The following is a 63,547-nucleotide window of genomic DNA, read 5'->3' on the forward strand; positions in this document are numbered from 1 at the left end:
GTACCTTTTGTAGAGGAGATAAGTTTGTCAACCACCGCCCCTTTTGAAAATTGTGGCTTTAAATTTGGTAGCCTGGATTCTTGTTTTGTATTAATGATCGCTTTATGAAATTATTGTTTCGTGCTATCCTTTTGTCATCTTGTTAGTTGTGCAGGTTGTTTTATTTTGCTTCCGCTTGCGTAGTTCGTTTGGGTCGGCGACGCGTCCTGGGACGTCGCGTTCAATACGACCGTGGAAGGGGTGTCGCGAGCCCGTTGGGGTTCGGGGCGTGACATCCCCGTTGAGTTGGTATCAGAGCAAGGTTAGCTCGATCCAAGTGGTCGAAACCTGGAGTGATAAGGAGCGATGACTTTGGGGTAGCCAATTAGGGAGATTTGTGTGCCATGCGTACCCCAGACTGTGTGATTGTGATTTGCTAAGTGATTTTTGATACAATATTATGTGAGGTGCAGGTGCGTCGGGACTTGAGGTAAGTGCACGAACTCGGTTGACTGAGATTGAGTGCTGTATGTGATTGGCTGCCTGCTTAGTGAATTGTGTTGTGATTCACTGCCTAGGGCTTAGACTGGTATAGTTGGCCTAGGTTTTTAATTCCTGCGTGGAACTTAGCAGGTGAGCGTTTGTGAGAATCGGTAAGATGAGCAGTCGAGGTCGAGGTCGAGGTAGAGGTCGAGGTAGAGGTCGAGGTCGCGTAGCCCCGTTAGCTGGAGTTATGGAGGATCCTAGGGTGGATGAAATCTGGAGGGCGCTCGAAGAAGCAGGAATATTATCTGGTAGACAGACGGGGGAAAGAAGTGCTAATGTCGCCGCTGCAGCTGCCAGCGAGATTGTTGGGAATAATGGAGATCAAGGGAATAATGTAATTGGTGGAAATCCTGGTCCAGTGCGAGTAAATGCGATCAGGCCAATGTCCAAGCTGGTCGAACAGTTTCTGAGGTTGAAACCCCCAAAGTTTGATGGGAGAGGTGACCCCGAGGCTGCACCGAGATGGGTAGAAGAGCTAGAGAAAGCTTTTGAGGTGCTGGGGTGTACTGAGGAAGAGAAAGTAACCTTAGCAGTCTACCAGCTTCAGGAAAATGCCAGCGATTGGTGGAGAGCCACCAGAGGTCAAGTGTTCCCCGCTGGTACTGCCCCAAATTGGACCGTTTTTACCGAGACCTTCAACGGCAAGTATTTCTCGGAAAGTGCCCGAGAACAGAAATTGGCCGAATTCATGAGACTCCGCCAAGGTCAAAGGTCAGTAGATCAGTATGAAGCCGAGTTTGCAAGGCTGTCCAAATTTGCCCCCAGAATGGTGGAGGACCCAATGGACAAAGCTAGGAGATTCCGGGATGGGCTGAAACCGGACCTTCGCAGTCAGATGATCTCATTGAACTTGAGGGGCTATAACGAGATATATGAAAGGGCCCAGGCAATTGAGCGAGATCAAACGGATCGGGCCGCCGCTTCTGGATCGCGGTATGCCCCGACTAGGGATGACCGTCAACTTGGGAAAAGGCCCATGGCAGGAAATAGTCGCTTTGTCCCTCCCGTTCGGAGGAATATTGGGAAGCCAAACCGTTATCAGAACGCCCCATGTAGGCTATGTGGAGGAAGGCACTGGAATGGACCGTGCCCAAATAGGAGCGGAGTCTGTTTTGTATGTGGCGGAAGGGGCCATCAGATGAAGGACTGCCCCAACAATAGGCAGGCTGGGTCGCCTGCACTCCCGCCGCCGCCGCCCCGGAATGGAAATCAAACTAGAGCTATCCAGCCGGCCAATCAGAATAGGCCGCCGGCCCAAGGCCGGGTGTATGCAATGGCAAGGAGGGAGGCTCGGGACGCGCCCGGCGTGGTCACAGTCTTGTCTCTCTCTCGTGATCATGCTTGCATATGCCTTGTTTGATCCGGGCGTCGCATTCATTTATATCTCGAGCGGTTCGTTGAATTATCGGGATTGAGCCGAAATCGCTTGATGTTATCTTTGTGTGTTACTACTCCACCTTTGAATGATAAAGTGCTGATTGCGTTTGGATGTCCCGATTGTAAGATAGTGATCGGTGATAGGGAAGAAAGGATAGATTTGGCGGTTTTATCTATGCATGACTTTGATGTGATTGTCGGTATGGACTGGCTAGTCAAACAGAGAGCTGTTATGGATTGTAGTAGCAGGATGATCCAATTTAATCCGGTTGGACATCCTAGATTTGAGTTTGTGGGAAACCGAGGAGGAACCTCGATCCCTTGGATTTCGTCGCTCGAGGTAGCCAAGCTTCGAATGAAGGGTGCCAAGGATTTCGGCAAATGTAGTTGATTCGACATTTGGAGAGCCGAGGCTAGAAGACATAGCCGTGGTGTGCAATTTCCCTGATGTTTTTCCTCAGGAATTGCCGGGACTGCCACCTGATAGAGAAGTGGAGTTCGTGATTGAGTTAGCCCCAGGAACGGAACCAATCTCGAAAGCGCCCTATAGGATGTCACTGTCTGAATTGAAGGAATTGAAGGTCCAAATGCAGGAGTTGCTAGATAGAGGCTTTATCCGCCCGAGTGCGTCTCCATGGGGAGCACCGGTGTTATTCGTGAGAAAGAAAGATGGATCTTTGAGGTTGTGCATAGACTACAGACAGTTAAATCAAGTGACCATTAAGAATAAGTACCCACTACCAAGGATAGATGACCTATTTGATCAGTTGCAAGGAGCATCGATGTTTTCAAAGATCGACTTGAGGACGGGGTACCATCAACTGAGGATTAAAAAGGAGGATATCCCAAAGACGGCATTCAGGACGAGGTATGGGCACTATGAATTCACGGTAATGCCGTTTGGACTGACTAATGCCCCTGCTGCTTTTATGGACTTAATGAATCGGGTATTCAAGGAGTTTTTGGATCAGTTCGTCATCGTCTTCATAGATGATATTTTGGTGTATTCAAAGAGCCCCGAGGAACATGAGGTACACTTGGAAAAGGTTCTACGAACGTTAAGAGAGCATGCACTGTATGCTAAGTTTAGCAAGTGCGAGTTTTGGCTGAACCGAGTAGCATTTCTTGGGCATGTAATTTCCGGAGAAGGAATCTCCGTGGATCCGGCAAAGATTGAAGCAGTGATGGATTGGCCGAGACCGACGACGGTTACTGAGGTTCGAAGCTTCTTAGGACTGGCAGGTTACTATAGACGATTTGTGGAAAGATTCTCAGCAATAGCCACTCCATTGACAAGGTTGCTTAAGAAGGAGACTAAGTTTGAATGGACGGAGAAGTGCGAAGTGAGCTTTCAGGAGTTGAAGCAGAGATTGACGACTGCGCCAGTGCTAACGATCCCTTCAGGACCGGGAGGATATGAGATTTATAGCGATGCTTCGCTCAAGGGATTGGGATGCGTGCTAATGCAACATGGAAGGGTGGTTGCTTATGCATCGCGTCAGTTAAGGCCTCATGAGATGAACTACCCAACTCACGACTTGGAATTGGCAGCAATTGTTTTCGCACTTAAGATTTGGAGGCACTATTTATATGGAGAAAGGTTCCAAATTTATACGGACCATCAGAGCCTCAAGTATTTATTTTCGCAGAAAGAATTGAATATGAGGCAAAGGCGTTGGATGGAGCTTTTGAAGGACTATGACTGTGATATTTTGTATAATCCCGGAAAAGCCAACCGGGTAGCGGATGCTTTAAGCCGGAAATCGAGCATCGCGCAATTAATAGTCAAAGAGTGGATTTTATTGGAAAAAGCGCGAGACTCAGAGTTTAAGTTCGAGGTAGGACGCCTCTCCAGTTTGGTGGCAACGTTAAGGATTGAACCGGAAGTGCAAACCAAGATTAAGACGTTACAGTCTACGGACCCTGAGATTCAGAAAATTCTGGAGATGGATGGCACTAAGAGGAAATCGGACTTCCAAGCGTCCGAGGACGGAATTCTTAAGTTTCGAGGACGGTTGTGCGTGCCAGATGATTTGGAGCTTAAGGAAGAGATTTTATCGGAAGCTCATAGGAGCAATTATAGCATTCATCCAGGCAGCACGAAAATGTACCAGAACCTTCGACAGCATTATTGGTGGAATGGAATGAAGGTGGATGTAACCAAGTATGTGGCCAAGTGTTTGACGTGCCAACAAGTGAAGGCACAGCATTGTAAACCTGGTGGGATGTTGCAACCGTTGGAAATCCCAGAATGGAAATGGGAGCATATTACGATGGATTTTGTAACGGGATTGCCAAGAAGCCAGAGGGGACACGACTCTATTTGGGTGATAGTGGACAGATTAACCAAGTCAGCGCACTTCCTGGCAGTGCGAAAGGATTTTGAGCTAGAAAGATATGCAGATTTATATGTACGGCAGGTAGTCCGATTGCATGGAGTACCGGTATCGATCACTTCGGACCGTGATTCCCGGTTTACTGCGAATTTTTGGAAAAGTCTGCAATTGGCCATGGGGACTAAGTTGCAATTCAGTACGGCCTATCATCCTCAGACGGACGGCCAGTCTGAAAGGACGATTCAGACATTGGAAGACATGCTGCGAGCATGTGTTTTGGATTTTAAAGGTGGTTGGGAGGAACAGCTGCATTTAGTCGAATTCGCCTATAATAACAGCTTTCAGCAGAGTATTGGGATGGCGCCGTTTGAAGCACTTTATGGCAGAGCGTGTAGAACACCGTTGTGTTGGGATGAAGTGGGGGAAAGAAGTATAACGGGTCCAGAGTTGGTTCAACAGTCGGTAGAAACAGTAAAGATTATCCGGGAAAGGCTAAGAACAGCTCAGAGCCGTCAGAAAAGTTACGCAGACCGAAGACGTAGACCGTTGGAGTTTCGAGTTGGCGACCATGTGTTTCTTAAGGTCTCGCCGATGAGAGGACTATCTCGATTTGGCAAGAAAGGGAAACTAAGTCCAAGGTATATAGGCCCATTCGAGATTTTGGAAAGGATTGGGATGTTAGCATATCGTCTCGCCTTGCCGCCGAATTTGTCGCAAGTTCATAACGTCTTCCACGTGTCAATGTTAAGAAAGTATGAACCGGACCCGACCCACGTGCTGAACTACGAGGAAATAGACGTGGACGACAGAGTGTCGTACGTGGAAAAGCCAGTTCGGATCGAGGACAGAATGGAGCGAGTGTTGAGGAACAAGACAATTCCGATGGTTAAAGTGATTTGGGAACACCATGGAACCGAAGGTGCGACGTGGGAAAGTGAAGAGTTGATGCGACACCAGTACCCCCATTTGTTTGAATAGTTGGGTTGGATTGTAAATTTCGAGGACGAAATTTTTGTAAGGGGGGAAGAGTTGTGACATTCCGAATTTCGGCCCATAGTTGGGATTTATAAAACGTGTAATTCGTCAGTGTGCTTATAGTAAAATCTCGCCCGGGAACTGATCACTCTCGGTTATTGTTTTAAAATTGAGATTTCGCTAGAATCGCGCTCGATCGAATTTGGCCGTTATTTAGACCCCGAACTTGACAGTCGATTTTCGGGAATTTCAGGACGAAATAAATTGGACGGTGTCAATATTATCGTAGCCAGCGTTGAGATTGTCAGGAATAATGGAAAAAGGGGAGTTTTTGACCGGGTGCGAATTTGGACTAGTAGACCTCCCTCGATATAGTTTGATTTAATTAATTCCGCCTTTGTCCCTTTTTATATGCGAGGCTTATTTTGGACCGGTAGATCGCTTTCGATTTTGAATTTGGGTCATCGGATCGCATTTAATATTTGATTGAAGTTAAATTTTTTATTGTTTTCTCTCTCTCTCTCTCTCTCTCTCTCTCTCCCCGGTCACCTCCCCCTGCGCACGTCTATCCCTTCTCCCCGTGTCGACCCATCCCTTCTCTCTCTCTCTCTCTTCCTTTTTCTTTTTCTTCTTCCTTCTTTCTTCTTCTTCTTCCTCCTCCTTCGTCACTCGATCGTTTCGCTCTCGCTCGCACCCGCCCGACGCCGACCGAGCTCGCCTCCAGCCCGCCGCCGCCGCCTGCCGCCGCGCCGCGCTGCCGTCGCCAGCCGTGCCGCCGCTCGTCGCCCGCGACCGGCTCGTCGGCCTTGTCCGCCCGTCGCTGCCCTGTCCACGCGCACGCGAGCAAAGCTTGCCGCTGCGTCCGCCGTGGTCCGGCGTTGCCCAGCCGTCCGCCGGCCTGTCCTCCGTCGCCCGGCCACCCGAGACGCCGCCGTGCCACCTCCGGCCGCCGCGCGACTTCCTCTCCCCCTGTTTCTCTCTTCCCCGACGCCTTCCCCTGTTTCGGCTCCCAGCTTCGTCGCTGCCGCGAACCGCCGTTCCGGCCGCTGCCGCTCCGCCTCCGCCACCCAGTCTCTCCCCTCAGCCACCTCCGCCGACCTGCCGCTTCCCCCCTTGGCCGCCACCACCTTTCTTCCTCTGTTTTTCTTCCTCCCCGACGCCTCCCCTGTTTTGGGCTCTCCCCGGCACCGCCTCGACCAGCCGCCGCGCGCCGCCGTACCGGCCGCCGTCGCTGCCCCGTCTACCACCACCTAGCCCCGGCGACCCTGCCCAGCCAGCCCGAGAGTGCCCCGAGCCGTGGCCGAGCCCGCGCCCTTGCTCGTTCGGTTCAGCCGAGGGAGGGGCGTCACTGTTCATTCCGGGGTACTGTTCATCCGGGGCCCGTCACTGTTCATTCCGGGGTACTGTTCATCCGGGGGCCCGTTACTGTTCATTCCGAGTACTGTTCATCCGAGGCCCATTACTGTTCATTCCGAACACTGTTCATCCGGCCCGTTTTTGAGCCCGTGCGGGTTTTTCCCGAGCCAAATTGAAGTAAGTGACTTCCTAAACCCTATCTAGTACTTTGGGTATTTTATGACTTGTCTCGGGTTTAGAACGGTTAGAGCGTGATTTAATTTAATTATATTATGATATGATTGTGCTAATTGGATTGGATAAAATGATGTGCATGATTTGGGTGATCGTACGTGGCCGACTTGAACGTCGGGTTTGTGGATTGACGTGGTGAGTTGTGAATATGGATGGTTTAATGCAATTGGCGTGAAATTGATTGAATTGAATGGCGTGTGCATGCCTGTCGATTATAAGCCCGGATTGATCGGAGGGCTACGGACTTGGGACGTGTTGACGGCGGTCCGTGTGAAGGCATGAATGGCCGGTGTGCCAAATGGATGCGGGCTTGAGACGTGTTGACGGTGGCCCGTTAGAGGTGTGTTGGACCGGGACGTATTTACGTCGGTCATTGGAAATTGAGCCCGGATTGATCGGAGGGCTACGGACTTGGGACGTGTTGACGGCGGTCCGTGTGAAAGCATGAATGGCCGGTGTGCCAAGTGGGCTTGAGGCGCAGTGGCGCGGGCAGTGAGAATGGACCTGAGGCGCAGTGGCGCGGGTCGTGAGAAAGATGTTCGGCCACGCATGCGAATTGAGTGATTGAATTGGCTGGTTGAATTAGTTGGATTGATTGAGTGCAAGTGTGGTTGGTGTTTGAGCGGTTGTGATGTGCTATTTAATTACTATTATTGTATTATCACGTTGTGACTAACGTGTAGAGTTGGCATGGGCTTGATGACGAGGTAAGTACAATGATGCGAATTTTATATATTATGGGGTAGATTGCATGTACGACTTGTCTGGGTACGCATTGGCCTACGTGGGGTATAGGGGGTTGCTTATTGAGACTCGTTCTCACGGTTATTATATAACCACTTTCAGATCCGCGACCGTGATCGACTTGAAGAGGCCGCCAGAGTACTACAGGGATTGAAGGATAGATCAATTTACCCTGTCTTTTGAGTACCTTTTGTAGAGGAGATAAGTTTGTCAACCACCGCCCCCTTTTGAAAATTGTGGCTTTAAATTTGGTAGCCTGGATTACTGTTTTGTATTAATGACTGCTTTATGAAATTATTGTTTCGTGCTATCCTTTTGTCATCTTGTTAGTTGTCTGGGTTGTTTTATTTTGCTTCCGCTTGCGTAGTTCGTTTGGGTCGGCGACGCGTCCTGGGACGTCGCGTTCAATACGACCGTGGAAGGGGTGTCGCGAGCCCGTTGGGGTTCGGGGCGTGACAAAGGAGAGAAGGGATGGGTCTGCATGGCTTAATGGGGGAGGGGACGTGCGTGGCCAGGGGGGGAGGTGACAGGCGCAGAGGAGAGAGAGAGCCCAAAGTCAAACGTCATCATCGCGATTCAACGGCCCACGATTGAACTTGAAAACGATCTAACGGTCCACAAAAATCCTAATTGATATTTTAAGAAAAAAGGCCAAAAGAAAATAACCCAAAACACACTACGAGGGAGGTCTACTAGTCCAAATCCGTACCCGATCAAAAATTCACTTTTCATATATCCCGGGTAATCTCGAGACTGGCCACAATAATATCGACACCGTCCAATTAAATTCGTCCCGAAACTCCAAGAAATTTGACACCAAAGTTTGGGCTCTAAATAACGGCCAAATTCGATCGAGTGCGATTCTAGCGAAATCTCAATTTTAAAATAATAACCGGGAGTGATCAGTTCCCGGGCGAGATTTTTACTATAAGCACACTGACAAATTACACGTTTTATAAATCCCAACTATGGGCCGAAATTCGGGATGTTACATCTCCTCCCTCTCTGGCCGTGAGTTCCTCAGCCCCCTCTCCTTCATGTGAGTTGGCCAACTGGCCAGCCAATCGCCGTCCGTTCGTCACTGTTTCGTCGAACGTCGCTTGCCCTTTCGTCGTGTCGCACTACTACCGCAACCACCGTCTCTCTCTCTCTCTCTCTCTCTCTCTCTCTCTCTCTCTCTCTCTCTCTCTCTCTCTCTCTCTCTCTCTCTCTCGTTTCCCACCATGAAACACCATCACCAGCCACCCTTTTTCAGCCGAGAACAGCCGAGAAACCAGCAGCCCATCGCCGCCGCTCGTGGACGCCGGTGAGTCGCCGGTACCCCTTTTCGTGGGACGCCGCCGCCGCCGCTGTTTGCTCTCTGTCCAGCCACCTTTGAGGGCTTGATTTTGCGTGGAATCACAAGTAAGTAATACCCTAACCCTCGCCTAGGATAACGGGTAATTTCGGGTTAGTTCGGGCCCGTTTTAGCAAGTTTTAGGGGTTATTCGTAGAGAAATGGTTGGATTGCTTTGGCTGAGCTGTTTGGATGAAATTGTGATGATTTTTTAGGTGGATTGGAGGTTAGAATTGATTGATTTTGTGATTTGAATAATTACGAGTGATTATTGTGACTTATTGCGTGAAAAATGGGCCTAAATGTGCCGTTATAGTAATTTTTCTGTGGTGAATGAATCACTGTTCATTATGTAGCTGAATTGATGCATATTGGTGTTTGAGACATAGTGCGTGTTGGTTTGGGGTTGTCGGTAGGAGTACGACGCTTGTGAGTGGTGAAATTTGGCTCAAATGCAAAAATTCGCGTTAAATTGTGCACGTGCGAATTGAATTGGTAAAATTGTGAGTTGGCATGGCTTACTGATAGTCTGTATATGTTGGATGATGTGTACGAATTGGTCGTATGAAATTGGCATGTGATTGGGTGCCCCGACGTGTTGCACGATCATTAAATACCATGAGGCATTTTTACGCGGGGTCCAGATAATAAATGGAAAATGTGTGCACGTGTGATAACATAATGCCTGATGCATTTTACGCGGGGAATTGAACCCGTCCTGAGGCGTGTTACGCCGGACGATGCCCGGTTTTGCCGGAAGACCGCCAACCTGATGCGTTTTACGCGGGTTGTGCCGTAAAAGGGAGATCGGTGTTGTGCCTGAGGCGTGTTACACGGGCTAGAGATACTGAGCCTGAGGCGTTTTTACGCGGGCTATACAAGTGTTGTTCAACCTGATGCGTGTTACGCGGGTTGTGTTATAAAAAGGGAGATCGGTGTTGCGCTTGAGGTGTGTTCGTTTCTGCGGGCTAGAGACACTGAGCCTGAGGTGTGTTCATTTACGCGGGCTATAGAATCTAAGGCGTGATTACATGGTTCGAGATCGATGGCTAGTTTTTGGACCTGAGGGGTGTTTACGCGGGTCAGAAATGAATTGGATGCGTGTGCCTGAGTGAAATGATGAAAGTATGATGTTGTGTCTATTATGCGAATATTGGTGTGGTTTTGGTTTGAATGGCATCTTTGAGTGTGGCATGTTATCGGTTTTTAATGGTAACGCTTGATTTAGCATGTGAAGTTTCGTGTGTATCAAGTTGAGATATTGGTGCCTGCAATTGTTCTGGTTTACTGATTGTGTGATTGGCGTGCTTGAATGTGACTAGAGATACGTGTTAGCCTAGGTTGGATTTAGGGTGTTACTTGCTGAAATGTGATCTCATGGTTTTACTTAAAACCATTTCAGACCCCAGACCTGGATAATGGATAATCAGCCACCTCACCGTTTTGGAATACCAATGCTTTTTGACCGCTCAACAGTAGAGTTCCCTGTAGATGAACAGTATACTTGGATTAAGCACACCAGTGAGATTCAGGTAGACGTAGGTGTCCCAGAGTGGCAGACTCACACTTATACAGCCTGGACTTTCCGGGATGGGGCAGAGGAATTCGGGCCTGTTAGAGGTTTTGATGCTCCCTACGATGCATTTGGAGACTGGGATCCTTTTACCGTTCCTCCCCTTGATGGTGAGTTGACTAGTACCGGCCCTGGCCCTGCGCAGTCGGCCCCTTCGATTACCCCCGCTAAGTCCGCACCTATGGTGGCTGAACCACAACCCGAGCTCGAGGTACCTTACCAAGGACCGATTCCAATGGATCTAGGCTCAGACGAAGAACCTGTAGAGATGGAGCCAGTGGAGAATCCAGAGGTGGAGCCCGAGGAAGAGTCCGAGGAGAAACCCGAAGAAGAAGAGCTCGAAGTGAAACAGGAGGAAGAGCTTGAGGAAGTGGAGCTTGAGGATGAGGAACCGGTTGAGGTCCCGTGGGAATCGGGAGATATAGATGACCCCATTGTGATCGAAGCTGATTCTGAGCCTGCTGAGTCTTCGGAGTCTTCGGGGAATCAGACTGACTTCGATGAATCTGACTCTGAGTGGACCCCCCCTCTAGAGCGACTAGGGGTTAGTTAGGAGTTTTAGGGGTTGTACCTGTTTTTGGTGAGGAGTCTTTTTGACAAAGGGTTAGTCTACCGGGCCACTAGTCCCTTTTTGTTATTGGCGGTCATTAGTTTCGGAAGTTTGCTGGTGTGCTAGCTTGTAATGGATATTGTATATATTGCGGGTGTAATATAGTGTTTGATGGTTTGGTGATTTGTCTCTCCCTATTACCCAATGATTATATCGTCAGGGATTTGTGTAATCGTTTCCGCTGCATTTGATTATGATGTTTTTGGGTTGGGTCGGCGATGTTTCCTGGGACGTCGCACTTTTTGACCAAGCGTGGGGTGTCGTGCGCTCGTCGGGGTTCGGGGCGTGACATATTGGGTGTAATTGGGGGCTGGAAAATACTGAGAGAGTTTGAGTGACTCGTTGTAATTTCCGTTGTATCGCTTGATCTATAGTGGAATTCGTTGCTCCTTTCTCTGTGGACGTAGATCACTAAGACCGAATCACGTAAATCTGATGTCTAATTTATTTTCTTATTCTATCAAATTTATTGTTCGATCGCTTGCTTCCGCAACAGAGAGAATTAACTGTCATTCCCACTTACGTCAGTACCAGAGAACAGTAGAGGTTTCACATTTCTAAAACAGGTTTAGTGAAAAAAAACGTGAGTCGCAGACATCGCTCAATATGCAATGAAGACCATTTCAGTCGCCCAATCCGGCTTAAAAGAAAACCATACAAAGCACGAGAAGCAAATATAGAGTACGCACTGGACTTGCAAATTCTGGGAATGGAGGAACTTGCAATCTTCAGTGATATCAGCAGCGAGACGCGAAAGGTGAAGAGCCTGCAAATCAAGTTGGAGCAGAGGAAATATGAGACATTTGCAATTAGAGACGCGAAGCCGCAGCAGAGAAATGGAGGACCTATAGTTGTATTCACACAAAGTCGCTGAGCTTTCAAAGGAAGACTCCGAGCTAACGTCACTGCTCCGCCGTGAGAGAAGCTTGAGGAGAGAGAGAGAGAGAGAGAAGAATTGAAGATGACTCGGGTTTCACCTGAGAGTGGCCTCAAAGAAATTGCTTTGATAGAAATTTGAATGCATGACGGTGACCATAATTTTGGCATAGCAGAGTCCGAGGAGTAAAATTTGGTTTGTCAATCTATATCAGTCTTCAACCATAGCCAATGCCCAACGTCAAAGAAAATCCGGTTTGGGGTATGAAAATGTATGGCTGTGTCTCTTCTGCTTTATAGATTCATGTGTAAATCAAGTTTGAGATTATAGGATGAAGGTGATTGCAAAATGCCAGGATATGAATTTTCCATAGGCAACCAGACTAGGGTGATGATTGTACACTAATGAACACTTAGATTTTGTGATCAAAATTCTTCCAAATGAGAAGCTACCATCTTCTTGGAAAACTTTTCAATCAAACTCGTGGCTGCAATTGACAGATTTTTTGGTGATTCCACAACATTCGCCTTTTCCAGGAAAAAAAGTTTTTCTTCCAGTCAAAAAATTGTGGCTTGAAGTGGACATCTAGACAGTTATCTTGTAAACAAATTTGATTTTATGCTTAACTACCACCTGCACATGCGGTCTTCCTGCAAGCATTTTGAGATTCGGCCTTTGCTAAAGAATGGCACGATGTCAAAGCTTGCAAAGGGCTACTGCACCACATCAGAAGAGGCCGCTTTATATCAAGAATCCTATGAAGAGTATTAACAACACAGAGCACATGACAAACGCCAATAGTGAAGAACTTTGAAACGCCTTTCCATAATGTCTCGTGACGTTGCTCATTCCTGCCCGCGTCTCCATCCTGTAGTGTTAGAGGACTTTCTCTGAATTTTCTCTGAATTTCATGAAATGCAGCTTGAATCTACACAAGAAGGATAGGATTAACTAGTTATCAATAAATGAAGATGGTTGAGATCATAGCATCACAATTATTTCATGAATGATAAGGTACAGATGCATAAACATCATCTGCACCAACACCAAAATCTAGGGGCATATCTTGCCACACATTCTAGGTATCTTTGATTAGTTCGCAGTTGGACCGCAATGGAAAGAGACTTCATCAATTGGCTGATGAAAAAGAAACAACAGACTTGGGAGATGTAAGCAATTAGCAACGCTTTCCATGTTTGTGTTAAGGAGCAGAACTGATGTTGATATGATTATGCTGAAAAGGTGATGTGCCTAAACTACAGAACAGAAAATTGTTACTCGGTTATTTTGCAATATCGAATTAGCAAAATCTGCAATACAGAATGGTTGGGTAGGAGGTGAATTTTAACTTTACTCGTCTCATACATGAGAACTAAGGTCATCGAGTCAGGAACCTATATGACAACATTCAAAGAATATTATCACGATTATAAACCAATAGAAATGGAGGAGAATGTCATCACGCATCCTAGTATATAAATTTTCAGGTGAAATTCCATAGCTCATATAGTATAAGCACAAAAGTTACTCTTTCATAGTTATGGTACGACTCTCGGTGTATACCTCTCTCTGCAGAGCCTCACTGAGTTCAAGAGTGATATCATTAGAACGCAACCCCGTGAAACAGCTCTGCAACAGGGTAGCATGCAGAAAAATCAACAGGTATGTATTTGATACACAGAGAGGTAGAACCTAATAAGCATACAGAAAGCAGATCCAATTGAGAACAAATACATTCACAATTATTCAGGTATGTGGTGTTGAGACCAGATCAAGTGTTTCGATCTTCACAAGCATAAAAAACTTCCTCAGGACACTCTAGTTGGACCATGAGCCTCTTCAAGGTTGGCACGCAAGATGGCCCTCGGTTGTTGTTGATGCTTCCTCGGCAACATCCTCCTCTTCATTTTGATCGGTCTCCGGGATAGAATTTGAACTTCCTCAGCCAACCTAGCCAGAACCAGATCAATCATGTGATAAAATGATGCAATGACAATAATAAGATCAAATGGGATGCAAACAAATTAGCTAATTTTTGAGCTCCTTGCAAAAAATTGTCCCAATTATGCAAAAGGTCATTGGTACAGCTCATTGAATCAAAGTCCAAAAGTAAGCCTTCATCATTACATAATAGACCAACCAGACCTGTCACAAAAGAAGCATCGGTTTACCTCGCTTGATAATCTTTCAAAACGACAGTCTGACAACTGGGTGTAGAAAGCCTGTCTACAATCATATATGAAACAAACTAGCCAAAATTTCTATTCATTTTTTTTAATCGCTCATATGAAAAACTTGAATCTTGATCGTTATTTTAGCTCAGTTTCTCATACTTACTGGGAATTCATGCTCGAGGGAACAATAAGATACCTGATTCAAAAGGCGTTTGTTCTAAACAAGATATCTGCCATTAGTCAACTTTGACACATAAAAGAGTTCATAAAAGGAATTTAAAATGGCCAAGGATTTTTTCAAGGAAAATACTAGTTTGAGTAGCAAAAGATCATCAGCCTCTAGATGAAGAGTTCAAATCCTGGGTTTACCGAGAGGGAAATTGTAAATCACTAGGTAATTCTTGTTTACCTATGTCGATATTTGATTCGTTACCCCATAAAGCCGCTAATGCCTCAGCGAAAGCTGCTAAAGGAAGAATAACTGAAAAAACATTGCTATAATGCAATCAACAGCAGGTACATTTTGGCAAATCTAGATCAAACAGATACCCAATGTCGAGCAAATAATTCTAAAAAAAATATAGCTTCGAGAAAAGTATTACTTTATTTGCTCATGCCAGTCATTAAAGGATGAAGAATCTTACTAGATGATCGATGTGTTCTAATGTACGTAGACCCATATTTGGATCTACATTTTGATCTTGGCTTAAGCATCATGTCAGCTTCTACCACCAACTTCCCCACTCCAATTATTTAAGACTAAGAATTTATGAAAGTAGAGAAACCTGTCAAGGAAAACATACTTGTCAAAAGAAGATAGTGATGAAAAGTAGATTATGAATCTCAGAAGAAAAATGATAATTTACTTGCTTGCCTCTGTTAAAGACATGATTCGAGCAGCTTCCACTATGGCTTTGACAAGATCTATAAACCTAATGCCATGGAGGGCAATGGTTGAGATAATTTTGGTATCGTTTCCCATGAGTCGCACCCAATAATATCCAAATAAATTAAATCCAACTATTCAAGTCCCCGAAGCTAACTAAGTTTCTTATAGTCTCATACCCCTAGAGATTTTAACTTCTCACATCCGACAATTCTGGTAAAGTCTCCATTGATTTGCATCTTGTGATATCCATGTGTGTACAAGACCTTGATTCCTCAACACTAGGAACCTCCGTAACACCAAGCGAATACCTCATCTTGAAATTCTCTAAAATTTCAAATTGCTATCTTTATGCTTCATTAAGACAAGAATCTCTCTAAGGTTCTCTTCACCACGTAGATTGGGACAGCTATGGAAGTAAAACTCTTTAAGGGTCGTGAAGTATGATGGGTCAGGTAATCTTTCAATGGACCCACAATGAGCGACATTCAATTTCTCTAAGAACTCCGCGCTATCAAGACCTCGAATTTCGACCAGATTGTCGCAATAGCGAGCCGTTAATTCCTTCAAACAGTGTAATTCTGGAAGGATCAGCCTTTCAATGGACTTGCACCCATACATTTTTATCTCCTTCAAGAAGAAATTATCCTGGCACTGAATTTCAACTAGATTATCGCAATAGCTAGCTTGTAATCGTTTCAGACAATGTAATTGTGAAAGGTCCAATCTTTCAATGGAATTACAGTTATGTATTGAAAACTCTTCCAAGTACTTGAATCTCTCAAGCTTAGGCAATATCAGCTTATGACATTGAGAAACAGAAAGTTTCAAGAGTCTTGAGGGAAGCTCCGGGATGTGCTCAAGTGGACATCCATGAAGACCAAATACTTCTAGGTGGATTAGGCAAGAAAGTTGTGGCAAACTAGGACTATGACTAGAGACCGTCAGATACGTTAAGTTGGGAGGAAGCTCCGGTATCGACTGGAGCTTGAAACAGCTCCCTAGGCTAAGGTGTTGGAGAGAAGAAAGATTCCGAATGCTTTCTGGCAGGTCTGATATCTGTGTACTCATGAGACATAGCGTCCGCAGTTTTTTCAACCTTCCAATAGCACTAGGTATCTTTTCAAGCCCAGATTGATCAAAGATCAGATATTGCAAATTCTGTAAATCCCCAATTGAGCTAGGGATTTCTCTTATTGACTTACACAACCAGGCACTCAGTTTCTCTAGCTTCCTCAAAGAACCGATTGATGTAGGAATCTTTCTGATACGAGTGATATCTAAAATAAGTTCTTTTAGTTCTTCTAGTTCGCCCACTTCTTCTGGTAGCTCATCGAGCATTTGACAATCACGCAAATTCAAGGAAACAAGGTTCTTGACTTTGCCAATAGAAGGGTGGACTTTCAACAGGCTCGTGCAGAATGTGAAGTCGAGAATCTCTAACTCTGTGAAAGCCGAGAGATCAGGAGTATACATTAAAAATCGGCAGGAGTAAAGTTGGAGAACTTTCAGCCGCTTTGCCTCCTATATAAAGGAGAACAAGCTGTCATAAAATAAGTCGATCGACAAAAAAAAATTGAACAAAATATCACGTAGGATGTTTGTTTTTTCATCTTACCATGACCGAACTCCATCCTCTCCAATGCCTTGTTATATCGCTATCTGACAATTGCAGCACCACTAATTTCGGTAGATGCAAATTGGTTGCCGAAAAAGATAGGTTGGGTTCAATATTAAACCACTGCAGCCATCTTAATTCCAAAAACAGTTTATCAAAATCTCCACTTAAAGCCACCGGCCCCAACTGAAGGAACCTTAAGCTTTGTAAGTTTTTAAACTGTTCATTTGTGTATGTCTGGAGCTGGTCTTTGAGACAAATTGCCTGGATCCTTTCAGTTCCCTGTATATCAAATCAATCAATTGAGTGTCTAGATTGGATTTTAATTTTTTTAGTTTTTGCTTTTTAAGATCTTGGACTTGCACAATTTGTTATCTTTCTACTCTCGCTGTATATAAACGTTAACACAACAACTCACGATTAATTTTTTGATGAATTTTCGAAATTTAAACAGCATTTTAAATTTTGACATGAAAGTAAAAAGAAAATTACTTCTTGCTTTCAGAAAATCTAAGACAAACGCACCTTAGTGTTTTACCATTTTCTTTTTTAGAATTTTTTGGCGCATACACTTTTGACTTTTATCCAAGGCGAAATTCATGAAACCTTTTAGAACATACAAATGTTGACTTGTTGATTTTCATATAAACTTTTCATATTCTTTTTAAAAGAATTTGCTAAACAGTCCTCATGGGTCACCTGTTAAGTGGCTAAGGAAGCACTTGGTCTTCAATTTATCAATTATTCTTGCGAAATGTGTAATCATTGGTTTGAAAACCGAAATATTTCTTGTAGAGTATTTTTGAAAAGTGATGTGGGGACATTAGTTAACAATGCACATTTTAGGATTGAAATAATATTTTAGATTTTTGGCAGGAGTTGGAAAAAAGTTGCTTTTAGACCAACCATGTTCATTAACTTCCTTTCATGGTCTAATGGTTAGATTAAAGTTTCTAACATATGGGACAATAGGTTATCAATGCTGGGCAATATCTTTTAGCTAACTCTGCCATATGAAAGATTCTGGAGAAATATACTTATTTGTATTACCCAAAAAAAAGTGAAGATGCATACGTCCATTTTGCTTAAGATACTGCTTCATTTTACATCTTATAAGTCAAAACATACTCTATAAGTTTCCTGCCAAAACGGATCATTTAATTTGTAGAAGTTGGTGAAAAAATTCCATATTGCTTTTATTGACTTTAATCGCTTAAATGGCGTAGCGGTGCAATTCTGGATCAAAGCGGGCGCCCAGCCACTTTGGTTCAACACTAAAGAGACAAGTCTAGGGAGTCGGTTTTTTCTTTGCAATTTATTAGATGGTAAATTTCTTTAGGATTCAGAATTAGAAGTAAGTTACCAGAAGCAATATAAGGTACAGTTGACACTTCTATGAAAGATTTGGCTGAAATGTCTGAGAGGCAACCCCACGCAGCTGGTTTAGTGATTAAGGAACGCGGTTGTGTATATAGATTACGCGCATGATACAAGATTGATTCCTTACACTGCTAAGAACAAATAATTCCCCATTTTTTTCAATATTGATGTTTTGTTTGATTATTAGTTATTATCTAGTATAATTATGGACCAATTAATCTTCTTTATTTGATTTATGATGTTCATACTTCATCACTATATTATTGTAGTCTTTCAGATTATCAACATTTTCTACTAAATATGAAAAATTACATCCTTTTACTAAACAAGATTTTTAGTGTAGAATTGTTGTTGAAAGACTTTAAACTTATTGTTCATTTTATTTTTGACATATCTAATTTACACTAATGAATCTGAATATTTGGAGATATTCTATTTGGTAACCATCACGAGAGAATATAACTTCTTCATCCTTAATTAGCTGTCACAATTAATCTATGATGGACATGAATCAAGATGGAAATTTTTCCTAAAAAATAAGAGCATGTTATCATGCTAGATAAAAGATTAGAATAGATCAGATTAAATGTATGAAAATATGAGGGAGAGGGAAAGAAAAAGGAGCGCCATGTGTTTACCTTTTTTCCCATTAGAACACTGGAGGCTTCCTGGTTGACCCATAATCTACTACGTCTCTCAGCCGGTCCTTCTTGGTGAACAATTTTCCTTCCAAGATCTCTCAATTGATCATGCATCCTTAACTTTCCATCCTCATCAATTTTTATAAAGCACCTCAGCTTCAATTCTTCAATTCCTTGACTTGGATAAAATCCACAGTCCTTCCACATGTATATTGCAAATTTGCTCTCTTTGCCAATAAAGAAACAAGCAATATCAAGAAAAATCTCCTTATGTCCTTCGTCTAATGCATCATAACTTATCTTCAATTTTTCTTGGACATCTCCATGTGGTTCTTTTCTTAATTTCTCTAGCACATCACGCCATACTTCTTGATCTGTTTTTTCATACAAATATGAACCTATTACCCCAAGAGCCAAGGGAAGTCCACCCATGGTGGATATGATATCACGAGAGATATCCTCAAAGTCCCTTGGAGAATGGTCCGTACGAAATGCATGTCTGTTAAATAAAAGCAAAGAATGCACCTCATCCAATCCATTCAATTCATACTTGTAGTCTACCTTGAATTCAGATTGATCCAGAACAGCTTTATATCTAGTTGTAACAATGATCGTACTTCCTGGCATAAACCACTTACGTTCTCTAGCCAAAGCATTTAGTTGATTCAAGTGATCTATATCATCCAAAAGAAGAAGAACCTTTTTTCCTTTCAATCTAGATTTGATCACATTAATTCCATCATCAACGTTCCAAATTTGACGTTCAGTTGGCTCGATTTCCTTAATTAGTTGGTTTTGTAGATGAGGAATACCATTGTGCTGAGCTGTTTCTCGAATATCTAAAAGGAAGCTACGATACTCAAAATCATTCGACAGCCCGTTGTAGATGACCTTGGCAAGAGTCGTTTTACCAATCCCCCCCATGCCATAGATTCCAATCATTCGAACATCACTGACAGAAGTGTCTACCCAATTTCTAATTTTGTTCACATGATCACGAATTCCAACCAAGTGTTTAGTAACATCAAGCTGAAAATCATGTTGCAACTTGCCCAGAACAGTTTTGATAACTTTTTTCACTAATTCTCCTTCATGCCTGTCAAACAACAAAACTCGTGATAACTTCGTAATTATACTTAATCTAATATAAAAGACACCCACATAAATGTGAAGGCTGGATGGGGCGAATTAACATACAAGATGTTTCGGAATTACAAATAACAATGGGAGATGAACGGGGCAGTCATTTCATTTTTGCCCCTTTCTTTTATGCCAATAGATAGATCTTGCTGGAATGATATAAGGTGGTGCACGTGCCCATTAAGAGTCTTTAGAAGTATAATGTTTGTTATAAGGCTTAAGGTTGCGACGAGTTAAGGATTGCAGGTCAATTTCTTTTTCTTTTTTTGTGGTTACAAAAAGTTTAGGAGGAGGGGGATTACCCAATTTCAAGGCCGGAGGCCTCCCAAAAGCCCACATTGAGGACTTATACTTGACTTTCGGATCGCCTACCAATGGGATCATACTAACAGTGCGAATCGAACCTAGGCATGGTTAATGCGAAGCATTCGATCCTGATTCACTGAGCCAACCGCCGCTGGCAATAAGAGGTCGATTTTGTCTGGTGGTGAACAAGCTTTGGAAGTGTGAGCATTGGAGTCCTTTGTAGACATATCGTTTAGAGATTGATACTATTGGCCCGAAGGGTTTGTCGTCTCTTTGTTTTTAGCTCTGGAATGGAGACAATTGTAAAATTCTTGGGCACCGTGGGATACTTTGGTTTTAGATGTTGTTGGTTTAGTTTTCAAGGGACATCTTGGGGAGTATCAGTGTTTGCTGTCTTTGGGGCATTATGGTTGTTCATTGGGGACATTTTGGGGTTGTGAGCTTGTGGTGGAAGAAGTTCATCCATATTTTCATCAGTTTTGTGTGAATAAGAAAAATTACTTGCCAAAAAGAAAAAACAAAGTTCGGATCGAAGTGAAGTACCCGTTGGCAAATTTCTCTGATTCCAAACCATTTAAGTAACTCACTTCGCTAAGTGCTCGCTGTCCTTCCTGGATATCCTTCTCATTAAAACGCTCTGTACCTGAATGGAAGGCCTCCCCAAAACTTCCTTTTAGATACCGAACATGTGATGGATCCACTTTATAAAAAATGGGCAACACTACATGTGATGTGCTCTTCATGCGGTCCATAATATGAATGAGCTCGCGGAGACACCATTTGCTTGATGCATAATTTTTGGAGATGATGGGGATCGAAATCTTAGACCGTGTGATGGCATCGAGAATATATGAACCAAATTCCTCGCCAATTGGGATGTTGTTATCGTCCCTGAACACGTAGATTGGTACAGTCCCTACGTTGATCAGACTATGGTAGAGGTGATCGGTGAACGCCTTGCGGGTATCCGAGCCTCTAAAGCTCAAGAACACGTCGTATTGGCTACTATCTCCTCCAGGGGTTATCTGAGGGATGAATCCTTTAGCACTCTCTTTCTCTGCACTCTTCTGCCCTTTGTCCATGGCAACCTGAGGGGAAAAGTTGAAACTAAAGATACTGTTCTGCTGCATATAAGTATTGATCAATAACAAGAGATGCTTTTCTGCATATGCTTTTAGTCCTTGCATGGTCTTCTTTTGGACCTCACCCACTAGTCAAGTCAAATTTGTTGGCTTGGTCCACTCACGAATAACGTACGTTACTCTGTTAATTGGGAATTGGGACATAAGAACTTGAATCTGTGTACAAGCACATTGCATGTATTTAAACATCTAAGCATTGGTTCGTTTTTATTTGGTTATTGACAATTAGAATTTGATAAAGTCATTTGGAAGCTGATAATTGAGTTCAAACGGGATTAGGAATGTGCGGAAGATGCGAAGAAAGGACCTAGCTAGTGATTACAAATGTGATTTAATATTTTAATTTTATTTAAAAACGTCAAATATTTAATGAAGTTGGAAATGTGAAGTAGAAATAAACAAATGGTCGTTAATTCTTTTATTTATTTCACACTACCTCTCATGCTACCAATTTCATGTAACATGAATCTATTATAAATTGATATGAATCACCGAGTTATTCTCTTCAAACTTTCAAATTTTGAAAATTGATTGATACCAAACGGAGGAGCGGATGCCCCTCGGTGCTCTCTTTTTCTGCACTCTTTTTCTTCTTCTTGAGATGATAGAATGCAAGCATAGAGAGAAGAATCGGCGCAACAAGCACCGTAAAGGAATGACCAGAAGCAAAACAGTTGCATCCCTTTGTATGTCTTACTCAGACTTTGCCCTTTTTTCTTGGAAGTCCGAACGATTAGAAATTAAGAAATGATTTGATGGAAGAAGAAGGAGAAGAGAAGAAGAAAGTAAAGGGAAGCTGCTGAGGAAAATTCAGAGAGGACCAACGTTTGGCAAAAATGGCCTTGAGCGCGTGTCCCCATTTTTTTTTTTGTTGGAGGCCCCACCTTGAGAATATCACCGCAAAGTTTTCTTCTCCAATAAAATGGAAGAAGAACAGGATTATTAGCTTAATTCGTGATAAGTCAGATTAAATCGATTAATCTCTTTTCAAAGAATGAATTTATAGTTTGTAACAAAAAGGGTGTAAGATATGAGTGATGTAAAGCTAGGTGAATCTCCTAATATGCGAGTATGATTCAATGTGTTTAACCGTTTTCATGTGCGTATATCAAAGATCTAATTTATTTTTCGCACTGCATGATATCATGTAAAAGATCCTAAGAAGTATATCATACTATGGATTTTGGTATGTTTTTTTATTGTGATGATTAAAACCATCACGAGTTGAGATCAGGTAAAAAGTAGCAGTATAGTTCAAAATGCTCAAACCTTCACTGTACTTCTTGATTCCTCATTTACTTTTTTTTGTAAGTAAAGACTCCGTCAATTTTTACAGCTTTGAAGGGAGAGAATGAGTTTGAGGTGAAAGGGTATATAGTTTTTAGGATTATCTGGTCCAATGATTAGAGGAAAAACAGAATATTACTCATTTGGAATGCTCTGTAGGGAGGTAAAATCGTCGAATGAAATCTCATTAAGAGAATACTTACTCTTAGGGTGATCAGTTTCAAGATGAATAGGTTCCATATCAAGAACCTGGAACTAAACTGATTCTCGGTTTTTGAAAGAAACCGAGAACAGAACTAAACGACCCAAGAACCAGCCCACTTTTTTTTTTTCCTGCTTCATTTTATATATTTAATTGATCTAGGACCTTCATACACAGAGAAACCTCACAATGCATAAAAGGATGGCCCCTAGATTCAAGCCAATTCTGGCAATTATGCGCGCAATAAGAATCCAGCGCAGTTGCATGCCGACTCATTCTAGTTTAATAAAAGACCAACACTGAATTACAATGCAACCAAACAATCAGACAGTGAGGTAATAGGATTAGCCACATCTAAAGTCCAAAACAAAGGCTTTCCTTGTTTTCAACAAAGTCAAATATGAGCTGGTGACATACCTCGTTAGCAGGCAACGACGATTCCAAAGAGAGAATAAAAGACCCCTCCTCTGCTATTCAGCAGCCGCCCCAGAACACACTTAGTTCAGCCGATCATTCCAATAACAAAGCGACAAATCAACATTGTTGACACCTATTTTTAATTTGCCCAAAATTAATTGCAAAATTTAGGAGTTAATTTCGTTAATTCCTAAAACAAAAAAATATTTCAATTTAAATGCATTGCATATTGACATTAGGCATATGTGCATTAATAGGGCCTATTAGAGCATATTTTCTTAAATTTTTAAAAAAAAAAAAAAAAAAAATTCGAGTCGGGCCGGGCCGACCCGGCCCTTTTCTTTTTCCTTTTCTTCCCCCCGCCTGGGCCCCGGCCCATTCTTTTTTTTTCTTTCTTTCTTTCTTTTTCTTCCCCCGCACGGCGGGCCCGGCCCGGCCCAACCCCTTCCTTCTTCTTCCCCTCGCCGGTCGCTCTCTCGCCCTGTTCTCCTCGTTCGCGACGTCACGCCGACGCACGGCGGCGCGCCGCTCTCGCCGTCGCTATCCGGCGAGGAAGGCCGAGAGAGCACGCCGACGGGACTGGCATTAATTGCCAGTCCCGTCCTCCCCGTTGTCCCGGCTTCCCTTATCTCCTCCTCCCTCTCAGCTCCCTGTTCGTCTGCTCTGCGCCTCACTGAACTGATCCCCTGCTCTGCACCGGCCTAAATGGCCGCGAAAGTCGCGCGCCAGAGTAGGCCGGTGCAGACCGTCGTCATCACAGACGTAACGGAGCAGAGGGGCACCGTCGTCGCCGGCTATAAATGGCGACACAGAGAGAGAGAGGCCGGTCGGCAAAATGGAGAGAGAAACAGAGAGAGAAAAATTGAGAGAGAAAGAGAGAAAATTGAGAGAGAAAGAAGGGAAAGTCGGTTTTTGCAGGTTCCCAGCCGCGTCGCCGTCGCCCCCCGATCAACCGGAAAGCCCCAGACGCGCCGTCGACGGTGAGCTCTCAGTCCGGCCCGAACCGCCTCTGTTTTGCTCTGTTTTTCTGCTCGGTATGGCCGGGACTCGCGCCGGCCGTTTCGCGCGAATCCCGGCCCATACCGTCATCCCCCGCCATCCGTGTGTCCTCACCGAAGGTAGGTTGATTCGCTTGAATCCTCCGGTTCGCCGGAACAGGTCAGGATTTGTTGTTTTTGGAAGCGCACACCATCTGTTCGACAAAAGTCCTCAATGAAACCGGTTTTTGTTTTGGTCGCCGGCCGGCGAACGGCGGTCGGACGGTGACCCCGGTGGGTGGAGAGGCTTGGTTTTACTCCCAGGAGGCCGATTTGGGGGCGGCGCCGGTCTGGGTCGGCCGGTGAGAGGCCGTTTTTGGCTTCGACGGGGCTGCTCCCACCGGTTCAGCCGATCCGACCCGGGTCAACGACCGGGTCGGATCCGTTGACCCGGGTCGGTTCCGACCCGGTCCGGATCCCTTTTTTTTTTTTATTTATTTTTATTTTATTTTATTTTACTTTTTTTTTTAAAAAAAAAAATTTAAAAAAATTTCAAAATTTTTTTTTTCTTTTCTTTCTTTTTCTTTCTTCTTTTTTATTTGTTTTTTTTTTATTTAAAAAAATATTTCGTATTTTATTTTATTTTTTATTTTATTTTTTTATTTTTATTTATTTTTTTTTAAAATTTTTTTTATTTTTTTTATTTTATGTGATATATTGTTGTTGTTTTAATCTAATGTGATATTATTTTGTAAGTTTTTGTCTTATTTAAATTAGACAAGCCTGAGGTTGCGCGGTAATATTTGCATGTTAGTTTTTATTACCGTTGTATTGTTATGCATGTTTTTAATACAATTGCATGAATGTTGTGTTTTTGAATGTCATCGACTTAGTTAGGGTTAGAACCTTAGGCTGCATGAATTCTTTGTGTTCCGATCGCCGATCGTTCCCGATTATGCACTCGCTTGATCACCTCACATATTAGGAGAAAGGTCCTAAAATCAATCCAAATTGCCTGACAAATGTTTTCAGAAATGAATAGGCTAAAATGGTACCGAAAGGGCATTAGTTATCCAACTAGTGTAACCAAGTCCCCGAATTTAGTTAATCACTGGTTCGTAGGAATAGGGTGATTCTCCCATCACCCTATTTGGGTTTCTAATCGGCCCACCCCAAATCGATTAGTGGCGACTCCTTGATATAAACCACTTGCATGTTAAACACTTAAACCCTAAGTCGCGATATGGTATGGGCTTGGGAGAGCCCGAGTTAAGTCCCGAACCTAGACTTAGCACGTACCAGGCGAGCCCCCCTTTTTTGCATGTCGTTTAAAAAAGGGCTCGGGAGTTCGGTCGCGACAGACTGGCGACTCCGCTGGGGACTTGCATTTTTTCAAAGTGGACTTAGGCCAAAATTTTATCCTGTTCAAAAATAATTTTTGTTTGGCAGCAAGGACTCCAGGTACGATACTGACATTAAGGTGTTATTTGTTCTTGCAGGTTCGAATTGATTGTTTATAATTTGTTGTGCATGCTTCAATGATTTAGCACTACACCGTTGCACACACAACCACGCTGCCGGACCTGGGCCGCGATAGGGCATGTTAGGATGGTGTTAAGAAAGATACGACCTCGAACGCGAGCCCGCGATGTAGAGGTTGCCTTTCTTTTCCCCGAAATTTATTTCTAAAAATCGTAAAGAAGTATCTTTAGCCGCTATTCGCGTGACTATAAGATATTCCTTTCGATTTGGCCGAGGTTAAAAGGACTTGACACCAACGCGAGACTGCGACGGTCAGGCACCCTTTTAACTTCATGTTGCTGAGCCAGTCTAAATAGAAATCGAACCTCACTCCTCATGTGCATGTTGTTGCGATTGCCATGGTTCAAGGAAAGGTATATATTCTATCCCTTCTCATTTTTTTATATATACGGCCTACATATTCAATTGATTGGTTAATGTTAGGCCACCTGTTGATTGCAGTCTATATACCAGGGATACGCTTATTGCGGAGCTTGTCCGTAAAAATAAGCGCCTCCGAGAGATCGTGATTTCCCCATCATTTATAAAATAAGTATCCGGGAATGGCGCCCTTTTGTTAAAAACCCTGTCTTTTATATTTCCCTGTAATTATGTTCGGGAATTTTGGTTATCTCCTGTAAAAATGTTTATGGGTTGTACAAATGTTAATATAACTCGGGCCGTTTTTTATGCTTTAAATAAAAATTTTTGCCCCTCGATGACACCATCGCGGCCTTCGGCCCAGTGGTATCCGGGGATGTAGCGTCACGGTCCGAGGCGACCGGGGTTCGAACCCCGGGGACGCCGCCTGTAATGTTAATATTAATAAAAACCCTTTTTGCTTATTTTTTTCTTTGCAAATAAAGAAAATACGCAATAATAATATGACTAAGTCATAGAATGATTCTTTATTGAGCATTATACTCATTCATATTAGCGTTTTCGCAGGTAGCTACAAAAAATGGCCGAAGAAAACGTCCGTCTCAACAACATGGAAGATGAGATGAAAATGGTCATCAATGCGATCCAAAATCTCACAAAGCAGGTGGAATCCATTCATGGCAAGCTCACACCTACGCCTGCAGCAGTTGAGGTGGTGTTATCACCACCGTCTACTGGAAAAGACAAAGCCTCTGCCAGTGACAGTAAAATGCCCCTGCTGGAGGACGATCCGCTTCCCCTTGCTGTCAAGAAGCCTGAACTTGAAGCTGTACCGATGACAGAACAGGACAAACGCCTTGCAAAGGTCGAGGAGATGTCGAAAGCACTACAAGGCCCGCAAAATGCTGTCCCACTTGACCTGTCTATATACAAACGGGTCAAAGTACCGGAAAAATTCAAGATGCCGGAATTCGAGAAGTATGACGGTACCTCATGCCCCAGACATCATTTGCACATGTATCATGTGCGGATGACCCAGTACGTTGACAATGAACCCCTCATGATTCAGACCTTTCAAGCGAGTTTGACGGGGCCAGCCCTGACATGGTATATGTCGAAGGATGTGGATACCTTTAAGTCTTGGGATGATGCCGCTGATGCATTCCTCAAGCATTATCAGTTCAACCTTGACGTCACCTTCACTCGTGACGATCTGGAACGCGCTGAGAAGAAGAAGAGTGAGTCCTTTAAAGAGTATGCCACCAGATGGAGAAACTTGGCCGTCCAGGTTACCCCACAACTCACTGATCATGAACAAGTGAAGTTGTTCATAAAGTCTCTTCCATATGAATACAGACACCGCCTGGTTGGTGCCACTGCTGAATCCCTTAATCGTCTTGTTCCTGTGGGCGAACGAATCGAAATGGGATTGCGTGAGGGGTGGTTTACAGACCCCACTTCCACAAGCAAGAAACTCGACATGAAGAAGGAGAAAGAACCCCTGACAGATGCGGATGTTGCATACACCCAAACCGTTCGTCCTTCCCCAATGATTCAGATAAGCAGTGGACAGCAACCGGCCTCAAGCCGCAAGCCGCCCCAAAGGGGAAATAACAAAAAGCAGTTCACGCCACTCCCTTTGCCTATGTCTCAGATCCTGCCTATTCTCCTGGAAAAGAGGTTGCTTGCTAAAGAGCCAAAGCGTGAAAATCCTAAGCGTTTCCCCAACTACGACTCCTCCAAGGCATGTGACTATCATTTGGGCGAAATGGGACATTCCGTCAACGACTGTGCTGTCTTGAAAAATAAGGTCCAGAAATTGCTGGATGCAAAGATGTTTTCATTCCGCAATGCACCACCCAATCAAGCAGGAGGCGCGGATGTCATCATTGAGTAAACTGAAGACTCAATTTTCCTCCTTTAGAATAGAGGCATATTTAATAGTTTGAATCCTCCTATGTAGGAGCTTTTCTTGCTTTCTAAAGTCTCAGCTGTTTTCTAGAATTCCCAGTTTTCTGAATTTGTAATTATGCTTGGAATTTTAGTATTGCAATTTTCATTCCAACAAATGTAATTCGCCTGAACTATTCAAAAGAATTACAAATGTTTTGTTTTGAGGGCCTGAGGAAGTATCCCAAACCGGCCCGTTGATGATATCCAGCCATGTAAAGGAAAGTGTTCTGAGGCCCGGGCTTCCTCATGCTCCCTCATTTCTAAACTTTTGAAAATAAAACAAACGTTTTATCATTTTTCAAAAGGGCGAAAAAGAACGGTGGTGAAAAAGCATGCATGCTCATAGACCTGTTTGTCTTTCTAACTCGCTCACTTCGTGTCTCAGAGCATACTCCTTTTTGATTTATTATTACGAAAGGGACATTTGGAAATGACACAAACTGAAGAGCACATCAGCCCCTGGTAATGATCGCGGACCAACTCATCTGATAGGAGCAGTCCAAGCGAAGATCATCCAACCTTCAAATGAAACATGGGGCAAATTTCATTACTACCGATAATGAACTGGGGAACATGACTCTGACGTGCTAGCGTGCCGGATAGAGCACCAATGTCGGGACCTCTCGAATGAAGCATGACGAAGAAGTGCTTAATTGGAAGAGTAGACTATGGGGCATGCAATCCCCCAGTCCATAAAAAAGGGTGTATTTCGTTCCTAAAGTTCATCCACTTTAGCATAGAAATGACACATTCTTTCTTTTTATATAGGACAAATTTGAGTAAAGATCCTGTGTAAGCAGCTGGAAAAGACTTCGCACATGACAAAATGGCGTCAAGGCCGATCCTGACAACCACAGAAGTCTCAATGGTAGTCATGCCCATGTTCGTCAAAAACCTTTAAAGTAGAGATTAGCTTTGCTGCGAAGTTCTCCACGCAAGCAATTGCACATGCCTGTGCAGTCGAGAATCGGAGCATCCACAAGAAACTTCTCAACATGCTGGAACCGCATTGACACAGCATGCCCTGACAATAGAACCCTCTATTTGGGAGCACCCCTAATTATAGAGGATCTCATTCGAGCTTCATGACCAAGAATATGGAGGAGCAGACTGAGACAGAGAAGGCTGAACAAAGTAAAGAGTAGAAAAGACTCTGCTAGCTTTGAAGGCAAAATGGAAGAATGGTAATTTGTATCGTTCTCAATTTACCCTCAATCCTCTCATTTCTAACATAAGCTCCTGTTTTTGTTAGGAGAAATTATCAACATCTGAGAAAACTCAAAGAGTTGTCAGTTTGATCTCAAATGAAGGGAATCACGAAGGGTAATGTTGTATCGTTCCCAATTCCTATTCCCCAAAGAGCCATTCATTAACATGGTCTTTTTTATTATCTTACAGGTTTACCTCGTTGCCGCTGCAGCACAGGTAAGTATTTCTCTCCCTTAAAACTTTAAGAGTTGAAAGAATCAAAAGAAAGAGGAAACATGTTAAAGCAAATAAATGCTTAACCTTCCCCCAAGTGCATTGCATGTCTTTTGGAAAGAATTTCGCATGGTAATTTTACCTGTTTAATTCACCAATTCCCTGTGAAAATCTGGACAATTCGACGAATGGTATCGAACTGCTCCGATGTATTGAACGAGGTGTCTCAGGATGATGAGAGGCAATCCTTAGTCTATACACATTCTCACGTACCAAATCCTTGCAAGATGAGCGAAAATGTTTCATGTCTACAAGGTAAAGGAATTTCTCGCATAAGGTACGGTAGCCAAAATGACGAGAGGCAGTTCATTTCTCTGCCCCATACACTACCATTAATCCTTTGCTTGGCCATTTGAGCCCATACACTTGAAGGTTCCTTTTAAATCACCCCTGTCAAGAACCACCCCACATTGGGGCAGCTTGAGATAAATCAGCATCACAGGGAGAATTCAAATTCAGAGGGAGCAAGAAGAGCGTCCCTCCCTTTCGATCACTACTCCCGTGGTTTCGGCCTCGTCGTCCTTATGGATCCGGCGGTCCTCGACAGAGTCCTCCAAGACAAGCACACCATCGACGGCTGAACAGTCGAGGCTAAGAGGGCTTTGTCAAGAGAGAAGCAGCAAACTAAAGCTTGTCCAAAATGCCAACATCTTATTGATAACAGTGATGAGCAAGACAAGAAGGATGAGGAGTTTGTAATATCTAAAATTTTCTATGATCATCAGCTGCATCAGCTCACACAAGGTGAAAAGATGAATAGAAATTTTCTTGCTTTCATTTGCATTAATCTTTGAGTGTTTTTATTGCAGATGAACTCTCACAATAATTTAAGTGCCCTAGGATGACGAAGAGCGGTTCTTCTTCTATCCCATACACTTATATCCCTTGCTAGCCCAATCGAGCCGGCGATTTCATTTCGTACCAACCCAGTTGGTGATCATCCCCTACACCGGGGCAAGGCAAAAGTCACTACAGCTTGAGCATCAGGGTCCAAAGTACCGAATCAAGATGAAGACTCCAAGAGCCTAATAACATTGTCTGCTCAAACTTGTTTAGGCTAGTCCTGACAACACCAAAAGAGCAGTAAACAAATGCTGAAAACTAGGGGCATGAAAAAGCAGTGTGCCTGGTAAAAGCAAGGCCAATGCCCATGAATAAAAAAAACAAAGAAAAAGAAAAAGGAGAAGAAGAAAAACGATGAAAAGACGACCCCAAAGGGTTAAACTTGAGTTCTTCTTCGATACAAATTCCTACTTTAGGAACTCTGTCTTGACAAAGATCTGTCACATGATAGAATGGTATCCAGGAAAATGCTTGACGCATAAGCTCCTCAAGAAAAAGTTGTCAAAGATGCTAAAACACGGGATTACCCAGGGAATTGTCCAAGAGGATCCTGATGATGAAGAAAAAGACAGGTGACAATGCCAAGATGATCACCAACTCTCACCCTTACACACATTTTTGAGCCTAACGATCCTTTCGTTTCTCAACCTGTGAACCGAGCCCACGTTACGTCCCTCATGAAGTCTCTTCTGATTAGGGCATTTGATTTAACGTGAAATTTCAAATGTTTATAAACAACGCTCGAGGAAGTGCGAGCAAGACTATTTCTATCTCGTTTTGCAGGTTCTTGACTTGTAAACCCGGAGATGATTGCAGAATATTTTTTTTCATGGCCTTGACTCGGACAGTCTCCTTCGTTAAGCCATTGACCAAGCCTACATTACGACCCTGAAGAAGACCTCTCAGATTGGCAGCGTCGTACCGCTTGCGAGAAAACTCAGACCCTTACGGATGTGATAGTGGTCAGATTGAGTGTTTTCGATGTTCCCGCATTAATGGACGGGACAAATAGCCCTTTTCAATGAGAGCGAGTGGAAAGTCCTTTTTGACTGAGAATCCCTCGTTCAGCATCTCGAGAAGTCCACCTCCCAAGCGAAAATTGTCTTGATTTACCCTCGGTGGATGTTTGGTGATGAGCATGGCAAAACCATCATGCATGAACTTTCAAATACACATTCTGGGATAGCCTAGCTTGTCTATCCTTGATGAATGCATGCATGTTTGCGCTAACTCTCTTTGACAGGTAAAATATCCTCAAAGACTCAAAGAACATATGCCCTTTGGAGCGCCTCCAAAGATGTCACAGAAAATTTCTTCCGCTCCCCAAGTGGAATTGATACAGCATGCTTTTGCTGCTCAGAGTTCTAATCCCCAGTGATAGAACACGAAAATTCGGGCACTGGAGAAGCCCTCATTATCATCACAAAAGAGATGCCCTGAAAAAGGTCGGGTATTCAGCAGATGATACATCAAACCTCCGGGTAAGAAATCCCAGGTATTTCATCAAATTTCTTTTCAAACTACCCAGAAGGTAAACAGGGTATTTCTTTGAAAAAGAAAAGCATCTTGACTAGCTAGTCAAGATATTTCATACGATATTCAAGAATAGCCTCAGTTGTCTATTTCTCCGATGAATACGTATGTCTTTGTACAAAGAAAAACTTGTCTGACAGGAGACACGCCCTTAAGAGGCAGGAACGTGCCCAGATAAGTACATTTTACCCATGCCTGATTCCAGAAATCCATGTACCTACGATTGTTATGGTACCCTTTGAACATTGGATTGACCCCGTTGTTCACCCTCTGAACATCGGATTGACCCCGTTGTTCACCCTCTGAGCATGGGACTGACCCCCATGTTCACAACAAATCCTCGGGCGAGGACCCCCAGGTGCTCATCGTTTGAGCCTTTTCAAGACCTGCTGGCGAGGACCCACCAGGCAAACCAACAAATCCTCGGGCGAGGACCCCCAGGTGCTCATCGTTTGAGCCTTTTCAAGACCTGTTGGCGAGGACCCACCAGGCAAACCAACAAATCCTCGGGCGAGGACCCCTGGTGCTCATCGTTTGAGCCTTTTCAAGACCCTTGGCGAGGACCCACCGGGCAAACCATCAAATCCTCGGGCGAGGACCCCCAGGTACTTTGTCAAAGCAATCCTCAGTCAAGGCGACCGAAGAAAGGTTCGGGTCCTAGACAGACAAAATCCAGTCAGTCAAGGCGACCGAAGAAAGGTTCGGGTCCTAGACAGGCAAAATCCAGTCAGTCAAGGCGACCGAAGAAAGGTTCGGGTCCTAGACAGACAAAATGAAATCCAGTCAAGGCGACCGAAGAAAGGTTCGGGTCCTAGGCAAGCGATTTCCCCGTCGAGGCAACCGAAGGTAGATTCGGGTCCTAGACAAATGAAATCTAGTCAAGGCGACCGAAGAAAGGTTCGGGTCCTAGGCAAGCGATTTCCCCCAGTCAAGGCGACCGAAGAATGGTTCGGGTCCGAGACAAATGAAATCCAGTCAAGGCGACCGAAGATAGGTTTGGGTCCTAGGCAAGCGATTTCCCCCAGTCAAGGCGACCGAAGAAAGGTTCGGGTCCGAGACAAACAAAATCCAGTCAAGGCGACCGAAGATAGGTTCGGGTCCTAGACAAACCATTTTTTCCGTCAAGGCGACCGAAGACAGGTTCGGGTCCTCGACACACAATATCAACTATCTGGAATTACTCTACCCTTCGGCAAGGTAAGTAGCCCTAGGTATGTTTTCATTTGCTTTAGCATGCATCATCTTATATCGCATCATAAAAATGGGACTCCGGTCTCGCCAAAAATAACATTCATCGAGCATGCATGGGCCAAATTTAGGTGCCATTTTATCTTTGAACGTAACCTCTGCGAGCTCAAACTCTGCGAGCTCACCTTCAAAGAGGGGCAGCTGTTGACACCTATTTTTAATTTGCCCAAAATTAATTGCAAAATTTAGGAGTTAATTTCGTTAATTCCTAAAACAAAAAAATATTTCAATTTAAATGCATTGCATATTGACATTAGGCATATGTGCATTAATAGGGCCTATTAGAGCATATTTTCTTAAATTTAAAAAAAAAAAAAAAAAAAAAATTCGAGTCGGGCCGGGTCGGGGCCGGGCCGACCCGGCCCTTTTCTTTTTCCTTTTCTTCCCCCCGCCTGGGCCCCGGCCCATTCTTTTTTTTTTTTTTTCTTTCTTTTTCTTCCCCCCGCACGGCTGGGCCTGGCCCGGCCCAGCCCTTCCTTCTTCTTCCCCCTCGCCGGTCGCTCTCTCGCCCCTGTTCTCCCCTGTTCGCGACGTCACGCCGACGCACGGCGGCGCCGCTCCTCGCCGTCGCTATCTGGCCAGAGGAAGGCCGAGAGAGCACGCCGACGGGACTGGCATTAATTGCCAGTCCCGTCCTCCCCGTTGTCCCGGCTTCCCTTATCTCCTCCTCCCTCTCGGCTCACTGTTCGTGCGCTTCTGCGCCTCCTTGAAGGCCGATCCCGCCTTTCTGCACCGGCCTAAATGGCCGCGAAAGTCGCGCGCCAGAGTAGGCCGGTGCAGACCGTCGTCATCACAGACGTAACGGAGCAGAGGGGCACCGTCGTCGCCGGCTATAAATGGCGACACAGAGAGAGAGAGGCCGGTCGGCAAAATGGAGAGAGAAACAGAGAGAGAAAAATTGAGAGAGAAAGAGAGAAAATTGAGAGAGAAAGAAGGGAAAGTCGGTTTTTGCAGGTTCCCAGCCGCGTCGCCGTCGCCCCCCCGATCAACCGGAAAGCCCCCCAGACGCGCCGTCGACGGTGAGCTCTCAGTCCGGCCCGAACCGCCTCTGTTTTGCTCTGTTTTTCTGCTCGGTATGGCCGGGACTCGCGCCGGCCGTTTCGCGCGAATCCCGGCCCATACCGTCATCCCCCGCCGTCCGTGTGTCCTCACCGAAGGTAGGTTGATTCGCTTGAATCCTCCCGGTTCGCCGGAACAGGTCAGGATTTGTTGTTTTTGGAAGCGCACACCATCTGTTCGACAAAAGTCCTCAATGAAACCGGTTTTTGTTTTGGTCGCCGGCCGGCGAACGGCGGTCGGACGGTGACCCCGGTGGGTGGAGAGGCTTGGTTTTACTCCCAGGAGGCCGATTTGGGGGCGGCGCCGGTCTGGGTCGGCCGGTGAGAGGCCGTTTTTGGCTTCGACGGGGCTGCTCCCACCGGTTCAGCCGATCCGACCCGGGTCAACGACCGGGTCGGATCCGTTGACCCGGGTCGGTTCCGACCCGGTCCGGATCCCTTTTTTTTTTATTTATTTTTATTTTATTTTATTTTACTTTTTTTTTTGTAAAAAAAAATTTAAAAAAATTTCAAATTTTTTTTTTCTTTTCTTTCTTTTTCTTTCTTCTTTTTTATTTGTTTTTTTTATTTATTTAAAAAAATATTTCGTATTTTATTTTATTTTTTATTTTATTTTTTTATTTTTATTTTTATTTATTTTTTTTTTTAAATTTTTTTTTATTTTATTTTATGTGATATATTGTTGTTGTTTTAATCTAATGTGATATTATTTTGTAAGTTTTTGTCTTATTTAAATTAGACAAGCCTGAGGTTGCGCGGTAATATTTGCATGTTAGTTTTTATTACCGTTGTATTGTTATGCATGTTTTTAATACAATTGCATGAATGCTGTGTTTTTGAATGTCATCTAACTTAGTTAGGGTTAGAACCTTAGGCTGCATGAATTGCTGTGTTCCTGACTGCTGATCGTTCCTGATTATGCACTCGCTTGATCACCTCACATATTAGGAGAAAGGTCCTAAAATCAATCCAAATTGCCTGACAAATGTTTTCAGAAATGAATAGGGTAAAATGGTACCGAAAGGGCATTAGTTATCCAACTAGTGTAACCAAGTCCCCGAATTTAGTTAATCACTGGTTCGTAGGAATAGGGTGATTCTCCCATCACCCTATTTGGGTTTCTAATCGGCCCACCCCAAATCGATTAGTGGCGACTCCTTGATATAAACCACTTGCATGTTAAACACTTAAACCCTAAGTCGCGATATGGTATGGGCTTGGGAGAGCCCGAGTTAAGTCCCGAACCTAGACTTAGCACGTACCAGGCGAGCCCCCCTTTTTTGCATGTCGTTTAAAAAAGGGCTCGGGAGTTCGGTCGCGACAAACATAAACGACACGCTACGCTAATAAGAGATGAAAATGGGATTACCTTCCGCGAGCTGAGATGCGAAGAGAGGCGGTAGATCGAGCAGAGGAGACCCTAAACAAAGCCTCGGCGATGAGGAGAAGAACAAAGAGAGCGAGCGAGGACTAACCAGCAGACGATAGTCTCGAGTTGTTCTGCGGGAGAGAGGCCGAATGTGGGAGATGGGAGAAAGTGAGAAATGAGAGAGTGTGAGTACCAATTAGTAGACGACAGTCTTGAATTACATTGATCGACTTGACAGGCCAACCAATGCGAGACACGAATCGGAGGAACGTCCTTACTAAATTTACCGACACGCATGTGGTCCCTTCTCTCTCTCTCTAGTCGCCTCTCCTAAGTCCGTCCTCGTTGCTTTTGTAAAAGGAGCTGGTGTTGTGGTAGGATATTACCATGTGGCGAGATCATAGGGTACAAGATCAGGGTAAGCCATTCTCCATGAGTCCGGTTCGGTCCCACCCAAAAAGCCGGGAACTCATCTTCTTTGAATAAACTTTGGCAATTGAAAATCATCAGCTGCGAGGAAAGGGATAGAGCAAAAGGCAAAGAGTGCTCCTTTTGCAGCAAAAAGAGAGAGAGAGAGAGAGAGAGAGAGAGAGAGAGGAGGTGAGAGTGTTCACAATCACGCTACCTACTTTAGGAAGTTGCCTATCATTTGCCAATTTTCTGATGCTCTTTTGACCTGCATCTTTCCGTGTAACAAATTGAACCTTTGTGATCTCTCGCACCATGTGAGGACCGAATGATTTGAATCCAAAGAAGAACTTCAAGATTCATCTTATACCCTTCTAAAAAAAAAGGATTTTGAACCATATAGATTGAGATCATCTGGCGATGTCTTTTGTTTGATATCTTTTGTTTGATATCTTACTATACCTTGTAAGTGTTCGAGAATGAGCACTAAATGTAGTGGTCGATATTTGATCGATGAGAAGTTAGGCATGACAAGATCCGATTAGCTTTCAAAAACGCAGGAAATAACTGATCTTTTTTTCTTTTTTCACATTTTAACTGTAATTTACCATTACAATATTCAAGTGGGATTCGGTATATACTATTACTTGCCACGTGCCTTTCCTCCATTTATCAGGACAGGAGACCTCGCGCGTCAAAGAAAGACGCGGGGTGATAGCGTTTACATGTGATGTGGGACACATGTGGAGCCACATGTCGAATTCGATTGATGCCTCGCAGAATATTTGAGATCCCCAATGACGCTCCTCCGACATGTGTCTAGTACTTGACCTGGATATGAATTTAAAATTCCATAACGCTGTTAGCTCCTAAAAATATTTTTCCCTAATTAATATCAGGCTCGCACTTTTTTCACTTATTTTTTATTTCCGGCACCTCTGATCAGTCTTGAATTGACCACATTATTCATTGCGGATCCTGCGCTTCATTTAAGATTATTTGTTACATGTTTTTTTCCTTCTTTTTGTTTGATTTCAATTTTACTAAAAGACAAAACTATCCGTGTATCAAATATCTTTAGTCACGTAATAACGACGTAATAATGTTAATGTTCTTTCGAGAGTAAAGCTAAAGTCGTCTTTTTTTCATTGTTCCACTAGAATCGTTCAATTAGGTAAGCAAAACAATAACCTGATTAGTGATTTTCAATGTACTTTGATGTAATATCTAACATAATTTCTTGATAATTAACTACAAAGGATATTACTCTAAAACTAGCCTAGTTCAAGCTTAGCTCAAGATCAACCGCATCGATCTTGGATGCGTACGAGAGAACCCTAGTCTTCTTTTCATTTACTTGGCATTTGGCCATACCCCCAACTCACCGGGCACTGTAATGAACATGAAAAAGGAATATAAAATACATGAAAAAAAAAACCGACAGTAAAAAACCTAAAGAATCTGCATTTTACAAAATTGACAAAGCCGTCAATGTTGCAGCTGCGGTATAGGAAAAAAGAATGGAGCCTAGTGGCAATTAAACCGGTGCGCGAGGCGGTTCACCTTTCAATATAGCCACCCTCCGTCCCGCCCAGCAGAGAACTCAAGCTTCCTCCGTCGTCACGGGCTGCCGCCACCCTTGGCGACCTCAACGTTGATGCTCTTAACAACAGCGGCGGGACTCTACTGAAGAACCACCTGTCCAACTTAGCTCCACGCTCAGACCAGTCAGACCGGTCCAACCGCCGAAAGCTGAAGTACTTGCTGAATCTACTCCTACCTTCTCCAGAACCGGCCCAATAGAGTCTCCAAAAGCTACCTTCCCCGGGCAACACCACCATGCTCATCGCCTTGTTCAGCTGCTGGTTCATTATCAGCGTTTGGTCACTCAACGAGTCCCTTGAGATTTATGAAATTCTATCTCGCAATCTCTCTATATACCCAGCGCCAATGTTATCAGTAAGTATTTTACTCATCTATGTTGTATCAATCTTCTATAAGACCCGATTCTCGCCATTTACTTCCAAGCAATTTGTACATAAGATATACATTAACTGATTTTACCCTTCTTTTTTCATACGCATTGTATGTGCATCCACACTAAATGTTCATAAACTTGCTTATTCCACTCTAGTTGAAATTTGACCTAATCATAGATGGGGAGCTGCAAGGTATATCTTTACTCTTATCTTTATAGAGTAAAATTTTCAACTGCTTCCTATAAGAATCCAATTCGTTTCATTCAACAAACCTCTACAAATAAGGGAGTTGATATAATCTTTATTACTGTAGATCAGCCTTAAACTTTTGCTAACTCCAAAGAAAATTGGTTTTTGTGGAGGACACCAAATAAAGAAGCTTAGTAGTGTCAATTTTCCTTAATTGGAAATAACTTTCATTGCACCCCACGGTAATTAATTTTTATTTGGTAGTCATAGTGAATGTTCTTTAAACTCTGGAAATTAAATGAATTTTTAGGTGCAAATGACGTATATATTGATTTGTGATTTGAATGGCACTTACGAGAAAGAGACATATCGTGTAACTTCCAAATCAAGTCAAGCCCAATCAAGCCAAATCCAAACCTCGGTTCTATCTGGCCAATGACCCATGAACTGGGCGTTGCCTGGGCCAGGGCGAGGCCCTGGCGAGGCCAACCCTTGCCCAGGCGATGCCCTTGCCCCGGTGAGGGCCGCCCTCACTCAGGCAAGGCCAGCCCTCATCGGCCATGGCCGTGCTGGCCACTGGGGAGAGAAGGAAACAAAAAAAGAGGGGGAAAGATGAAAAAAAACAAAAGAAAAGATGGAAAATTATTAAAATATTATTAAAAAATATCTACGTCAGCAATATCAAGCTAAAATTAGCTAGAAGGACTATGTTGGCTCTAGGTTAAAATATTTAGGACTAAATTGGCACAAATCCAATAAGTCGATAGAGGTCAAGCCCCCTGCTTACCTAGAAAAAAAAAACCTATTGACTCAAATAATAACTATAGCATTCTCATGCTCAAGAACTAGACTGACAAGTCACGTCTAGCAGTTAAATCTTCAAAAATCATGTGACCTATCTTTTAAAATTATCAAAACAAATGGGGTCAAAATGAAAGAAAAGTGACTTAGAAATTTTGTTAGGCTTTGTTGAAAACTCTATTACAAAATATACCCTAAACAAATGTTTTTCTCCATAATCGTATTAAGTAGAAGTTCCCAGAGCAAGATTATATATATATATATATATATATATATATATATATATATAGATATATATGTGCGCGAGATCTGATTCGAACTTCATTTGACTGTTAAACAAAAATTAGAAGAAGAGATATTCACCATTACGTAGGATATATACTCCGTCTACGTTTACGCTATCGTCAAGCCACGAGGGACAAGTTGGTCTATATATTAATTGTTGCATCTTGCATGTAGAGTAATGGGATGTGTTTGAACTTTAGGATGTCTCTCTCTTTTGATATTGAGGACTTCGTTCCTAAGCTATAAAATAACAAAAAGTGTGCGGTTTCCTAACAATGCATTGCTTTTTCTACTGTTGCATGTAATCTACGTTTATACATTGCTTTTTGTGGTTTTACAGCATGAGGGCCACTTTTGGCAATTGATTTTGTCAGTGTGATTTTCCAGTTGCCAAAATCCCACGCTCGGGACGTGTGGTCAGGAGGTCTCCGTCGCTCTGGGTCCCTTCTTAGCATTTTTCAAGTCCTTAATTACTTTAACGATCGAAATATTCTTTACTAAGCATTGCTCCCAAACAAGAGAGCGTGGCGAGTACTTTCTAGAGAATTCCCTTACTTAATTCATTTGCTCAGAGATATATAAAAAGATAAAAGGTTGGATTGTCAAGTAGCTTGGGCTTTTAGCTTCGCGGAAGCCCATTTTTCCCCAAAGTGGTTTTAAAATAATTTGCCGGACACCTCAATTTTTTTTCTCAAGACGCTTTAGAGGCTCAAAGCCATTTGAAAAAGCTGAACCAAACGCACCCTTAGTGCCGAGTCTAAATGAAACAGAAATAACAGGAGTGTAGTGCTCTTGCTTTGCCCAGTGATTGGAAGTTGTTGTTATTGAGCGACATGCATTGGGGTTGGATAGAATACAGATATCAAGAATGATTCAAGTTCTATTTACGGTTACATTTATAACTGTCATTTTCTTTTTTGGAGTCGTCCTGACACTACGAGAAAGAGGAGATGGGGCCCGAACCCGTCCCTAAAAGCTTTAAAACCCATCCCTAATGATCACTGCCGACGGCTCACCGGCTGTTGTCGCCTATATGCTTGCCATTGAAGAGAAGAAGGGAGACTATTGCGGAATCCGTCGCCCAACTCATAGAGGACGGCTTCAAGACCCGTCCCATAAGACCACCTCTAGGGACGGCTGGACGTCTTTGGAGATCCTTCAAAATTTGATTCCTCTTTTGAAATATGGAACTGGAGAAAGCTATTGCAGTCGTTGTTTCACTGTATGTGAGGCAGCCTGACCATTCCCACAGAGTATCTCCCCTTCAATCGTTCTTTGGAGAATACGGAGCCGCTCCGAGTAATGTTTGTCTGCAGCACCAGCCTTCTTGCTGGCCTTGTGGTTGGTCTTGAAAGAGAATCAAATCTCAAGGTCACGGACTCGAGGCGCGGTGAGGGATTGGAACAATATAAGTCTCCAGCATTCCTAAATAACGAGTTTAATGCAGCAAGTCTACCAACCTACAGAAGCATAATTTAGATTAATGCATGAAATCAATAACCAAAATGTTGGTTGTAAAAGGAGTCGGGGACTTCCATAAGAACTGTTCTTTACAGTTCTAAAGGAGTAATCACAGAAGCAACATATAAGAAGATTAGCATGACAAGCGAGTGGGAGATAAAAATGTCTTTAAGACGAGCACGTGTGATTTTTGAGTTCCTATTGCTTGCTTCTTGTTTTCATGAAACAAATGTAGTAAACCTTATATCACAATAAGAAGCATAACACATTATAGACATTAGCACATGCATTACACAAGCAATCAATAGATGTCATCACCTTCACTATAGCCATGAGATATTTCTTTAACTACATATTCTGGACCTTCATCAAGAGTTATTCGTTATTGCACATTCCTTTATGACAAGCATGCTAAATCAGTTACATCAAAAACCAGAAGTTACATTGTCCTCCATTTATCCTTGGAAGTAGGAATGATTGCCGCAACAATCAGTGGAGAATACCAACTAATAATATGCGAAAAAGTGAACAGCCAGAAGCAATTCAACGAATGAAGTATCAGAGAAAAAGAGCCGAGGCGCAGACATAATGTCATGTTTCATTGTCATAGATGTTTTACCTCCTGTGATGATATAAATATGCCATCCACTGCTATAGTAGGTCCTCCAAAAATAAATGAAGTCCTCAGCAATAGCAAAGAAGTGCAGATTAAAGAATGACTTTAGTCGAGAGAATTCTTCTGACTTTGAGCAATTTAAGCTCAGCTAGCAAGATTGATCCCTAGCTGAGCTTCATCCGGAGTTTTCCAATTTTTAAGCTCAGTGAAATATATATCCTGAAGTCACTCGCAAACATTAAAACTCCTGAACAATGGCAAATTCTGCTCCAACTTCCATTTTCTTTCACCACCAACACTGCATTGTCAAATATTCACGACAAAAATTTCACCAAAATGAGAAAGAGTAAAGTACTTCCATAAATAAATTCAACATTGGAGACAAATGCAATGCGGTTAGACAGAGAAAATGTTGTTCCAAAATATAGATTGAAAGCGAAGCAAAGCATAACTTCACCTACTCATGAGAATCGATCGTCATCGCCACAACGATGACTGACACAAAGAAAATTGGCTCCACGGAGACTCTAGTGGCCCTGCATGTTCTATATAGAATGAGTAGAGATAAGATTAGAAGGATTGACTGCAAAATTGGAAAAATGTGTATCTATCTCAATCAGTCAAGAAGATACCTTATCTACAAGAAAAAGAATTCGTGTTCACCTCCAACAGATGCCTTATCTAGATCCAGATAGATCATCCAGGAGGAACCTTAGATGGATATCGCAAAACAAAGGGTTAGGAGAAAAATGAGCTCAAAGCATGGTGACAGAAGAAAGGATCTTTAGGTTATGCATAAAAGTTTGCGAAAATCATTCTACTGCCAGTCCAAGTGCAACAGCAGGTTCTTGACATTAAATGGAAATATCTTGAAGTGATTGGCAGAATGGTCGCTATAAACCTATCATTTGGAGGATTACTCAGTCTGAGAGCAACATGCTCCAAATTCTACTCACAAGGAGTAAATTTAAGGATCTAAATTCCCCTTATTCTATTCATGATATCGTGTTTTACACAAGTGCTCACAGAGAGACCCATTGTACAAGTAGAGGACCTATTACCCTCTAACTCGGACTTAAAGAAGTCTCTCTTTAACCTACAATGTACAAGACTTGCAAAATGCAAGAACTAACCTACATAAGCTCTAAGGGCCTTGACAACAATTTCAACTCCTCCGCAAAACAAACATGTTGAAGCATGTCATTATGATGAGGACAAGCACGAAAGGAAAAGAACATCAAATAGCTCCTTCTTAATTAGCACAATAAATATATTTGCTATTAATAATGGTGCGAGAGGATGCTCCCAAAAAAAATTGTAAGAGAATGAACTGTCATTCCCACTTATTTTAATACCAGAGAACAGAGGAGGTTTCACATTTTTAAGACAGGTTTAGTGAAAAAAAAACCAAGAAACTCCACAGACAAGTAACCCACGGGGAAGATTCAGGGTTCCAACTTGTGCAAGTCATAGGCAAACCGTGAGTCTCTTCTGATTTCTGACCATCATTCAGCGGTCACGGTCATCGCAGACGTCACAAGATATGCAAGGAAGCAAATTTCAGTTGCACAATCCGGCTTCAAAATACCATACAAAACACGAGAAGCACACAAAAATTACACGCTGGACTTACAAATTCTAAAAATGGAGGAACTTGAAAAATCTGGAAACATATCTTGCCACGCATTCCAGGTGTCTCTAATTAGTTCTCAGTTGAACTGCAATCAACAGAGACTTCATTAGCAGGCCGATGAAAAAGAAAACAACCAGACTTGGGAGAAGTAAGCAATTACTGACACTTTCCTTGTTAGTGTTTAGGAACAGAGCTGATGTTAATAAGATTATGCTGAAAAAGTGAACTGCCTAAACTACAGAACGGATAGATGAGCTTGTTACTCGGTTATTTCGCAATATCCAATTAGAAAAATCAGCAATAAGGCATAGTTTGTTAGGAGGCGAATTTGAACTTGACAAATTCAATGCCGCATACATGAGAGCTGAGCTTATCAAATCTGAAGCCTATATGGCAACCTTCAAAGGATATTATCACACTAATAAACTGACAGAAAATGAAGGAGATTGTCATCGTGTTGTATACTGATTTTCAGAAGATATTCCACAGCTCATACAGTATAAGCACACAAGTTAGTCTTTCATGGTAAAGGTGCAACTGGCAGCGCATACCTCCCTCTGCAGAGCCTCATTGAGTCCGGGAGTGATATCATTAGAACACAACTGCATCAAACAACTCTGAACTAGAGTGACAAACAGAAAAATCAGCAGGTATATATTTGATTAACAGAGGTAAAACCTAGGGAGCATTCAGAAAGCAGATTCAATTAAAAAAAAAAAACTACCTGCACAATCATTCAGGTATGTGCTGATGAGACCAAATCAATTGTTTGGATCTTCACAAGCACCAAAACTTCCTAAGACACTCCAATTGGCCCATGAGCCTCTTGAAGGTTAGCATGCAAGATGGCCCTCAGCTCTTGCTGATGCTTCCTTTTGCAAAATCCCTCTTCTTCATTTTGATCGTTCTCTGGTATGGAATTTGAAGTTCCACAGCCACTTAAGCCACACCCAGATCAATCATGTGATAAAACAATTCCAGGACAACAATGGGATCAAACGGGATGCTAAGTAATAAGCAAATTCTTAGCTCCTCGGCCTAGCGTGTTTCACGAAACAGGCAAATAATTGTCCCAGCTATGCAAAACGTCATCAGCCCAAGGAATTTTTAAAGGTAATATTAATTTTGGACAGAGTGAAAAATGGATTCTGGGCGCAGTTTACAATAATGAGTAGCAGAACATCATCAGCCTCTATATAAAAAAAATTCAAATCCTCGATTTTCCAAGAGTAAATCACTAGGTAACCTATGCTGATATTTTCCTTGCCTCACAAGCCGATAATCTGTTTGCAGTCCGCAAAAGCAGGCAATGGAGGGATAAATGACAAAACATTGCTACAATGCAATCAACAGCAAGTATACATAGGCAAATCCGGAGTTTCTAAAATCAATCATATAGATACCCAGTGTGGAGAAGATTTTTCTTTTAAAAGAATATTGCTTCGAGAAAAGTAGTACTACATTTGCTAAAACTAGCCGTTAATGAAACTGTCGCTGAAGAGGAAGGAGGTCACAGCAGAGAAATGGAGGACCACTCGCTGAGCTTCCAAAGGAAGACTCCGGGCTAACGTCTCTGCTTTGCCATGAGTGAGAGACAGAGAGAGCGAGGAATTGAAGCTCACTCGTGCTTTACCTCAAGAGGGCCCCAAAAAAATTGCTATGACTGAAACTTGAATGTATGGCGGTGACCACAATTTTGGCGTAGAAGAGTCCGAGTATTAACCACTTCAAAGTTTTGGTTCAAACCAAATGACTAGATTTGGAAGCGCTATTTTCACCCTCCAAAAATTTTCTCTAGCATTTTCTATCAGTCTTTCAACTGTAACCAACCCAAAGAAAATTTGGTTTCAGGTATGAAAAAAGTATGGTTGTGTCTCTTCCGCTTTATAGAATCATGTGGTAAATGAATCAAGTTTGAGATTATATGATCAAAGTGATTGCCAAATCCAATATATGAATTTTCCAACATAATCGGATCAGAGAGATGATTATACACTAATGAACACTTCTGTTTTGCGTCCAAAATTCCTACGCATGATAAACTACTGTCTTCTTAGAAATGTTTTCATTGAACCTCTAGGCTGCAATTGACAGATTATTTGTTGATTCCACGACATTCACTTTTTCAACGAAAAAGTTTCTCTCCAGTCGCAAACTAATAGCTTGAAGTGGATGTCTAAACGGTAATCTTGTTAAAAAATTTGATTTTGTGCTTTACTTCACTTACAGAACCACCTGCACATGCGGTCTTCATGCAAGCATTTGGAGTTTTGGCCTTTGCTAAAGAATAGCAAGATGTCAAAGCTTGCAAAGGACTACTACACTACATGAGAAGAGGTCGCTTTATATCAAGAATCCTATGAAGAGTATTAACAACATGGAGCACATGATAAATGCCAATAGCAAAGAACTTTGAAACACCTTTCCATAATGCCGCATAAAATAGATCATTCTTGCCGCATCTCCATCCTGTTGTGTTTGGGGACTTTCTCCATATCTCATTATATTGAGCTTGAATCTACACAAGAAGGATAGGATTGACTAGTTATCAATAAATCCAGATACTTGAAATCCTACCAACACAATTTTCCCCATGAAAGATAAGGTACAAATGCCTAAACATCGTTTGCACCAACCCCAAAATCTGGGGATTTATTTTGCCACACATTCGAGATGTCTCTGATTAGTTAGCAGTTGGACCAAAATCAACAAAGAATTCATTAGCTAGCGGATGATAAAGAAAACAACAGACTTGGGAGATGTAAGAGATTAGCAACACTTTCCTTTTTTGTGTTTAGGAACACAACTGATGTCAATTAGATTATGCTGAAAAGTTGAAGTGCCTAAACTACAGAATAGAAACATGTCGCTTGTTACTTGGTTATTTCCCAATATCCAGTTAGCAAAATCAGCAATACAGAAAGGTTTGCTAGGAGACGAATTTCAACTTTACAAATTCAATGCTGGATACGTGAGAACTGAGTTTATCAAATTAGAAACCTATTCGAATAACATGCAAAGGATATTATCACACTAATAAGCTGATAGAAAATGAAGGAGATAGTCATCATGCATCCTTCTATACTGATTTTCTGGTGAAGTTCCACAGCTTATAAGGAATAAGCAAACAAGTTGCTTTTTCGTAGTCAAGGTATGACTGGCAATGCATTTCTCCCTCTACAAAGCCTCATTGAGCTCCGGAGTGATATCATTAGAATGCGACCGCATCAAACAACTCCACATTATGGTAAAATAAAGAAAAATCAGCAGGTACGTACTTGATTAACAAAGAGGTAGAACCTAATGAGCATACCAAGAGTAGATTCAATGGAAAAAAACTACATTCAGAATCATTCACGCACGTGCTGTTGAGACCATATCAAGTGATTGGATCTTCACAAGCATCAAAACTTCCTCAGGGCACTCCAGCTGTCCCACAAGCCTCTTCAAGGTTGGCACGCAAGATGGCCCTTAACTGTTGTTGATGCTTTCCTCTGCAAAATCCCTCATCTGCGTATTGATCAATCTCTGGTATGGAATTTGAACTTCCTCGGCCAAGTTAGCCAGACCCAAATCAGTCACGTGATAAAATGATTCCGTGACAACAATAGGATCAAACAGGATGCAAACTCATTATCAAACTCTTGAGCTCCTTGCCTCAGCTTGTTTCGTAGAACGGGCAAAAATTTGTCGTAATTATGCAAAAGGTCATCGATATAGCTCATTGAATCAAGGTCCAAAAGTAATCCTTTGATGATAATCTCGGCCAACCGGACCTGTTACAAAAGCAGCCCCAATTTACCTTGCTTGATTATCTTTCAAAACAACAGTTTGACTATTGGTTATAAAAAGGGCAAAGTGTTAGAAAAATCCTAAACATTTTGCATTGGTGCCAATAAGCCGGCCAGCGTCCACGTCAGCAAAATCCTGCCAAAATTAGCCGGAATGACTGAATTGACACAAAAACAAAAGGCTTAGGACTCAATTGGCAACAAAAAAAGGTTTTTGACTCAATTGGCACCAATGCAAAAGGTTTAAGACTTTTCTGACTTGATTGACCCCTTCCTTTGGCTGGTCCGACAACCGGCTAGAGGAAGGAGAGGAGAGGGAAAAAAAAAGAAAAGGAAAAAAGGAAAAAAATAAATAAAAATTCAAAAAAATATTAAAATATTATTAAAAGTTGTCCACGTCAGTGCCTGTAGCCAGTGGCTGGTTGATCGGCGTCCACGTTAGCAAAATCCATCTCAAATTAGCTGAAAGAACTGAATTGACACAAAGACAAAATGTTTATGATTCAATTGGCACCAAAGCAAAAGGTTTATGACTTTTTTGATACTTTTCCCGTTATGGGAAAAGTACATCTTCGAGAAAAGTACTACTCTATTCACTCACATTAGTTGTTCAAGGATTAAGAATCTTACTAGATGACCAATGCCTTCTACTATACGTAAACCCACATTTGGGTCTGCATTTTGATCTTGGCTGAAGCGTCATTTATGTTCCTACGACCAAGTCCCCCACTCCTTCAAATATGTAAGACTAGGAGTTTAGGAAAGTACGGAACCCTGTCAAGGAAAACCTTTTTGTCAAAAGAAGATAGTGATGAAAAGTAGGTCATGAATCTCAGAAGAAAAATGTTGACCAAAAAAAAATCTCATAAGAAAAATGATAGTTTTTTGCTTATTTACCTTGTTAAGGAAACATGACTCGTCTAACAATTGTGATATGGGTATAAGATTCATCACATCATTATCACTGCAATATAATATCTCCAAAGTAACCTCCATATTCACTCTTCCACAATTTCTAATGACCTTTGTTCTGGTAAGTCCGGTATCGTTTTCAATGAGTCGTACCCCCAAATATCCAAATAAGTTAGGATCCAACTTTTCAAGTCCCGGTAGCTGACGAAGTTTCTTGTAATCTTGTACCGCTAGATATTTCAACTTCTCACACCCTGATAAATCTAGCAAAGTCTACACTGATTCGCATCCTGCAATATCTATGTTTTAGAGATTTTGATTTCTCATTCCCAGGATCTCCGTACCACAAAGAAAATATCTCATCATGAAATACTCTAAATTTTCAAATTTCGACTGGTTTGATAGTTTTACAAGAGATTTGTACCCCTTATGTACATGCTTCAGTGGAGGTTGTCAACATCACGTAAATTGTAACACCCATCGATTTTCAATGTTTTCAGGGTTGCGAAGGATGATAGGTGAGGTAATCTTTCAATGGATCCACAATTAGAGATATCCAACACCTCTAAGAACTTCGCCCTATTAAGACCTTGAATTTCGACTAGATTGCCACAAAAGTTGGCCTTTAATAGCTTCAAACATTTTAATTCTTGAAGGATCAGGCTTTGAATTGACCTACAGAAACGTACAACTATCGTCTCCAAGCACTCCAAATTATCATGGCCCTGAATTTCAACTAGATTATCGCAACACTCAATGTGTAATCGTTTCAGACGATTTAATTGTGAAATGTCCAATCTTTCAATGGAATTGCATCTGACTATTGACAACACTTCCAAGTACTTGAATCCATCAAGCTTAGGCATCAGCTTATGACATGAGTCAACATAAAGTCTTAAGGGTCTTGAGGGAAGCTCTGGGATGTTTTCAAGTAGATTGCATTCCTCAAGACGAAGTTCTTCAAGGTGGATTAGGTGCGAAAGTTGTGGCAACCTGGAACTGTGGCAAGAGACCGTCAGATGTGTTAAGCCAGAAGGAGGCTCTGGCAACGACCGGAGGTTGCTACAGCTCCATAGGTTAAGTTGTTGGAGAGAAGAAAGATTCTGGACGCTTTCTGGTAGGTTATATATCGGAGCGTGAGTGATTTCGAGAATCTCGAGCGAAGACAATTCACCGATTTCACTTGGAATTTTCCTTCTCAGATTACGACAAAAATTGAGAATTAGCCTCCGCAGATTTTTCAACCTGCCAATACCACTGGGCAAATGTTCGATCGTGGAATAACTAATGTCTAGACATTGCAAATCTTGTAAATTCCCAATCGAGTTAGGAATGTCTCTCAATGAGCGACAACACCATAGTTCTAAGTGTTGGAGAGAAAAAAGATTCCCAATTGAGCTAGGGATTTCTCTCAATGACCAACAATCCTTTAGGTCAAGGTATTGGAGAGAAGAAAGATTCCCAATCGAGCTAGGGAGTCCTCCCAATGATACACAACCCTTTAGGTCAAGGCTTTGGAGAGAAGAAAGATTCCCAATCGAGCTAGGGAGTTCTCTCAATGACTCACAGCCCTCCAGGACAAGGCATTGGAGAGAAGAAAGATTCCCAATCGAACTAGAAATTTTTCGCAATGATCGACAATTCCTTAGGTTAAGGTATGTAAGAGAAGAAAGATTCCCAATCGAGCTAGGAAGTTCTCCCAATGATAAACCCTCTAGATCAAGGTGTGAGAGAGATGAAAGATTCCCAGTCACGCTAGGGAGTTCTCTCAATGACACACAGCCCTTTAGGTTAAGGTGTTGGAGAGAAGATAGATTCCCAATCGAGCTAGGGAGTTCTCTCAATGACTCACAGCCCTCTAGGACAAGGCGTTGGAGAGAAGAAAGATTCCCAATTGAGCTAGGAAGTTCTCCCAATGATAAACCCTCTAGATCAAGGTGTGAGAGAGAAGAAAGATTCCAAATCGAGCTAGGGAGTTGTCTCAATGACTCACAACCCACTAGGTTAAGGTGTTGGAGAGAAGAAAGAATCCCAATCGAGCTAGGGAGTTCTCTCAATGACACACAGCCCTTTAGGTTAAGGTGTTGGAGAGAAGATAGATTCCCAATCGAGCTAGGGAGTTCTATCAATGACGCACAACCCTCCAGGTTAAGGTGTTGGAGAGAAGATAGATTCCCAATTGAGCTAGGGAGTTCTATCAATGAGTGACAACTCTCTAGGTTAAGGTGTTGGAGAGAAGAAAGATTCCCAATCGAGCTGGGGATTTCTCTCAATGACGAACAAACAGTCAGTTTCTCTAGCTTCCTCAAAGAACCGATTGACATGGGTATCTTTGCAATACGACTATGGCGTAAATTAAGTTCTTTTAGTTCTTCTAATTCACCTACTTCTCCAGGTAGCTCCTTGAGGCCGGAACACCTACCCAAGTCCAAGGAAACAAGGTTCTTGAGTTTGCCAATAGAAGGGTGGACTTGCTCCAACATGTGACATCCATTCAAGATGAGAATCTCCAACTTTGTGAAAGCGGATAGATCAGGAGTACATCTTAAACGACCGCAAGATGTAATGTCGAGAATTTTTAGCTGCTTTGCCGCCTATACAAAGGAGAATGAGCAGTGAAACAATTAGTTGATCTACAAAACAAAACAAACAAAATATCACAGAGGATGTCTTTTTTCCATTGTACCATGATTGAACTCCATCCTCTCCAATCTTCTGTGATCTTGCTCTCTGACAACTGTAGCACCACTAATTTTGGTAGATGCAAATTGGTTGTCAATATTTCCGTTTCTTCAATGCCAAACCAGTGAAGCCATCTTAATTCAGAAAACACTTTGTTAAAGTTTCCAATTAAAGCCGCCCGTCCCAATTGAAGGAACCTTAAGCTCCGTAAGTTTTTGAACTGTTTATTGGTGTATGTCTGGAGACGGCCAAAGTCTTCCCCGGGACAAATTGCCTGGATCCTTTTTGTTCCCTGTTTATCGAATCAATCAATCAAGTGTCCAAATTAGTTTTTAATCTTTTAGTCTTTGCTTTGTAAGATCTTGGACGCTCACAATTTGTCATCTTTCTATCCTCATTGTATAAATATTGACACCTAAACTCCAACTTAATTTTTTATAATCATTAATATAAATAGAATACATCTTGCTTTAAAAAATTCTATGACAAACGCACCTCAAGATATTATCTTTTACTTTTTTCGAATTTTGTAGCGCATGTGCTTTGACTTATATAAGCGAAATACATGAACCTTTAAAAACATGTAAACGCTGACTTACCCGTCCCTTTTGAGGGAAACATGATCTCCATAAGTTTGTTAACTTTTGAATGGCGTATGTCTGGAGACGGAAAAAGTCTTCCCCGAGACAAATTGCCTGGATCCTTTTTGTTCCCTGTATATCAAATCAATCAATCGAGTGTCCAAATTAGTTTTTAATTTTCTTGTCTTTGCTCTGTAAGATCTTGGACGCTCACAATTTGTCATCTTTCTATCCTCATTGTATAAATATTGACACCTAAACTCCAACTTAATTTTTTATAATCATTAATATAAATAGAATACATCTTGCTTTAAAAAATTCTATGACAAACGCACCTCAAGATATTATCTTTTACTTTTTTCGAATTTTGTGGCGCATGTGCTTTGACTTACATAAGCGAAATACATGAACCTTTAAAAACATGTAAACGCTGACTTATAAAGTTTCATATGAATTTTCATAATTTTTTAAAGAATTTGTTAAAAACTGCCCATGGGTCACTTGTTAAGTCGCTAAATTCATTAACTACTCTTGTGAAGTGTTTAATCATTGCTTTTGAAATTGCAACTTTTCTCATAAAATATGTGTAAAAAGTGACGTGTTAGCAATACATCTTTTATAATTTGAATAGTATTTAAGATCTTGGCAAGGATTGGAAAAAAGTTGCTTTCAGGCCAACTAAAAATGAACTACTTAAATTCCTTTAGTGGTATTATGGTTGGATTGAGGTTTCTAACATATGGGACAATAAGGGCCCGTTTGGTAACGTGCCAAATAGTGAAAATTTATGTTCTTTTGTTCCCAGAATTAGTTTGGGAACAGAAATGCGTTTGGTAAACTTTTTGTTCCCGGGCACATTTTTTCAAAAATTTGTGACGAGAAACAGTTTTGGAAGAGAAACAAGAAGTATAAAAAAGTTGCTTCTTGTTTCTCGGCACAATTTTGAGAATCAGTTTTTTTTCTTCTTTTTCTTTTTTTTCTTTTCTTATTTTTGTGTTGTTCTTCCCTGAGCTGGGCTGGGCTGGCTACCGGCGATCGGCGGCCGGCCACAGCCCAGGGCCGGCGATGGCGTCACGGCCCTTGCTGGCCACCGGCGGAGGCGAGGTCGCCCTCGCCGGCGAGGGCGAGGGCGAGGGCGAGGCGGCCTCGCCCGAGACTGGCGAGGCTCGGCCTCACCCGGATCCGGCGAGGCCGAGCCTCGCCGTCGCAACCCACGGCGGCCGACCTCGCCGTGGGTCGCGACGGCGAGGCTCGGCCTCGCTCAGATCTAGCGAGGCCGAGCCTCGCCGTCGCGACCCACGGCGAGGTCGGCCGCCGTGGGTTGCGACGGCGAGGCTCGGCCTCGCCAGATCCGGGTGAGGCCGAGCCTCGCCGTCTCGGGCGAGGCCGCCCGCCCAGCGGCGAGGGTCCAGCCCTCGCCCTCGCCGGCCCTGGGCTGTGGCCGGTCGCTGACCGCCGGCCGCCGGTCGCCGGCGACCGGCCATGGCCAAAGAAGAAAATGGGTAGAAAGAAAAAAAATTAAACAATTCAAAATATTATTAAAATATTATTTGGGAACAGAAATTTTGTGTAGTTACTAAACGCATTTCTGTTCTTTTCTACTCTAGGAATAGAAATTTTGGACAGTTTATCAAACGCCTTCAAATACTCAGAAATTGTTTTCGGGCACAGAATAAAAAAAAATTATTTCTGTTCAGAAATAGTTTTCGGGCACAGAATGGTATTCATGCGCATCCTAAGTTGTCGATATGAAAGTTTCTGAAGAAATATACTTATTTTTGTTTACCAAACAAGAAAAAAAGTGAAGATACAAATGTCCATTTGCATAAGATTGGCACCCTTTCTAGTTGCATCTTGTAAGTCAAAACATACTGTTTTACTTTCCTGATAAAATAGATCGTTAATTAGTACAAGATGGTGAAAAAATCCCATATGGCTTTGATGACTTTAATTTACAATACTTATATTTTTTTTTCCCTAGAAGTGTAGTTGATCAGGGACAGTGTTCAATAATGTTCAAGGTTCAGAATTTTAAAAACTAGAGCATTAATTTCAAACGCACAAAATTTGAAAAAAAAAAAAAAGAACTAGAAGTGTCATAATTTTAGTACAATGCTCACTTCAGTGCTAAAATTTCGAACAAGCACTTAAGTGTCACATTGATGGAAAAATGATTACTTAAGTACCTCCAACAACAATTTCCGATGAGCTGTCCTACATTTTTTTAAAATTAAAATTTGACTATGACGTGGCTTTTTCAAAAGACATTGAAGTCCAACGTGAAAAATTATCCCTCCAACGTGGCAAAGTGAACTATGCTTAATGAAAAGTTGGGTAAAAACTCTCTCTGTCTCTCTCTTTCTCCCAAAGACACTCTTCTCTGTTATTCTCGCGGCGTTCAACCGAGAACTGATTCAAGAATCCACAAATTGATGCAAACAAAATAAATGAAGCGGAAAATCATGATTTTAGATAGAAAACTGGAAGAAGAGTTTGGTTTTACGTAAAAAGAGGTGTGGATCTGAGCAAGTCAAAGAAATTGGGAGATGGGTTTGGTCGGGTTTCGGAAGAGGAGAAGAATTACGCGTTGAGGGGTTGTCTTGGAGAGACAGTTTCGTGTTTCCTCGTGTGATAAGTAAAAGGGCAAAAGAAAAATAACAATAAAATAAAAAGAAATTTTCTAAATGTTCTTGTGTTTGTGTACGGGTGCGGTGAGATGAAATAAAACTCACCCTCTAGAGCTAAAAGAGAAAAGCTCTGTCTTCTCCACGGAGAAGCGGAGCTCTCTCGTTCGCCTTCGTGATGCTCAATTCTCGTCGCCGCAGCTCAGGACCTTGAAATCCAAAGATGGGCGAAGATGGGACCACCTCTTCGGACTTGGAGGAGGAAGAGGAGGCTTTGCAGCGAAGATGAGGCCACAGGCCTTGTGGTGAAATTGCATCGTGAACAAGCTTTGAACGTTTTCCAATTGTAATCTTCTCAGCACACAATTTGATAAGGTGATAAGAAACCTAACGGTGGACAAGGGAAAAATTACCAAAAATGTCCTAAACCTATTACAATTATGCCAATTCAATCATAAATTGTGTTTTTGCCAATTAAGTCCTAAACCATTTGCATTTGCATCAATTCAGTCCATCCGATCAAATTTGAATGGCAATCACTGACATGCATGCCTACCATCCTACTTAGCACGGTGGCGCTGACAAGAACAATTTTTAATAATATTTTAATATTTTTTCGAATTTTTTATTTTTTTGCTTTTCTTTCTTTTTCCTTCACTTCTTCCTTTAGCTAGTCACCGGACCTTGACAACTGGCCAGAGGCGAGGGTAGGCGAGGTCGGCCTCATTGGCCTTTGGAAAAGCCCCCCCGCCCCTCGGCTGGCCACTAGTGAGGCTCGACCTCATCGTCATTTGGCACGGTCAAACTCGCTTGCCCTTGGCAAGGGTTGAGCATCGCTAGGTCTGCCTCAGAATAGTTGGGCAAGGCTCGCCATCGCCGAGCTTGTGAGGGTTAAGCCTCACTAGTGGTTGGCGAGGTGGCCTCGCCATGGTTGGGCAAGGCTCGACCTCGCCAAGGGTGGGTGAGGCTTGCCCTTGCTAGTAGCCAGCAACGGCAAGGCTCACCCTCGCCAATGGCCGGTGGGCGAGCTTTGCCACCTCGCCAACTAAAGGAAGAAGGGAAGAAAAAAAAAAGAAAGAGAAAGAAAAGAAAAGGAAAAAGAAAATAAAGAAAATAAATAAATAATTAAAAATTTATTTTAAAAATTGTCCACGTTAGTACCGGCCAAGCCACGTTGGACGGCCGGTATCTATGTCAGCGATTTTCGGTCAAAATTGATCGAATAGACTGAATTGACACAAATACAAAAGGTTTAGACTCAATTGGCACAAAAATAAAAGTTTAGGACTGAACTAGCATACTTGTAATAGGTTTAGGACTTTTTGGTAATTTTCCCGTGGACGAGAGGCATTAATATAAAAGAAGCGTTCAAAAGGCAAAATCAGACACGCACAAACACAACACTTCTTCGAGAAATCTATCTTTTATTTTCCTTGTTATTTTTGTTCACACTTTCGTTTCATGTAATTTTATGTCTTTTCATTTCTTGTATTTTAATTCCAATCCATTTTACATTTTCTCGCATTTAAATCAGTGTAATTTGCACTCCATCCAAGCCTCATTCAGGCACTTAATTTGGGCTTGAGTGAGGAACGATCTCGGTTGATCTGTCTAACCGCCTTAAGTTCAGGGCAATCGATCAACCTAGCTTTTGTTCGACAGTTCTCAAGGCAGGTTGGTAGGCATTCTCGTCAACGAAAAAATTGAATGAAAATCAAGTGAGGGCTACTATGTAAGACTGGTGTGTGTACTTAATTCAAAATAAGAAAATACTAAGAGACAGTAAGTTCTAATATGTGTTGTATTTCAGTTTAAAGATGATTACAAAAACCTAAATGAAGTTTGCACTTATATATAAAATACCATCATTACTTTTGAAATCTACGACTCACATCTTAAGTTTTGTCATTTCATATCGACATGTATCCAAACTTCCCCTCCTTATCTTAAGTTTTGTCATTTCAACTCAATAGTGATGCGAGGTGAGTGAGGAGAATGGGGGGCGGAGGGGGAAGGGATTAGTGTAGGATTTTGGGGTAGCGTTTGGGCGAGGGCGGCAATGTAGAGCTTGAGAGGAAAGAAATGTTCATTAAGAAAATTTAAAAGGCAATGGCAATGAAAGAAACAAAGAAAAAGAAATAAAAAAGTTCACTCTTTATTATACACCTAACCTGGTCTATGAGATGAACAAGGCTAACCTTGTACTACCTTAAAAACAATATCAAGATTTTCTTAATTTAATTCTAAGGGGGATTTTGCTATTGTATCTATTAAGAAGAAAGAAGATTGAAAGAAGATAAATATAATTAATAGAGGGAGGGGCGGATATCTTCAAAATCAAAACGGAGAAACAACATATCAAACATTGGTTTCCTACATCATAGGAGCACCACAATAAATTCGGCCATACCAGAAAACAAGCACACGTGATAAGTGTGAATTTGACACTTTTTTTCTATGGTGATGTTTTGTCTGATTATTAGTTATTATAATTGGCACCTATTATCTATAATTATCTTGGATGAAGAAATCTTCATTTATTTGATCTCTAATGTTTATACTTCATCTCTAATTTTTATTATAGTCTTTCAGATTATCAAGATTTCAACAAAATATGAAAATTACGTACTTTTAATAAATGGGATTTTTACGGTGGAATCGCAGTTAAGTGATATTAAATTTATTGTAAATTAAATTTTTGACAGATATAACTTACATCAATGAATTTGAATGACATTCTATTTGGTAACCACACGAGATAATACAGCTTTTTCATCCTTGCATGTTTAATAAAATTAGCTGTCATAATTACTCTATGATGGACATGAATCGTGAATGGAATTTTTTCCTAACATGCAGGAGCATTTCTGATTAGAGTAGATCAAATTAAATATATGAAAATACGAGGGAGAGGAAAAGAAAAAGGAGTGATATATGTTACCTTTTCTCCCATTAGTACTTCGAAGGCTTCCTCATAGAGCCATAACCTACTACGTCTCTCAGGCGGTCCTTCTTCTTGAATAATGTTCCTTCCAAGATCTCTCAATTGATCATGCATTCTTAACTCACCATAATTGTCAATTTTTATTAAGCACCTCAGCTTCAACTCTTCAATTCCTAAACTTGCATAAAACCCACAGTCCTCCCACATGTAAATGGCGAATTTGCTCTCTTTGCCAATAAGGAAACAAGCAATATCGAGAAAAATCTCCTTATGTGCATTCTCTAATGCGTCGTAACTTATTTTCAATATCTTTTCAACATCTCTATGTGGCTCTTTTTTTAATTTCCTCAACATATCCTCCCATACTTTTGGATCTGTTTTACCATACAAGTATGAACCTGTAACCTCAAGAGCCAAGGGAAGGCCACCCATGGTGGATATGATATTATGAGAGATATCCTCAAACTCCCTTGGAGGATAGTCCATACGAAATGCATGCCTGTTAAATAAAAGCAAAGAATGATTCTCATCTATTTCATTCAATTCATACTTGTTGTCTACCTCGAATTCAGATTGATCAAGAACAGCTTTATTTCTAGTTGTGACAATGATAATACTTCCCGAAGTAAACCAGTTACGTTCTCTGGCCAAAGCATTTAGTTGATCCTTCTTATCTATATCATCCAAAATAATGAGAACCTTTTTTCCTTTGAATCTAGATTTGATTATGTTAATTCCATCATCAAATTTAGATACTTTATTTTGGCTCTGTAATATATCAGATATTAGTTGGCTCTGTAGATACTCAATACCGTGGCGACGGGTAGTTTCTCGAATATCTGGAAGGAAGCTGGCATGCACAAATTTTTTCAAAAGTTTATTGTAGATGCACTTGGCAAGAGTGGTCTTGCCTATCCCGCCCATGCCATAAATTCCAAGCATTCGAGCATTGACGGAAGGACTGTCTATCCAATTCATAATTTCCTTCAGATGACCATCAAGTCCAACTAGTTGCTTAGGAACATATAGCTGAAAATGTTTCCGTAACTCGCTTAGAACAGTTTCGACCACAAGCTTTATCAGTTCTCCCTCGTGCCTGTCAAACAACGAAACAAAATGAGAAATTAAACCTAGACATGCCAAGTGTTTGATCCTTATCAACTTATCCAACCCCATGTGGGCAATAGGTCATTTTTATCTGGTGGTTCAAGCTTTGGAAGACTGAGCATTGGAGTCTTTTGGGGGCATATTGTAAAGTGATTGATGGTATTGGGCGGAGGGGCTGTCGTGTCTTTGTTTTGTGCTCTGTACCGGAGACAATTCTAAAATTCTTGCGCACTATGGGATTCTTTGGTTTTAGTTGTTATTGGTTTAGTTTTCAGGGGACACCTTGGAGAGTACTAGTTTTTGTCGTTCATTGGGACACTTTGGGATTCTTTCGGAGCTTGTACTGAAAGTAGTTCATCCATACTTCACCGTATTTGCGTGAATAAGAAAAGTTACTTACAAGAAAAAAAAAATCAGGTTGAAGTAAAGTACCCGTTAGCAATTTTCTTGGATTCCCATCCATTTAAGTAACTCACTTCTTTGAGTGCTCGTTGCCCTTCCTCAATATCTTTCTCATCAAAATCCTTTTGATGCAAATGGAAGGCCTCTCCAAATTTTCCGTCTAGATGGCGCACATCCGACGGGGCTACTTTGTAAAAAATGGGCAAAACGACGTGTGACATGCTCTTCTTGCAGTACATGATACGACTGAGCTCACGGAGGCACCATTTCCTTGAAGCATAATTTTCGGAGATGATGGGGATCGAAATCTTCGATCGTGAGATGGCATCGAGAATCTTTGAGCCAAATTCCTCGCCAATGGAGATACTGTTCTCGTCCCTGAACACATGAATTCGTACAATCCCTACGTTGACCAGACTGTGGTAGAGGTGATCAGTGAATTCCTTGCGGGTATCTGAGCCATTAAAGCTCAAGAACACGTCGTATTGATCACTACCTTCTCCTGTAGGTATCAGAGAGATAAACGAAGGATTGGACGCTGATACGCCGAAGTTGAAACCAGTTTCCTTCTTCACTGTGACGCCGAAGTTGAGCCAGAACCGATGGGAGCCGCGTCGAATCGACCGGGACAGATGCTGCGAGGGGAGTCCAAATGGAGGGCCAGGATTGGAAGATGCGCGAACTCGGAAGGGGTGTCCATGGCGGGAGCGCTTGGGACGGAGGTTGAAAGGAAGTGGAGGGGAAGGAGAAGGAGAACGGAGCGGATTTGGAGAGGGACGGAAAGCGAGCTCCATTTCTCTTTGGGTGGAATGGGAGATGAAGAAGACAGGCTGCGTTTCGCGATCTGAGGAGGGAAGTGGAAACAATGATGCTTTTATACTGAATAAAGGGATTGATAAATAACGGAAGATGCTTTTCTGGAGATGCGAAAGATGCTTTTCTGGAGATGATTTTGATAATTTAGGGCGTGAGTCTCGAGAAAATATTGGGCTACCCCAAGTGGTACCAGGTCAGCAAAAAACAAGTCAATTTTTCTCCTCGCTTTTCTTCTCTCTTTTTTGCTGCCACCATGGCCATGGAGCTTGAGCTTGAGCCCAACATCTCGGCGTCCATTGCCACATAGCTCGAGCTCGTGGTTGTGAGCATGTTCGAGCTTCAAGCTTGCGGCCATGGCTGGTCATGGTTGCTCGAGTTTGGAATCCCGTCGATAGCCGCTAGATCTAGAGACTTATGGCCAAGGATACTCAATCCGGAGTCTCGCCGTCGCCATAGCCGCAGAGCTCGGGTTCGAGCCTAGAGTGCGAGCTCGAGCACAACCATTTGACCATGGCTGCCATCTGTTGAGCTGGCGGCCATGGCGGCCCGAGTTGCGACGACTCGAGCCCATGGATGCTCAAGCTCGGAAGCCGTGTAGATGGAGCTTCGAGCTTGCGGCTATGGCAGTTGGACCCGGAGTCTCGTGGCCACGGACACTTGATTTGAAAACTTGTAGCGGCCATGGACGCGGAGGTCGAACTTGAGTTAACGGCCATAGCCAAGAAGAAACCGCAGTGAAGAGAGAGAAGAGAGGACAGAGAGGAGAGAAAGCAAGTGCAGAAGAGAAACAGGTTTTTCTTGCAGGTGGGCCTGCGAGGGACACGTGGCACACGAAGAATGGACTTATTTTTTGCTGACCTGGCACCACTCGGGGTACCCAATGTTTTCTCGCGAGTCTCGCCCTCAAGTCAAGTCAAACTTGTTGGCTTTGTTCCCCTCACGGATGACGTGGACGTTAATTTCTCAATTGGGCTATAAAGAACTAGAATTTGTGTACAAGCATATCGCATTCATTTAAAAATATAAGCACGGGTTCAGTTCTTATTAAATTAATGAAAATCAAAATTCGATAACTTATTTAAAATCTGATAATTGAGTTGAGCGGAACTAGAAATGTGTGGAATACATGAAGAAAGGACCTAACAATGATTATGAATGTGGTTTTATATTTTAATTTGATTTAATATAAGCATATTCTAAATGAATCTGGAAATGGGAGGTAGACATAAGCAAACGTTCATTGTTAGTTCTCTTCTATTTATTCCAGGCTGGCCTCACATGCCAACAATTCCATGTAAATGAATCTACTTTGATCTGATATAATGTCATCGAGTTATTCTTTTCAAACTTTCCAATGTAAAAAATTGATTGATATCTTGTGTGTATATCTTTCTTGAGTTTTTATTTTTATTTTTTCCAGGTCGCTTTCCATCACATCATCATTTATACTAATATTCCTTCCCGTGCTTTGCACGGATTTCGTAAAATAGTGGGCATGTATGTTTTTTTTGGTAAGGAGTGTGTATGTATGTTTATGTCTGTATGATATAAGAAATAGATGGTGAATAGTTTGCGAAATTAGGAAGGTTATGCATAAATGAGATACCATTTTTCTATCAGAAATTCCAAAAAAAAAAAATATTGTGACTTCTTGAATTGCATATAAATGGATAGTATGAAGAAGAGAAGATGTCAGATGACCCTAAGCATTACCTAATAATATTCTCAACTACCTGTACAGGCAATATTTTATTAGAAAATCCTTGCGTAAAAATGATCAGTAAAAACAAAATCATGGAATGATCCCAGAATTATTTATTTCCCTCTAATATGATAGGTCGCAACATCGCAACAGAATAAGAGCATAATTTTGCATATTGACCTCTTTTAAAATACCTTGTAGATTCAATCACCTATTGGAAGTATCGGCTTTTCAGACAATAAATCAAACTTTACTAAAGCACAAAACTCAGAAACATGAATTTGAATGGGCATTGTGTTTTACATAGTTCGGTGTAAAATTATTTGATAAACATATTGAAGAAGAGAAGGAAGAAACATGAAATGGGTATTAAAACTGTAGCGAAATAAATCAATGAAAGGAAAAAGCCCTAGTGTGACTCAGATCAATTGAAAATTACCATCTTATTTATAGTTGAGTTGCATTGCTTCACGTAGAGTAGTTTCACCTCAAACTTTTGCTCGAAATCCATTTATCAAAGAACCGATTGCCAAGAAAGTTGCAAAAAACTTTATGATTTAACGAAACACATAAAAATCTGATTTCCCCACAACAATAGTTGTCTCTCCCGCTTCCCTTTCTCTCTTCTCTCTCCATCGTCTTCTTCAACCTTCGGCCATGGGAGATAGATTGAGCCAGTTTCACCCTTCCTTCCCACTCTTGTTGATTTTGTTTGTGTATTTTTGTTCTTTTTTTATTTATTCTTTTCTCTCGATCTAATTCTAGGAGCTCCCTTCTCCCAATTTAGTTTTAGATATGAGAGTTTGTACTCTCCCAATCTAGTTCGAGATCTAAAAGTTATCTTCTTCCGATCTAAATCTAGGAGTATAATTAATATGTTTTCGGGGATTTAATGCCCCAGTGCTTTATACGTTTACAAGTCCTCTACCTCCAGCTTCAATGGTGATCATAGGACCTTTGGTGTCTCCCTAAACACGGAAATTTGCTCTCCCAAATGTTAGATTTGTGTTCGTTTAACATGTTTTGGTTGATTCCGTACGGCGGTGGCGTAGAGAAAGCCGAACCTAGGTGCACATCGCCAACTAGCAACATCGTAGTAACCGAAGAAGGAATTTCCGACATGTGTTTCATCACTAATGAAGAAACAAGCTACCTACATTTGATCACATTATCATATAGAAGCTATGGTGTGAGATGGTCACATTCGATCGAAAGCACCGTGTTATCGCCGCCTCGTTCATCTTGCAATAAGTTACAACCCGTCCCAAATGAACGATCTTGTACAAATATAGACTCCGGCCAAGAAGACATTATAACATGATCGATATTGCAAAAGAGATGTAACAAGAACAATGTACCAGGAGAAGTTTGACTTTACTCGACGAATGTTTGCTTGGTGATAGAAATTCAAGAAACAGAAAACAGAAAAGAATCCGGAGAATACTCTAAAGTTGAAGACAAAATCAAGATCTCCCTTACCTTATGCCGTCCGAACGAATCATGCCTCTTGACCCGTTCAACAACGCGGCCGGGACTCGGTCCATCTTCTCCGTTTCTTTTGAACTGTTTATGTACTTCCCCTGCTTCCTTTAGCAGCGGAAATGCAGACATCTGGGAAAACCTTTGAAGAGACTACACGGCCGCTGATAAAATTGCATAATTTATGTACGAGTATTATTGCGAAATACATGATTTGGTGCGGTAGAGGAAAAGTGGGATAATTGTGCAAAAAGTTATAATGCTGATTTAGTTTTAAAAATTTTAACAATTTGCCAACGCGATTATTCCAGCCAATGTTAGCTAAAAATCGTTGATGTAGATGCCAGTCATCCCACTACATGACACGACTGACACTAACGTTGATATTTTTTGCAATTTTTTAAAATTTATTATTTTTTCTTTTTTTCCTGTTTCCCTCCGTCATTGCCGACCAAAGGCAAGGATTGCCCTCACCAGCCCTCATCGGCCTTTGGCGAGGGGCTTTGTAACCCTCATTGGCCACCGTCGAGGCCTGGCGATTGACAAAAGGAAATAAGGAAACAAATGAAAAGAAAAGAAAAAAAGAAAAGAATTTGTAAAAATCATTCACATAGGACGGTCAGTGCTGACCGGACACCACCACGTCAACGATTTTCGACTAATATTGGTAAGAAGGACACATTCCCATATTGTTAAAAGATTTATGACTAAGTTGGCCAAATTGAAAAGTTTAAAACTGAATAAGCCGATGTATAGTATGTTTAGGATATTTTCGACAATTTTCACTAGGAAAAGAAGGTTCACGAATGGCCTTAATCACGTGTCAATGTTCTTTCAAAAGTAAAGCCAGAGTAGTTTCTTTCATCGGTCCACTAGAATCATTCGATTATAATTAAGCAAAACCATAACCTTATTAGTGATTTTAAAATTATTTTGATGTACCAAACACAATCTCTTCGCAAACCAACCACAAAAAAGGTTGTTACTCTGAAAACTAGACTAGTTCAAGCTTAAGCTTCGGCTCAAGCTCAAGCACAACTGTATCGACGTCACATGCTTGCGAGGAAACCCTAGTCTTTCTTTTCATTAACTTGTCAGTTGGCCTTACACCCGCCTCACGGGCACTACGTAAAGAACATAAAAAAAAGGAAAATAAAGTACATGAAAAAAGAAAAAGGAAAAAAAAGAAAAAAATAAATAAAGAATCTGCAATTTACAAGTTGACAAAGCCGTCAACATTGCAGCTCTGGTAGAGGAAAAAAGAACGGGAGCTCAGTGGCGGTTAAACCGGCGCGCGAGGCAGTTCACCTTTCAATATAGCCGCCCTCCGTCCCGCCCAGCGGAGAACTCAAGCTCCCTCCATCGTCACGGGCTGCCGCCACCCTTGGCGACCTCAACGTTGATGCTCTTAACAACAGCGGTGGGACTCTACCGAAGAACCACTTGTCCAACTTAGCTCCACGCTCAGACCAGTCAGACCGGTCCAACCGCCGAAAGCTGAATTACTTGCTGAATCTACTCCTCCCTTCTCCAGAACCGGCCAAATAGAGTCTCCACAAGCTGCCGTCCCTGGGCAACACCACCATGCTCATCGCCTTGTTCAGCTGCTGGTTCATTATCAGCGTTTGGTCACT

At 42.2% G+C, this 63,547-nt stretch overlaps 2 protein-coding genes and 1 long non-coding RNA gene across 6 annotated transcripts; all 3 read right to left on the reverse strand.

Annotated features, from left to right (window-relative positions):
• Nucleotides 1-13,526: 13,526 nt before the first annotated feature.
• On the reverse strand, nt 13,527-35,809 carry LOC115663935 (disease resistance protein RUN1-like). 4 transcript variants are annotated; one of them, XM_056309774.1, is made up of 6 exons: nt 35,502-35,809; nt 20,632-21,176; nt 18,640-19,738; nt 16,622-16,903; nt 14,762-16,527; nt 13,527-13,893 (listed from the first exon to the last, which is right to left on the reverse strand). In XM_056309774.1, the coding sequence occupies exons 2-5, from the start codon at nt 21,168-21,170 to the stop codon at nt 15,331-15,333; spliced, it is 3,117 nt and encodes a 1,038-aa protein (XP_056165749.1). In that variant the 5' UTR covers nt 21,171-21,176; nt 35,502-35,809; the 3' UTR covers nt 13,527-13,893; nt 14,762-15,330. The 4 variants fall into 4 exon arrangements, with proteins under 4 accessions (XP_056165749.1, XP_056165747.1, XP_056165748.1 ...); XM_056309772.1 differs by lacking the exon at nt 35,502-35,809 and having other exon boundaries at nt 14,762-14,902; nt 14,984-16,527; nt 20,632-21,738; XM_056309773.1 differs by lacking the exon at nt 35,502-35,809 and having other exon boundaries at nt 13,527-13,572; nt 13,678-13,893; nt 20,632-21,738.
• Nucleotides 35,810-40,096: 4,287 nt separating this feature from the next.
• On the reverse strand, nt 40,097-44,419 carry LOC115665481 (uncharacterized). Its single transcript, XR_008816273.1, has 6 exons — nt 43,598-44,419; nt 42,874-42,958; nt 41,873-41,951; nt 41,702-41,785; nt 41,244-41,538; nt 40,097-40,623 (listed from the first exon to the last, which is right to left on the reverse strand). It is a non-coding gene; the product is annotated as an uncharacterized LOC115665481 (long non-coding RNA).
• A 3,597-nt stretch (nt 44,420-48,016) lies between these two features.
• On the reverse strand, nt 48,017-58,749 carry LOC115663849 (disease resistance protein TAO1-like). The gene is made up of 4 exons (XM_056309300.1): nt 57,947-58,749; nt 56,405-57,503; nt 49,336-50,170; nt 48,017-49,194 (listed from the first exon to the last, which is right to left on the reverse strand). The coding sequence occupies exons 1-4, from the start codon at nt 58,708-58,710 to the stop codon at nt 48,017-48,019; spliced, it is 3,876 nt and encodes a 1,291-aa protein (XP_056165275.1). The 5' UTR covers nt 58,711-58,749.
• Between the last annotated feature and the right edge of the window lie 4,798 nt (nt 58,750-63,547).

The sequence above is a fragment of the Syzygium oleosum genome, unplaced genomic scaffold (genome assembly GCF_021117445.2).
Source record: "Syzygium oleosum isolate NSW1041296 unplaced genomic scaffold, Sole_v2.1 Sole_v2.03, whole genome shotgun sequence".
Lineage (NCBI taxonomy): Eukaryota > Viridiplantae > Streptophyta > Magnoliopsida > Myrtales > Myrtaceae > Syzygium > Syzygium oleosum.

Coding starts and splice junctions, on each gene's coding strand:
- LOC115663935 (XM_056309772.1), bottom strand. CDS start 21,275: ATGCAAGGACTAAAAGCATATGCAGAAAAGCATCTCTTGTTATTGATC. Junction 16,904..18,639: donor GTGTTCTAATGGGAAAAAAG/GTAAACACATGG, acceptor TTTGATATACAG/GGAACTGAAAGGATCCAGGC. Junction 16,528..16,621: donor GAGGATGGAGTTCGGTCATG/GTAAGATGAAAA, acceptor TCCTTTATATAG/GAGGCAAAGCGGCTGAAAGT.
- LOC115663849 (XM_056309300.1), bottom strand. CDS start 58,710: ATGGAGCTCGCTTTCCGTCCCTCTCCAAATCCGCTCCGTTCTCCTTCT. Junction 57,504..57,946: donor TCCAAGAAAATTGCTAACGG/GTACTTTACTTC, acceptor GTTGTTTGACAG/GCACGAGGGAGAACTGATAA. Junction 49,195..49,335: donor TGTGTCATTGAGAGAACTCC/CTAGCGTGACTG, acceptor TGCGAAAAATTT/CTAGTTCGATTGGGAATCTT.